At 44.5% G+C, this 71,214-nt stretch overlaps 5 protein-coding genes across 6 annotated transcripts in view; 1 reads left to right on the plus strand and 4 right to left on the minus strand.

Moving 5' to 3' along the window:
- Positions 1-5,914: 5,914 nt before the first annotated feature.
- Positions 5,915-9,262, plus strand: LOC112902742 (omega-hydroxypalmitate O-feruloyl transferase). The gene is made up of 3 exons (XM_025971906.1): positions 5,915-6,022; positions 6,131-6,625; positions 8,145-9,262. The coding sequence occupies exons 1-3, from the start codon at positions 6,020-6,022 to the stop codon at positions 9,009-9,011; spliced, it is 1,365 nt and encodes a 454-aa protein (XP_025827691.1). The 5' UTR covers positions 5,915-6,019; the 3' UTR covers positions 9,012-9,262.
- Positions 9,263-15,198: 5,936 nt separating this feature from the next.
- LOC112903264 (DELLA protein RGL1-like) lies at positions 15,199-18,617 on the minus strand. The gene is made up of 3 exons (XM_025972499.1): positions 17,457-18,617; positions 16,003-16,799; positions 15,199-15,834 (listed from the first exon to the last, which is right to left on the minus strand). Exons 1-3 carry the CDS (start codon positions 18,558-18,560, stop codon positions 15,471-15,473), a joined length of 2,265 nt encoding a protein of 754 aa, XP_025828284.1. The 5' UTR covers positions 18,561-18,617; the 3' UTR covers positions 15,199-15,470.
- Positions 18,618-30,649: 12,032 nt separating this feature from the next.
- Positions 30,650-36,669, minus strand: LOC112903148 (rhamnogalacturonate lyase B-like). The gene is made up of 11 exons (XM_025972361.1): positions 36,414-36,669; positions 36,111-36,295; positions 34,550-34,666; positions 34,328-34,447; positions 33,176-33,317; positions 32,844-33,020; positions 32,254-32,752; positions 32,018-32,171; positions 31,798-31,914; positions 31,573-31,696; positions 30,650-31,468 (listed from the first exon to the last, which is right to left on the minus strand). The coding sequence occupies exons 1-11, from the start codon at positions 36,558-36,560 to the stop codon at positions 31,136-31,138; spliced, it is 2,115 nt and encodes a 704-aa protein (XP_025828146.1). The 5' UTR covers positions 36,561-36,669; the 3' UTR covers positions 30,650-31,135.
- Positions 36,670-36,870: 201 nt separating this feature from the next.
- Positions 36,871-42,375, minus strand: LOC112903149. Of its 2 annotated transcripts, none has more exons than XM_025972363.1 (8): positions 41,902-42,375; positions 40,767-40,923; positions 40,286-40,486; positions 39,683-39,925; positions 39,008-39,155; positions 38,810-38,875; positions 37,607-37,775; positions 36,871-37,502 (listed from the first exon to the last, which is right to left on the minus strand). In XM_025972363.1, the coding sequence occupies exons 1-8, from the start codon at positions 42,260-42,262 to the stop codon at positions 37,147-37,149; spliced, it is 1,701 nt and encodes a 566-aa protein (XP_025828148.1). In that variant the 5' UTR covers positions 42,263-42,375; the 3' UTR covers positions 36,871-37,146. The 2 variants fall into 2 exon arrangements, with proteins under 2 accessions (XP_025828148.1, XP_025828147.1); XM_025972362.1 differs by having other exon boundaries at positions 40,767-40,929.
- A 28,483-nt stretch (positions 42,376-70,858) lies between these two features.
- LOC112902971 (bidirectional sugar transporter SWEET14-like) overlaps positions 70,859-71,214 on the minus strand; it is a 2,086-nt gene continuing 1,730 nt past the window's right edge. Inside the window, exon 6 of the mRNA XM_025972172.1 lies at positions 70,859-71,214. This exon is cut by the window's right edge and continues 281 nt beyond it. Within this exon, the coding sequence (XP_025827957.1) occupies positions 71,175-71,214 (40 nt within the window). The 3' untranslated portion in view covers positions 70,859-71,174.

The following is a 71,214-nucleotide window of genomic DNA, read 5'->3' on the forward strand; positions in this document are numbered from 1 at the left end:
TTTGATAAACATCGAAGCTGCTGCGGGGGATGAAGATGTTGATGAAGAAGTTGAGGAGCCAAACATTGAGGCAGGTGGCACCGCAGCACCTCAATGCGTGGCTGATGAGGAGGAGAACATACCCCGTATTGTTGAACAGCTGCGAGACGAAGATCGTGAGTTGGATGAAGCAATGAATGCCGATTCATCTGATGATGACGAGGATGTGCCTGAAGAATAGGTGAGCAGCGACTTCAGTCATCTTGTCATAGATGAGGGACCCAGCGTGCCTTGGGATTGCAGGGAGAACGAAGTTGTCCAGGATGCGAGATACCAGTCAATTGATGGGGTGAAGGAAGCTGTTAAGTGTTGGTGTCTCTCTTATGCGAGAGTTCAAAATAGTCGAGTGCAAGTCTCGTGAGTATGATGTGGTATGTGTGAAGGAGGGCTGTCTATGGCAGGTGCATGCCTATAAGGTCAAATGGAAAGATTATTGGGAATGCTCAATTATCACTCAGCACACTTGTCATTTGCCGGGCGTGCAGAAGTCCCATCACAACCTTACATCATAATACATTGCAAACGAGATGTACGGGATGATAGTAGCCAACCTGTCATTTGAACCAAAGTCTATTATCAGGCATATTCAGAAGAAGTATAGGTATACCATCTCGTACATATTCAGAAGAAGTATAGGTATACCATCTCGTACAGGAACGCGTGGAGTGCAAAATAGAAGGTGTTAGAGATGAGATTTGGCACGTTCGAGGCTGCATATGATAATATTTCTCGATTGTTGGCCGTCATTTGTCAGAGAAATCCTTGAAGCTATTATGACATGAAAAGCCTAGATAGAGGACAAGGTCCGCCCTTCATATTGCAGCGGGCCTTTTTCAGTTTGGGTCCATGCATTAACACATTCCAACACTGTCGGCCTATCCTGTGCATCGATGGGACCTTTCTCACAGGAAAGTATAGAGGGCAAATGCTGACAGCCATTGCAGTGGATGGAAACAATCAATTGCTTCCGGTTGCTTTTGCTTTTATTGAGAGCGAGAACACAAACAGTTGGTACTGGTTCGTGGAATGGGTTAAGCTTGTAGTCGTTCGGGATAGGGAAGATGTGTCTGCTATATGATCGTCACGCCGGCATACTAAGGGCAATACTAGATTTGCAGGAGGGGTGTCTGGAGACCGGAGAGCCGGCCAAGTAGCGTGATGTTCGCAGTAGGTGGTGCATAAGACACATCGGTGCAAACTTTTTCAGGCAGTTCAAGAACAAGCACCTTATGGATATGTTCAAGAGGCTATGCAAGGAAACAAATCAACGAAAATTTAACAAGCAGTGGTAGAAACTTGATGAACTGACCAGGAAGAAAAGAAGCGAGGACGCAGCAAAAACCAGAACTGCACAGGACGAAGCAGAGGCTTTGTGTCCTTTGCCAATAGATACTGCACGTACTCGGAGGAGGTCTGGATCAGCGGTGAAAACTTTTTCTGAATGGATTAAGAATGAACCGAAGGAGAAGTGGGCGTTGCTTTACGATACAGATGGTTGCGGCCACAGGATGTCATCTGGGCCCCGTACACCGCTGTGGCTATCCAGACACGTGCGCCGTACGGGTTGTCCTCCCTGTGCACGCGTGACGAGACGTACTGGCTCACAAAGGCGAACCTAGTGTTCGATATTGTCGTGGAGCCGTACTGCGTCGAGCGAGTGATGAGGCAGTTCGTGTGACGACAACACTTCCCTCTCCTACCCCAAGCGTTCCAGGCCGTGCCGCGCAGCGTACACGAGTAAGTTTGTGATAACTCGTTTTCTATTAATTATATAACCGTTATCATGAAATAATATTGTCTTCCAAATATTTGCAACAGATATTCGCGTAGGGGATATCATGGCAACAAAGTGAACTGGGTTGTCAAGCTGCAGGAGTACGTAGGAGGGTGGCTAGACGCACCTGACGATGTGTGGGACGAGCCGCAGCCACACACAGAGGCGTCTTACGGTGCATACCTCCGCTGGTACCTTACTCGCACGCGTCCGTACGTCACTCTTTCACGTATTGATGACGCGGAGCATCAGCACCCGCCGACCATCTTGGTCACGTATCCCTTGTACCGTGATCAGGCGCAGCGTGGCGCGATACGTCTTTCGCAACTTCAATTATTAAATCTTTTTGAAAAAAATCGATAACAATATTACTCTACTTCCCATTACTCATGCAGATCGATCTGATCCACTGCGTGGAGGTCGAAGCTGCATCTCAGATCATGTTGTTTGACCGTGGAGTACGTATACCGGAGGCACGGTACAAAAAGAGCTTTCGTCAGATTCATGACAACTTGACGCGAGCGTTACGTGCACTGACGTGTTGCAGCAGAGACGACGTGGGGGCCTCCAGTTCAACTCATGCGTCCGCCCACGTGTACACAGCTGACCCATCGACCTCTGCAGCACCGCACGCAGCATCCAGCGGTACTGTTGCTAGTTCGAGCTGCAAGTCCTTTATAATTACCATTTCGATCAACTTTGATTTACACGACTAATTTCATTTGTTTTTATAGTCATGCACTCGACGGCAGTGGGGACTCCTCCTGCAAGAATGGAGCCTCAGACGTTTGGCGCTTATGCTCCAGGAACGTCTCTTCCGTCGGGTTCGACGCCAGCTGCAACGTATTCTCAGGGCTTTACTCAGCATGCGTGGTCGATAGGAGCTCCTGCACATGGTGGTATGTTCGGTGTGCCGGACTGGGACGGCGGCTCCGTCAGTTTGTCGGAGTTGGAGGGCGGCGGTGCCGGGCCAGCCATCATTGGCCCCTCCCAGACGTATGATGCTCCACCTCTACAGTCCCAGGATGACCCGTTCACGCCGGCGCCTCCTCCGCCTCGTCCTCACCGTGCTCCAGATGCACTCACGTGCTCGGAGGGGCACATACGCCGACGGCCTAGGACTAGGGGGAGGAACAAGACAGCGCGAGGATCGGGACAGGCGGAATAGATACTCCTGATTCGGTGGACTCTATATATTTAAACTGTTTTTTGTATCATACTATTTTATTTTTAATAGCTTGATGTATCGTACTATCGTAATATTTGGATTCTACGTTGCAAAACGTTATCGCTTAACCATCTTCATACGAGTTTTAGATACCGTAATCTTTTTCGTAAAATTGAACTAAAATTTTATATGCATACAAAAGAGTATGGCGAATAAATCTTGTATTTGAAAAAAGTATAAATTTTAAATAGTTTGTAAAATATAAATTCAAAAAAAAAAGAAAGAGGGCACCTCCCGCCCGTTGAGCGGGCAGGATGCCTTTGCCGCCACGGGAGGGGCCTCTTCGTGAATAAGAAAAAAATTTTATTCGGGAGAGAGACTTGGAAAAAGATTTGGCACCTCCCGCCCGTTGGATGGGCGGGAGGTGTCCGGCCCCACGCCTCCCGCCCGTTGATCGGGCAGGCCATTTTTTAAAAATTTTCAAATCGGCACCTTTTTTTAAATTTAATTTTTTAACCTCTTTTTTAAAAGAATTAAAAAATCTGCTATGTGCATCACTCGATTTCCTTCTGTTGGATGTCTTTTTTATAGCCCGCTCAATCCTTCCTCTTTGCGGCCCAGCTTTTGCCACTCCATGTTCAGACCCAGTTGTTTTCAGCCTACCACTCGCCCTTTTCTTTAACAATCCCCCCTCCCCTAAACCGTTTTTTAATTTGATTTATTGATTTATTGTTAAATACTTGTCTCTCATGAGGTGTAATATCTTTTTTACTTTGTTACATTTTTATGTACAGTGTAATTTCTTTGTCTCATCAGATCAATTTAGTGAAAAAAACTGTATTATTTCGTATGTCCAAAGAATGGGTGAGGTGAAATGAGTTATTGTTCATTAATGTATGAATTACCTGCATTGTTAAGATCAAATTAAGGGGTCTAATTTATTTGCTTCAAATCAAATTAATCTTGTGTTCTTTTAGTATTATTTTTCGTGCAATACATTTTTTTTTGCAAGATTAGATTTTTTTTCGAATCACACGATACAGAGTACACGCTCACACGTAGGTACACTTATCCTTATAAATATATGCACGCAATTCTACCCAATAACGATCTTTGAAAGACTGAACTGACATCTCGATTGACGAAGTTACCACAGATGTCTCGCTAACGATGAACACGTCGTCTGCCACTGAAAAAATAACACTGGTTAAATCCTGAAATACTTCAATAAAAATATGAGCACCTGTGACGAGTCGAGAACTCGAACCCAAATAAACAGATTCCACTACAGAAATCTTACCAGCTGACCAACTCTCATTTCACTTTTGAAAGACCAATTCTGCTCTAGCGAACAAAAAGAAAAAAAGACACCAATCAAACAAACGTCCTAAGGAATTTTGTTTTACAAAGGACAAACGAATGTGGAACTTGATACTCCTTTTCAGCCCATTAGTGATGCACCATCTGTGCTTGGCGCACGTGTTCTTGCCGAGTTCAGCTGTTGCTTATTAAACAGTCACTACACCACCCTGACAATGACATGGTAGTACTAGGATCCACGAAAGAATCAGGCAATCAGCGCTCGTCTCAGCATCGTCCACAGTCAGCCTTTGCATGTCTTGCACGCCAGACCAGCTCACTTAAATTCCGGTCAGCTGGGTTTGGCCAACGCTCCCAACAAACTGGACGCCGGCGGCGCGGGGCGGCGGTGGCCAACCCCAACGGAAGCCCCGCGACCTCCCAACCGACATCGTCGCGGCGGATGGTCGGATCGGACGGGCCAGTTTTTCGCCGGCCGCGGAGACGCAAGCACGCGTGACGCACGACCGGGGCGCGCACGCTCGCTCGCTGGCTGGTGGGCCCACCGGCCACGCGCTGTCGTGGCACTGCTAGTGCTAGCTACGTGGACTGTTCTGAATAGCAGTCTCAGGATGAGGACTGTACAGGGTTGACTTGGGCGCCGCGGGGTGCAGTATAAGAAGATGTTGGGTAAACTATGGTTTAATATCTCCTTTTACATGGGAGGATCTTGTGTCATTGGGAAAAAAATCAGACCGTAATTATAATGGATAAACTATGATTTACTTTTACAAAGGAAGTTGATTGAGTATAAGAGGTTGCTGTGTTCTTCGTCCAGAACTAACACAGTTTGTACGCGCCTTGGTGTCAGCGCAAACTTTCTACTTGTTGTACACATGATCAGTCTTGTTTTTTTTCCTTTTACCAAAGGAAAGGACCATACTCCACACATGATAAAATTAAGGGCATGTTTGGTTGCATGCCCAAAGTGCCAAAAAGCCTCCCCATTTTTCATCCCCAACATTTTGTGGTTATTAATTCTCAGCCTGTATTTTCTCGACGCGATCTCTTCAATTTTGTTATGTTCACAATTGTACCGACCTAAATATTACTTCAGTTCGTAAGTGTCACTGCATTTTACGACCAAGCTACAGCAAATTTTTTTCCTGTTGGGCGAACTAGTTTCTTCTATACAACTAGGACGCTTCATGAACTGTATCGAACGCAAAAGAATTTACGAAAGTCAACACAACTCCCAGTTAAACCCTGTCAGAGTTTGCCTATCTCATGTTAAAAGGATTTTACAGCGAGCCAGTACAGTTTCCATGTAATTCCTGCATTCCTGCCTGTTTGTAAAAAAAAGAGTTCCTTTTTTTTACGTGGAGTCGGTACTATAGTACAAATAAATTAGCAACAATGGCTTTTTGTCATGGATTATCCGGTCTAAAATACTGCTAGTCTCTCTTTCATCAGATTGTTTTTTACAATAAACTCCCAGACAAAGCAACATTGGTTGTTATGCAACCCCTCCAACCCCAACTGTTTTGCATCAGCCCCTCCTACCTTGACTCCTTCAAGCAAGCTATCCTTGCTATATAAACACTGCCCCCACAAACCCTATGCTCAAATCACAAACCCCATCCTCTCCTGTCCTCTATCTCTCTGACACCCTTCCTCTCTCTCTCTAAAACCATCACCAGCAGTCCTCTCTCGCCGGCCGAAGCACATCATCGTCGACCATGGTGAATGACATGCTACTACAAGATCAGCTTAGTTGTTCAAGATCGATGATGCTGCGGTTCAAATGCAGTTGCTGATCAGGCATCATCATCTGTGGCGTGTCGATGCAGGTTGTCGAGATGAAGGAGAACGGCGTGGCGGCGGCGGCGGGCGCGGGCGAGAAGGCGGCGCCGCAGCTGAGCGTGAAGCGCGGGGAGCCGACGCTGGTGCCGCCCGCGGAGCCGACGCCGACGGGGGAGCAGTACTACCTCTCGAACCTGGACCAGAACATCGCCGTGATCGTGCAGACGGTGTACTGCTACAAGCCCTCCGGCGGCGCTGCCGGCGACGGCGGCAAGGACGACGTGGCGGCGGCGCTCCGGGACGCGCTGGCGCGGGTGCTGGTGCACTACCACCCGCTGGCGGGGCGGCTGGGCATCAGCCCGGAGATGAAGCTGACGGTGGAGCTGACCGGCGAGGGCGCGGTGTTCGTGGAGGCCGACGCCTGCTGCGATCTCGCCGACGTCGGGGACCTCACCAAGCCCGACCCCGCCGCGCTCGGCCAGCTCGTCTACTCCGTCCCCGGCGCCAAGCACATCCTCGAGATGCCCCCCATGACCGCGCAGGTGCGCCCTCCATTAACTGCCTTCTCCTTCCTTGCACGCTTCCGGTTGGGCGCCCGGCGGCCGAGGCGCCCTGCCACCTTTGACGAACCCGTCGCGTTAATGGTGGGGGTGCGGTTGGGAGGGATGGAATGGAAAGGTGACCCCGTGCACGTATCGACGCGTGTTACCTTTTTTACTGGGGCTGCGTGAGAGTTCAGGAACGGGGTGGGAGGTTGAGGAGATGAATTCAATGACATGGCTAGCATAGGAAGTAGTAGAAGAGCGGGAAGGGGAAGTTTACTGGTCCAGCGTTGGGACTTGGCCTCGTCTGCACCACGGGCAAGTTTCTCGATTTGTCTCGGTGAATTTACTGCGTTCCAAACCGGCGATACATGGGCATCGTACTGTGGTCTTGCGAGAAATTGGAAGGGCTAGAAGCAATGTTTTGATTCTTTCACGAAAATAAGCATGTTCCATTGACGGATTACGAAAAAAACCAACTTCTCGTTAGTTTGAGGAGGTCGTCATGGCAATCCTTCTCGAACTTTTGTAAACTCTTTTAATGAAAAACATGCTTAGATACGGTCGCTAAAAAATCTGAAAAAAACTAACCGGTGGGTAACTGTTTTTTTCCTCTGTATTGATTTGTTTGTTTGAACAAACAGTTTTAGAAAAAGATTGGGGTTTGAATAGAAAATACCTCTGACAAAGATAAAAGTTTGTGCCATGTTTAGGTTCAGCTAGATAATTTTGTAAGTATTTCAGTCAATCAACGGGTACTCGTAGCAACTCATCACCTGGTCAACTTACATATTATTAGTGTTTGTTCAAAGATTTGGTTGATTTTATTTTCCAAGATTCGGGGTGTTTGGTCTCTGTTTGGTTTCTCCCTGTTGGAATGGGACAACTCAAGCACTTTGATGGGCACTATTTGTTCTCCTTGCTGGGAATGTCTCCCCTTGATAACAGTACTCCGTACTGTACTTGTTTAGATGTATCATTAGTGTTTGTTCAAAGGTTTTGTCCATCATCTCTTTCAAAAAAAATATTTTGTCCATAGTTTGGTGATTTGTAGGTGGGGTGGTTACAGCAGAGTACCAGCCAAACGCAGTTGGAGAGGATTACAGAATCTAGCATCTGTTTGGTTTCCCCTGTTGGAGTGAGAGAGCTCAAGCAATGAATGTTTTATTGGTGAAATGTTAGATCACCAACCTGTACCTACAAATCAACCAATCCACATCGCCTTCAACTTTTGTTTCCTATACGTACCCATGTCACCCATGACACACCATGGCACGACCAATGTTGACCTCCGACATGTGGGGCCAGGGTGACATGGAAAATTAATCCACACATGACTACTTTCATCAACAACTCATGTGTCAGACTCAGAGACTCAGACCACACAAATAGCTTGCTTCCAATCATAGCACGTCTGCTCCAAATTTCACTCAAATTTGTCAGTAACAACTAAGTTTGATGTCAATTTACTCAATTACTCCAAGGTTTTCACCATGGGCTGACAACTGATCTCCCGCAGGTGACGAGGTTCAAGTGCGGCGGCTTCGCGCTGGGCCTGGCCATGAACCACTGCATGTTCGACGGCATCGGCGCCATGGAGTTCGTCAACTCGTGGGCCGAGACGGCGCGCGGCACCGCCGAGCTCACCGTGCCGCCGTTCCTCGACCGCACCGTGCTCCGGGCGCGCGACCCGCCCGTGCACACCTTCCCGCACCACGAGTTCGCCGAGATCCCCGACGTCTCCGACACGGCGGCGCTCTACGGCTCCCAGGAGCTCCTCTACCGCTCCTTCTGCTTCGACCCGGACCGCCTGGAGCGCGTCCGGGCGCTGGCGCTTGCCGGCGGCGACCTGGGCCGCTGCACCACCTTCGAGGCGCTCTCGGGCCTCGTGTGGCGCGCGCGCACCAAGGCCCTGGGGCTCGCGCCCGAGCAGCGCACCAAGCTGCTCTTCGCCGTCGACGGGCGGCGCCGGTTCGTGCCGCCGCTGCCCCGGGGCTACTTCGGGAATGGCATCGTGCTGACCAACGCGATCGCCACCGCCGGCGAGCTGCTGTCGGCGCCCGTGTCGCGCGCGGCGGGGCTGGTGCAGGACGCCGTGCGGATGGTCACCGACGAGTACATGCGGTCGGCGGTGGACTACTTCGAGGCGACGCGGGCGCGGCCGTCGCTGGCGTCCACGCTGCTCATCACCACGTGGTCCAGGCTCGAGTTCCACGGCGCCGACTTCGGGTGGGGCGAGCCCGTCATGTCGGGGCCCGTCACGCTGCCGGAGAAGGAGGTCATCCTCTTCCTCGCGCACGGAAAGGAGAGGAAGAGCATCAACGTGCTGCTCGGCCTGCCGGCCACCGCCATGGACGCCTTCCAAGAGCTCATGGACGAGATATGATGGAGCGGCGGCCGGTGCCCGCGGCGGCTGGGACAGACATGGGTGCTACACATACATATATATATAAATGCAGGGTGCTTTTATGCTTAAATTGCACGGGGTTTACAGTGCGGTTGTGTTAATTGTGGTGCGTTTGTGTTAATATTCACTATATGTTGGTGTTTAATGGATACTTATATGAGAATTCGTTATCAGCTGTAATGGTTTTTGTTTAATGAAAAATAGCATCTGTCGTTGCTTTAATTTACTAATACTTTTGTCAAATGAAAAGCAGCAGCTTAGTTTCTTAAACTTCTATAGAATATCAATATCTATAAACTCTCAATGTTTATAATACCCACGTCTCTAAAACAGACACCATTGCTAATCAGTAACATATTAGAGATGCGTCTCAACGAGAACCGTCCCTGATCACATACCACCTATATATAATCAGTGACGTGTTATATAAAACAAGACCCAATATGAATATATTTTGTTTTTCCGATTGCTTTTTAAAAGATCAACATTTACAACAAACGATTTTCAACATTTTCATCACTCTATTTCAACAATTTATAAAAATATGTTGAAATAGTTTTTCTTAAATGTTAAGCTAGGTTTCGAAGAATGTTGGATCTAGCATTTTCAATTGTTGACTATATCTATTCAATGTTCTAACTATACTATTTTAACAATTTGAATGTTGAATTAGTTAAAATGATTGATCTAGTTTCCCCAACATTTTGATTAAGCATTTTAAAATGTTGAATATATATGCCAGATGTGAAATTATCAAAGTAACTTTTTTCCAGAAAGGTTATAATCCTAAGATTTAGGATACAATGGAAAAAAAGAGGAACAAATGAAATCAAACCTGCATCTTCGGCCGAAGTCCTTCGCACGCTAGACCATTGTTGGACCGTTCCTGTTTCTGGCTGCTATTGGATTGGAAGATTAAGAAGCTATCTATCTTATTGCGGCTTCTGGCTTATCAACCTAGCAATCAAAGAAAATCCAATTTCAGTAATCTTACCAAACAAGCAACGGATTGAGCAACTAGCGCAAAAGCTGTTGCGCGTTTAGACGCCACCAAGAACAAGAAAGGGGCGCTCCGCTCCTAATCACTAAGCAGTGCTATTCAGTCCGACGGCGGACTCCATCAATCTGAGAAGTCCCGCTCAACGGAGTCTCGGAATGTTGATCTTTCCCGTCAATGCCATCTGCCCTCATATTTGAATTAAGCTCATCTCTACGAGGATCTAAATGTAGGCTTTACCTATTTTACGCAAATCGAGATACTGTAGTGTGAAGTCGTTTTGTAAACCCGGACTAAAATGAAGTGACCTAAAAGTAGGCTTCACCTATTTGCTCAAATCGAGATACTGTAGTGTGAAGCAAAATGCTTGGACTAAAATGAACTAGAAGCCGGGTGAAGCCAATATTCTTTTAGAAAAAATAAAATAAACTAGAAACCGTGTGAAGTTAGTATTTTTTAGAAAAAAATAGGGACCAGTATTTTTAACTTCACCGGCTTTGGCTTCGCCAGTAGAACCGAGCCCTCCCAAACGGCCCCTTATTGAAGATAGATAAGAGCCCCCGTGCATCCTCCTTCCCCCTTCCGGCTGGTGGCAATGTGGCATTGCTCGTGCACCGATCCTTTCACATGCGATGGAAGTTCCAACCTACGATCTTATTATACTATCATCATATATTTTTAAACTTATATAATCATATTTCATAAAAAAACTATAGCATGACCGATCTTACAAGGTATTTCAAAACACCTCTAAATGTCTAAGATGGTGTTATAGAATAAAGCATGGCTATACTTGCGGCGTTTCAAAACCATAGTCCCCTAGAGCCGCCAAATCATTACCAGAAAGTTTCGGTACGGTGAACCTTCTCAACTAATCTTGCGGTCACAAGGTATGTAGCAATATGACATGTTTTATACTACATTGGCAATTTTTCGTTGAATCTTAAGCTCGCGGGAACTAAACTGTTTCCTACAACATACAAACAGTTTTTCATCCTTACATGTGTGAAGAACTAGTTTTGGTTTGTTCAAAATTTAACGTTGGTTAGATGGAAATTACCTGCCCGGCCTCATAACTAAACAAAATTTTGAGCACACGAGCTAAACTGCCAGCAGCTGATGAGGCATCATATATAATCCAAAGTGATTTCGTATGTATCTATATAACCAAGTCCAAATGTAACCCAATTCATCTTCCATGTGTGCCACTGCCACGACATACGACACGGGAAGAAAGACTACGAAGCGATGAAGCAAAGCGAGGTGCGTCAGGAGCCGCCGTCGCAGGTTGCGGCGAGCAGGGTCATGTCGTATCTGACGTAGTTGGTGTAGTTGAAGGAGACGGTGCCCCCGGGCGCGACGGAGCCGCCGCCGACGAGGAGGCAGTCGCCGTGGCCGACCTCGACGATGACGCCGGGGTCGACGGGCCAGACGGTGCGGAAGCTGTACCCGCACATGAGGTGGATCCCGGACACGGCGTCGCCGCCGCGGTTCGCCACCTCCACGGCGAACTTCTTGGCGCCGTTGGACTGGCGGTGGCCCACGCTCTGGGTGACCACCACGTCCCGCATCGCGTCGCACTGGTGGAGGGGGTCGGCGGCGGAGGCCGGCGGCGGCGGCGCGAGCAGCATCAGGGCCGCCACCAGGACCGCGGTGGCCATGGTTGCTGTCACTGGAGCCATGTCAAGCTGATTGCTTACGATGATCGCCGTCACGCGCGCGGCGGGCGAGGGTCGGAGGAGAAAGACCACGACGACGATGCCAGCTGGACCTGCGGTGGGTTGGTGTCCTCGTATATATGAGCGCAGGTGGTCGAGGAAGGCGGCGGAGATGATTTGGAAGGTGTGGTTGGCGGTATGGAATCCGTGCTCCGGCATGCAGCCCGGCGTACGCGACCTGCTCGCGGCCTCGCGCCATACCATAGCAAGGAGAAGACGACGTCGCTGGTTTCCCATGTCCTACCGAGACGCGTGCTCTGCTTTTTCTTCCCCTTTTTCGAGATGTGCGTGCTCTGTTCCCATCCAGTGGATGCAAAATGTTAAGGAACTTCAATTCCCATCCATGTGATTTCTCAGTTTTCTCATGCATGATAAATTCGAAAATTTAGTTAGTACCTGAACGATGGTCCTAACTGTTATCGTCATAATTTAGCGGAATTAGAAGGTGGGCCGCGAGCGAGATAGGCTCAAAGGATAATTGTAATGGGCTTACGAATCGGCCTCTGCGCGGGCGTTTTAAGGCCAGGATTGGCTATGTATCTGTATAGGTGTGTGCGTTTAAATTACTTTAGATAGAGATAACTAATATTCATGTTGTAGTCAGTTAGAATTGATTGGAGGAGGCAAGTTTCCGGACTATAAATATGTATCTTGGATTACGAATAACAAGAATAATCATTCGCAAACAACTCTCGGCACATCGCCATCCCCCTGTTCCAGGGTTTCTTTCGGGTAAGTGCCGTGCAGCCCCGATCACGCTTCGTGTGATCGGGGCGGCATCGTTCCTGCCTGTTTACCTTTATGTTTCTCGTACTGAATTCTTGATAGCGAGTAACACTAGTTATCTTAACGTTTATAAGGATGCATCGGCTTTCCATACTGTATTCATGCGTCGCCTGTCACTTATAAATGTTTAGCTGTCCTCGTGCCCGATTTCGGGTATGAGGTCAGCACCTTGCTCCGTTTTTTATTAGTAGATCCAATCTGTTATGGTTAGTCTTTGTTCATCAAAGATTTAGTTTAGTATCCGCATGATTAAGCCCTTCAAATGAGTTAAATGATCCGGCAGTACGTTTGATGCTTTGTATTAACCTGAAGAGGGATTGTTCCGGGAATCGGCTCTCTGTTGGTTTTTAGGCTTCTGTTTAGCTTGCTATTTCGTTGTCTTTGCTAGGCTTAACTACGCGTAGGATGTTCCGGTTATGCAGTGAAAACTTAACCGTCGTAGATTGAATTAGCTTATTGATTATAGAACAATTTTATATTACCATCGGATATATGTGCTTTGTTTAAATATTTAGATCCGATTTGATACTGGAAAACGATTGGCTTTTTACAGCCGATATCGAAGATCACCCGATGAGCTGATCACGGCTCGGACTAATGTTTGAACGTGTCTGTGCATGCAGGTAACTAATTGAAATCACTTCTACACCTTCCTGATCGGGTACAAGATCAGGTGGCACGCCTAGCAACCCAGACGCCAGGTCGTGTGCTGGATCCTGTACCGTTGACCGAGGGACCGGGCCCACCAGCAGTCCCGGGAGCCTCCCGCTTCTCATGTTGCTTATCGCTACTCGCCGGTGGGTTTTGACTGACAATACTAACGTATTCACATCTGCAACCCTGTAGATGCTACGGAAACAAAAACAAACTTTGTTTCCATCATGGGTATTGGCAACTCTGACGAACAAGGTAGTTGGCTTGGTGCAGAATGGACAAGTGCCGACATGCTGTGACCAGCAGAGCAGGGGCAGAACTTGGAGCAAACAAACGGCACTGGAACTGAAGAAATTGGCAAACTGTCAAAGAAGGATCACTTGTTAGATACAGGGGTGGACAAGAATTCGATTTTCTTTCTTAATAATCATATTGTGGCATATGATAATGAAGGTAAATTTCACACTGTGGATACACTTCCAAAATCATGTTTAAATAAAGGATACAAAAGTTGCCACATGATACCGAATTTGTGATTTCACAAGGATCTTTCATAACTAGTGGAGACGCATGTGCCACAGATATATATTTTCATAAATATAATTAATTTTGCAATCAATAAAAAGTTGAGCACCATTGGTCGTTGTAAATGCACGAACAAAAAAGATCATGTAACTGAAAGAACATTGTAGAGCAAATCAGTTAATTAGTCGATAGACCAGCTGATTGCATGATCAATTTTTCATTAGTATGTTCTTGAGGCTAGCATCAACTTTGTTTAGCAAATAAACCTGGATAAATTAATTTAGCATAATTGATCACTAAAAACACATATAAAGCTATTGAACTGAAAGATTTTATAGATGCATGCATACACAACATGTACCTGTGTCGGGGTTGGATTCAGAGTTGGATTCAGAGGCATGCTTTGCTAACACCTATGGATGCGAGTCGCTGGGATGGAGATGCCGGAGCAAATATAATAAAGAAGAAGATATGTTATGTGTGTGTATTTGAGGTAGAGCTACAACCTCACTTATATAGGTACGGGGAGAGAGAAGAAGTCAATAATACTAAAGGCAACTAATCATAAAAGGAAAGTAATCCGGGAAAATATCAATCTTTGATTGTATAAATCACTAATCCACTCCTTGATTACATCCCATTCATTTTGAAAATTACTGGTGCATATGGCATACATATATAAAAAAGGAAAATAATTTGGGTATGTATCAATCCTTGATCACACAAATCACTAATCCAATCCTTGATTTCAGCCCACTAATTTTAGAAATCTTTGGTGCATATGGCATATATCTATAAAATAAAGAAAGTAATCCCGGCAGGTATCAATCAATGCCAATTGGTAAATGTGATTGCAATTAGCAAGGGAAAGTGTACCATTGTAAACGGAATATGTACCATAATTGGTACATGAATAAAAAAAAGTAAAAGGATTGTAGGCGTGGTTGGAGCCACTGCAGGGAAAAAAAATAGAAGGATTGACCAAGATGATCACAGATTGTCATTATTTCCCTTGTTGCCGCGATGTACATAATTGATATCCTCAGAAAACAAGCCATGGCGTAGATGAAAATATATCAACACATGATTAATGTTCTCAAGAAATAAAATTGATGATTGATTGACATCTGCAAAAGAAAAGTGGAAGATTAATTGGCGTCCGAGGATGCTTGATTGGTAATCGAGGATATTTGATTGACGTCAACACAAGGCGAGTGGAAATTTGATTGGCGGTACACTGGGCGGGTTAGGTGAAAACAGTTTTGAGTGGAAATGTTGTCTTTTATCAACAAATATTAGTGTACATATACACGCTTTTCGTCAAACCTCGAGGACTGGCAATACGGTCTAACTAATTTAGAATGCTACCTAAGCTAAAGGGCAAAATATCACTCACTCACGTGAAATCAAAGGAAATATTATTATCCTTTCCAACGCACTACAGTACAAGTATCCAACCTCTTCCTCTTTCTTGCCAATTGGGTTTTGTTTCAGGCTTTCAGCCATACATATATGTCAAACAAATAAATCAAAAACTTAATTTCATCAGTACCTCAACATACATCCCAGATATGTTGCTCCTCCTCTTAATTAGAGTATTTTTCTCCTGGTAATACTTCACTTGGCAAATTAATTGCACAATCATACAAGAAACTAAACAACCAAGTACAACCACACATGCATCCTGTGCAAGAGAGAAATAAACCTAACAGAATGCAGAGCAGGCTGGCCAGCCGATCGTCGAGGGAGCACTGCTGGTCAGCACCGCCACGCCGAGGCGGCGATGATGGCGCGGTCCTGCCACCCAAGCAGGAGGCATCCCTTGTCCTCGGTGAGCCTGTACCCGTCGCCGGCGCCGTAGAGCCCCAGCAGGACCTGGCTCTGGCCGACGGCGGCCGGGCTGAGCGGCACGGGCTCGAAGCCGCGGCCCTCCATGAGGCGGCGCCACCGGTCCAGCCGCTCGTGCCGCGCGACGCGCTCGGCGCCCTCGCACGCCACTACGTTCCGGATCTCCGGCGCCAGCAGGCACTGCTCCACCTTCATCCGCGGCGCTGAGTCCGCCGGGAACGTCGCGTCCAGCGAGTCGAAGATCGCCGAGTAGTAGTGCAGCGCCTCCAAGAACCTTCATCATTTAAACATTTAATTTTGACATCATTTTTAATTTATTTGTTACAAAATAAAATCTTTAGCGATTAATTATTGATAAAAAATTCATTGTAAACTACATCATGTACAATTGTTTAATAGGAGTAAATCATTTGAAAGAAGATTCGAGGTTTCTCTCAGTTACCTGCCCAGGAAGTAGGGACCGTTGTGGCCGGCCTCCTGCTCGACGAGCGTCATGATCTTGGGCGCCTGGTCGCGGATCATGGAGAGCAGCGGGCCGAGGTGCACGCCGGGGACGCGGTGCAGCCTGTTCACGGCGTTCACGGCGAGCGCCTCGCCCACGCGGCGCTGCAGAGCGGCGGGGCGGAGCCGCTCGAGCCGGTCGGCGACGGCGGCGTGGAACTCGAACGGCACGCGCAGCGACGCGGCGAGGGACGCGAGGTGGCGCCCGGTCTCCCTGACGGCGGCCGCGGGGTGCCCGACACCCGTGAGGCGCAGCGTCGGCGGGCCCCCGGGGCGCGCCGCGAGCGCCTGGAGGAAGGCCGGCCACTGGTAGCCCTGGAGGATGTCGAGGTCGACGACGTGGACGCGGTCCTCGCCGTGGAAGGCCTCGAAGATGGCCTGGTTGGCGGTGAAGTGCGCGAACTTGATGTAGGGGCAGGCCTGGTAGAGGATCTGGTAGATCTTTAGCGTGTCCGGCGAGGGAGGGAACGTGTAGGGGGCGACGCCGGCGCCGGCGCCGCCGCGCGGCGTGGCGGCGCCGGAGGAGGAGGACGACGACGAGGGGTTGGAGGAGAGGGAGAGGCGGGCGGCCAGGGCGTCGGCGAAGTAGGAGGCGACGCGCTGCATGGAGTCGCCTAGCGGGGAGGCGACGCGGCGGAGGAGGTGGAGGTGGCGCAGCGCCGACGGCTGGTCGCCCTTGGAGACGAAGTCGGCGCAGGCCAGCAGGAGGTGCACCAGCTGAAGACCGCTATCTTGTTCCTGCATGCATCATCAATCACCATGGGAGTTAGCATTACAATTTTCATAATTTTCTACAAAAAATCGTACGTAATACTTAGAACTTCCTAAAAAAAGTATGACACGTGAATGAATATTACAAAAGAACTTGAAAATTGATAATGATTATTCAAGCAAGTACTTCTACCAAATAAAAGGTCCCCAAAAAGTTCTTTGAAACCATAATCCGCTGGTTATCCATCGGCTGAACGACACATGTCCATGAGAAACTGACGCGCTAACTTTGGATTTGACTATTGTCACGCACGCAGGTTCCGATCATGACCCAAAAATATCTATCTTAAGCATCTAGATCGTTGTGGCTCCAATCAGTATCCTCACCGAGGTCTCTGCGCAGATGCCAATCAGAAAGCATCAAGAACAGTTTACTTCAGCATGTTTGGTTAACACCTACGACAAAACAGCAATCGTGTATGGAGATGGATCTAGCTGCACGCATTTATCAGACACGTACGGTCGTCTTCTTCCTCTAGCTGCAGAGAGGACATTTGCATGCATGGGACTGCGACCATTTGGCCAATCCAGGAAGCTTTTACCCGATCTAGAAACTTTACATGTGTGGATGAAAGAACTAGTCTTAATTTGTTGAAAGTTTAACTGTGGTTAGATGACAATTACCTGCTCGGCCTCCGTCTGGATCACTGAGCCCAGCATGCTGTGCAGTGACGAGTCTGCCGCCCACTGGTCAGACTTGGACATCTGGTGCTGCAGCGTCAAGCCGTCGCCTCCAAACTGTCCTCCGTAGTACAACTCCGCCGGCAAGCCACCGCCCATCTGCAGCCCTCCGGCGGCCGCCGCCGCGACAGCTTCCTCCCCGCCTCCGTACACGGGCTCCGGCATGGCCAGGCACTCCGACAGCGTCGGCAGCTGCGACAACGACGAGGGAGCCACCGTGGTGACCGTGGCCGAGGCGGCGCCGCTCTCCATGCCGGGCTTCCCCGGCAGCTGGTACCCGGCTAGGTACCCGCCGTCGTTGAGGAAGGGGTCCATGGATGGCAAGGGCAAGTTCTCGCCGTGGACGTAGGAGGAGGAGCACGAGAGGGAGGACGGGCCGTTGCTCTTGCCGCTGTTGCTGTGGGCGTTGTTGATGTACACCTTGTGCAGCGGGCTCTGCGACTTGCCCTTGCCATGGTTGGCAAGGCCGCCGTACAGCGGCTGGCTTGCGCCGCTGCCTCCCTCCGCTCCGTGCACGCCATGGACATAAGCCTGCTGGTGGCTGCTGCCGGCGCTGTAGAGGTTGGAGAAGGTTGATCTCCTTGGGGAAGAGTCTCTCCGAGGTGATGTCACCATGTACTCCCTCTTGGGGGAGGACATCATGTAGTCCCTCTTTGGTGAAGACATCATGTAATCTCTCTTGGGGGAGGACACCATGTAGTCTCTCTTGGGAGAGGAGACCATGAAGTCTCTCCTAGGGCTTCCGGTGGCCATGAAGTCTCTCTTAGGAGAGAACATCAAGAAGTCGGCACCTGAGGCACCCATTTGCTCGGCGAAGAGCGACTCCCACATGGCAATGTCAGGTGACTGGATCTCGACGTCGATGTCCCCATCGAACTTGAGAGCTTGTAGGCCGGCTAGGGCATCGTTGGCATCAGGATCCGTCGATGACACAACGATGTTAGACTCCGAGACCGAGGCGGTGGGCGATGTCGATGCTTGTTGCTGCTGTAGTTTTGCGCCAGAGCTTGTGTCTGCGCAGTTGAGCATGCCCATGCTTGAACACATGAGAGATCAGCCAATGGTCACCTCTCCCTACCACAGGAGAATAAGGATGCGTATAACAAGAACACCTCTGAAGGATGAGCACAGCACTACTCAGGCTGCCAATGGCAAAACTACAGATTTCTATGGATTTAACCCAAGTTTATGAGAGAAGAGAAAGTGAGAAGAAAGCTCGCAGTGTGTCTGGCTTCTCTTTGGCCAGCTTGATTGCAGGTGTAGAGGGAGGGATAAAGAGGGGAGGAGGAGCGTGCCATGAATGGACATTCTTGGAGCCATTGCCTTGGCCTCTGCACAACGTCAAAATAGCGTTTTGGTCGGTTGCTGAGGTAAATGTTCTTTGCCAATTCCCTTTTGTAACCTCTGGTTCTGGCTATTGTCTATTGGTCGAGGGCACCTTCCAACAAAACGATAAAGCAGGTTTCACAAGAAACCCAGGTATTCCAAGGTACAAGGGACAACGGGCACACTTGGGAGGAAACCCTAGGGCACCATGGATGAAGAAATGTGAGGAGAGACAGTACTTCCTATATATCCACCGCATGAGAAGAGTTCTAAAGGAATCAAGTACTCCCTTCTTTCTAAATTATAGGTCGTTCTAGCAAATCTAGATACATAGTTTGTGCTATGTATCTAGACATATTGTATATCTAGTGATATAGCAAAATCTACGTACCTAGATTTGCCAAAATAACATACAATTTGGAACGGAGGGAGTAGTATGCGTTCCACATATATATATCCAAGTTACAGTTAACTGAAAACACATGAAGACCTTGTACGTTCTCCTTATGATATGATGAGTACTTGCTATATCCTTTTCTTTTCGATACTGTTCTCTCCTTTAATTTCTTCGAGCTAGTGTTGTTAGAAACTAGGTGAGTGCTAGTAGTTTAGTTTGTTTAATATGTTCCCCTGCAAAACTGCCCTAATACGCAGGACGACATAGTACAAGATACAGAGAAAACAAACTCTTTAATTATATATATCACAAGTTGTACAAAGTACATATGTTTTTCTCTATAACAAAAAATTAGACAAAAAGTGCATTGGTATATACACGTAACAAACTAAGAATCCTTCTAACAAAACATTTAATACTCTGATGTTACTCTTTTGAGATTAATATACACAGTATATATTTCGTTGCTTGTGGACGAGAAGCTTTTGCTAGGGCTCGTCCGTATGCGTATGGGCATTGACAATGTCGTCCGCCTAGGCCTTGGATTTCCCAAAGGCCCAGAGTGGTTGGAGCTGTCCCCCTAGGTGGGTTCTCCTGGGAAGCATCCTAACCAGCTCAAACTCCCTTGTGTTCTTCTACCATGTCCCCTTTCTATAACCTATTGCGACATGGAATATTACTTATACCTCCTTTGGACTTTTGTATAAATTGTATCCCATGCAAACGACAAAGAAAAATTTGCATGGCGTACGTATCTCTCTACTACCTCTACAAAGGGTGACCTGCATTATTCTGTACAAAATACACCAATGCATGGGGAGGTCTTTTCCATTTTTTATGGGCGGTGGTAGAGGACACATGAGAGTCCCTTTCAGGTGGGGCCCACCGGGGAGGCCAAATTGCTGAATTGCATGCTACAAGGTGGACACACGTGAGCCAGGACAGCTTCATATCTAGGGTTTGGATGCTTCTCACTTGGCTTATTAGGCTGCCATTCGGGTGGCATCATTTGTTTGCTTTTGGGACGGTAATTTGTGGTAGTAGTGGTAGTAACAACTTTGATGATAACCTCTTTAAACTAATGTACCGTCCAAGAAAGATAGCTCCAGTTTCTGTTAGAATACGGTTCGATTAAGAAAAAATAACAAGTTACAAAGAAGGCGGCGTGCTTTATATTAAGATGGTAATAGATGGACAGCTATGAGGCTAGCAAGCAGAAATTATCTCCTACAACAGAGACAAGGGAAACAAATGCTCAAAGCTGTGGTGGTACTTATTGTGTTCATTATCGATCTATATATTTGTGTGTTAGTAATGTGTGATTCCATATATATGCTTGTATAACTATGTGCTTCATTCCATGGAGTTGTAGTCTTGCATATAGCATTATAGCCCTAAACATAGCTTTTCAGTTTTTATCAAGGAGCAAGCATCATCATGAAGAATTTCTTTCTTCACCAATGTTTTTGAATGTTTGGCGTTTCCTTTCAATAGGAGGTTCTTGAGAAGGTTATGGTGTTCTAAGCCTACGTTAGTACGTATCTTCTTACTTCAAGGCTCCACAATTTACTCTAAGGGTCAGCTATATTACGAACTCGAACTAGGAAGTAAGTGTTGGAGGCACCACCATGGTCTAAGAAACATACCACAAGCTTAAGTGTGAAAGTGCAAAGTAGCAGTTGCTTAAATCCTTCAAAGCACATGGAGTTTCTAAGCAGTGCTATTGATGAGCAAGAGTATGAGTCAATGAACACTCAGTTACAACACCCATAAAACAACAGGTCAGGGGAATTGACGTGAACCGTAGAAATACTGGGAGATGGAGTAGCATTTGTGTTTGTGATCATAATCAGATCGACTCTCTTGGTGCAGCATTATTGAGTTTTGGATTGCATGATTGTTGGGTGCATGGATGATTGCCCCATACTTTACTGAAAAATGTTTGACTTACTGGTAGTCCCAGCCGACGGGTTTATCTACTGCTCAAAATTTACCCAGATGCATTATGCCAAGTGCCAACGCAGATATTTCTTCACTAGTGTCTCGTGCATGCGGTTAACACTTCCGACAAATGCAGCAAGGCTTATCCGGTAGAAGGCTTTTAGCTCTATTTGTATGTGCACCGACGTTCGTGCCGTTCACAATCACAAGTCTACTGTCTGCTTGCATGATGCGTCCAGTGACAGTTTGGCTAATGAGATGGCGACACGCGTGCAGAAGCCGGATCTCTGAATGATTTAGTTTCAGAAGCAGCAACCTTGATGTTCCTCTCTGAATGATTTAGTTTCAAAAGCAGCAACTTTGTTCAATGGTAAGGCACGAGTAAGAGCCATCAAGCTAAGGTTGATGAAGAGAGGAACATCAAGGTACTAACGGTCTCGATCGATGGCTAGTTATCTAGTAGTGTTTTGTAACAACCAAATACTTGAAAGAGAGGTAACGAACTGATAGAGAACCTACTGGCTGTGAGTTTGTCTGGGTGATGATGCAACCACCCTCAACGCAACGTATCTCATGACCTGTAGCCATTTATAAGACCTAAACTTGAGCCTAAAACGACAGAGCCAGCGTCAAAAGTCAACACATACTCTTGTTTCCAAACCCAGCCAAAAGCCCAGAACTCGAGCGACTATGCGCCATCACGTGAGACGAACAAGCAACGCTTTTTTTCATGCCTGCACGGACCTACAGACGTCCAACTCCAACAGCTAGATGAGAAGCACCACCCGTGGATCTGTTTGGACATCTGTGCAATCACGCGTCCCGCCGTGAGATTCCGCGTTGCTGCAGCTCATGCCGGAAGCCGCGTGAAGGGTTGATTTGCGATCAACACATTCCACTTTTCAATTTGCAACAGCTTGTTAACAGTAGCAGACTAGCAGTTGGGATTGGAATCTGTCACTCTGCTCTCCAGGTTGAGCAACATTCATAAAAATACTAAGCCAGCCACTTGCTGCTCATGGGGCCAATGTATGGGCTCTGCAAATGCTACGAGCAAACGGAGCAACTGTGGCACAACCGGACATCCCCTGTTTCATGTAAACTGTAAAATGTTGCTGACACCGTACAGGTAACGCTAGACCAAGTGCAGGAACAAACGGAATGGGGAAAGATAGTCTGGGCAGTTCCGCTCAGTCGGGGCAGTTGTTCTCTTTAGTTTCAGTATGAGATGTGTTTGTACAATCGCCATCGCACCTTCGCCTTCAGTATGTTTCGGTGGAGCAATGCGAATCTGAAAATTAAGCATGGGTCTATGGCCACAATGCATGTGCTTATTGAGAGTTTAGAATCATCCGAGACAAAAAGGAGTTACTTCGAAATACCTGCATCAAAACTTCAGATTTAGCAGCAGCATTAACACCTGATTAACATTTTACTAGAGACAAGCTCGGCAAAATATTTGACACTCGGCAAAGATCTTTTTTCCGGTAGTGCTTGCTGGTAAACGTCTACTACAAAACTAAGCTCCCACAACCATAACATGGCTGCTACAGAACTAAACCATTCAGCCATGCTATGTTGAATTGTATCACGGTGTATGGAAAAAAGCACACTTTGTTTGGTATTTGTGCACTGTATTTATATGGTTAAACTTGGCATGTGGACTACCTCTCTTGCTTGTATATATGTGCAGTTGTAAATCATCTCCCTCTCATAAGCTCACAGATTGCACATGATCTTTCCTTAACCTACAGTGTGACACAAGGCGCCTCTCATCCACCTGCTGACCTCCCCTGTTTCTGATAGTAGTTTATACAATACAATACAATATCCATGTTATTGATAAAAAAAAGAAACATGCACAGTTTTTTATTTAGAATGAACCAAAGTTTTTCTTACGTGAGTCAACAGTGCAAGTTTATGATCTAGACATTTCATTTAATTTTTCATACTAGTGGTGAACCAGATGGCCGCAGCAGGAGTCTGACAGAGGACTCAGCAAGACAGCAATATTTCCAATGATCTGACAAAGGTGAAGGGCCCCTACTGTCCGGGGCTGAACATTGAACTCATTCAGGCATCCTTTGACAGGTTAGAGTGCACAAAAGCTCGAACTGCCTTTGCTTATGGTTACTGCAAAAACAAGGGGGATTGATCGTTTATGCAAAACTCCATCTTAAACTTTACCATACACTATTTAGTTCCTCCAAGGATGTCAAGTCCTTTTTTAGTCTCTGGTCACTCAACATAGCGCGTTGACTTCACTTATTATGCCTCTATGTATATGATAGTAGTTCTTAGCTACCTTGTTGCAAGGGTTGCATATAACATATAGGTTGTCTTAATGCCACGGGTTCATGTACGGATTCCATAAACAGGATTAGCTAGCAAATCAGTGCAGAATAAAAATGCACACAAGGAATACAAGCATTTCAATTTGCCTAGCTTCAGATTAAGCAAATTAATGTTCGTAGAACTGATCTAGTAAGTTCAGGAACTGAGCTATAGTAAGTTCAAGTTTGTGCAAAGACTCTGGTGCTCGGGTCTTGTGACCTGGGAACTGTCCGGCAACAAGGGGTGAACCATCCGCAGCGCGGCCTATCACCAGCGAGTTGGCCGGCAGTGACTCCGGTATTGGTATATGATGTGATTTGTTTCTATGGGTTCCTAGGAACGTGGGGAATTTATTTTCATAGCTAGCTAGAATCGATATGCATCAAGACTACAAAGTTCTAAGCCATCAATGATGATTCTGATCTAGGGAGGTTCATGGGTTCCAATCCTAGGGTAATGGGGAGTGGAACACCGGAAAAGGAGCCACAAGTTGATGTAGGGATGCATTGGTTAAGCTTAAGCTCATCCTTGCTTGAAGCTTGCATTGAGGAGGATGAAGAGGGAGGAAAAAGCTTGGGCAAGCTCATATCCAAATTCAAGGAAGAAGACGAAAGTGGAAGCAGTACAGTTTACCAGCGTAGATCTCCGGCGAGGTGGAGGGGGCTTCAATGGTGTGGGAGATGGTCAAGCTCCTGCATAGCTTGGGGGTGGAGATAGAGTGAGTTTGGATAGACGGAGAAGGGTAGAGAGAGAATGAGATGCTCCGGTGAATGTGGAGTTCGAGCTGATGAGTGGGACCGGAGGACACCGCGTGGTGTAAAAGTTCTGCGCGCACAACTTGTGCCGTGACAATGCTAGCGAACCATCCGCCTGTGGGGCGCAGACAGTCGGCGATTGCTAATGTGGCAAATGCTTGATTCTGTCGTTGATCGAAGCCAGCCATGCTGATACGTAATGAGGATGTTCGCAAGTATAAATTAAATAGGGCTTAACTCTACAGTTTTATAGTTTCAAGTGCAATATAAATATGATTAATGATGGAATAAATAAGAGTTTCCATTTTAAATTAATCCGAAGATAAATCATGACCATGACGAAAATTGCGTACGGAAAACGAACATATGTAAATATACTGATCAAGTGATTTAAGATAAAATATTGCAGCAGCAAGATCAACCCTAATCAGATCATACTAGGTATGAAAGATATAGTTAGGGACAGAAAACCGTACGTCTTTAGGCTGATTGGAATAACCGGGTAAAGAAGACGACGGCGATGATCAGCACCTCCGCGCGCTTAACGACGCCGAGTCGCGCCCCACCGACGAGGAGGAAGATGAGCCGTGGCGACGAGGACGGCGATGTGGAAGTGTTCGAGCAGTCGCGCAGAGCGCTTCCCAAAAACCTTACTCGCCCACTTCCGGTACAGAATCGCTGAGGATGAGGTTCCGGAGACCTGCTCTCCCAACTGCCGGTGCACGCTGATGAACAGGATGAAATAGCGTACGCGGCGGCGCAGCAGGCAGGTCGAGGCGTGTTGTGCGTCGTATGTTGTGTTCTGTTTCTAGCCGGCACCCGTGCGTATTTATAGGAAGGAACCACTAGGGTTTTTGGCGTCCCAAAAACCAAGTCGGTTACGAGTTCTAAAATTCTGCGCGTGATATCCGTAACAGATTCGAAGTGACAAAACAAATCTGCAAAAGGAAACCGCGTTCCCGCAAGAATTGGACCGGATTTTGGCGAACCATTCACTTCGCCCTTCGCGCGCCCGAGCCCTTCGCCCAAGCCCGGCGAGGCGAGGCGAGGCGAGCGAGCGCGCGTGTTCTTTCTTCTTCCTCTCACCCACACTTACAAGAGCATGGAGAGCATCCAACTATTTAAGTTCGATTTTGTCCACCTCTACTAGTAAGGTGGGACTAACTTGTTGCCATGCACCTTTGCACTAATGGGCTTTCGAGATTTTATTGGAATTATTTAGATTTACATGGTGGACCTTTGCACTATTGGATCCAAATATTCCAACAATCCCCACCAGATCTCAAAATCTCATTATAATTTTGCCTCAACCCACTATTGTTTGATATACCAGTATTTCAATAGAGACTGTTAAGTTGAACTTCCATCTAGAACAGCAAGTTACACTCATTCACAACTTGAACAATGGACTAAGCCTTGAATTGCAAGTTTTATGCAAATAAGTTTCACTTACAGTCAAACTGATACTTGACCTCCAGTAGACTACTTCGCGGTTGGAGCATATAGGTCGTACTCCCTGGACTCTTCATGAGCTTAGTAGAGATCATCCGAATCTCACAGACTGCGACCGTCCAACAGTTGGGCTCACATAGGTGTATTCTTTCAAGAATATTTTGCAGGATAACGTCTTTGCTAATTAAAGCCAACAGAATACATTAAGGCCAATGCCGTTTGATATGTCTTGAAGACTTCGTATTGTACTTTGAACTGTCTACCTTGGCAATCACCGTTTGATTGTCACAGTTCATCATTATTGCCGCAATGGTTTCTCGACAATAGGCAAGTCCATCAAGAGCTCACGAAGTCAATCGGCTTCCACTGTAGACCTCGTCAGGATCGTCTGTTTGTATGATCTCCATGAAACAGCAGCACCACCAAGAGTGAAAACGTATCCACTAGTGGCATACAACTCATCTAGATCCGATATCCAATTAGCATCACCGTATCCTTCCAGTATTGCAGAAAAACTGGAATAGTGAATCCCGTATTCCATATTACCCAACAAGTAGTGCATTACGCGCTCAAGCGCACGCCAATGATCATCTCCCGGATTACTAGTAAACTGGCTCAACTTGCTAACAGCAAAAGAGATGTCAGGCCTCGTTGCACTCGCAAGATACATGAGTGAGCCAATCATCTGTGAATATCTTAATTGGTCTCTGCCAATTCTTCCGTTCTTTCGAAAGATCAAGCTCGGATCATAGGGAGTTGGACTAGATTTGCTATCCTTATAGCCAAACCGATTCAACATTTTCTCCATATAATGGGATTGCGAAAGAGTAATCCCATTCTCTCCCTTGATCAGCTTGATGTTGAGAATAACATCAGCCTCACCAAGATCTTTCATATCAAAGTTTTGATATAAGAATATCTTGATCTCGTTGATTATATCAAGACTAGTCCCAAAGATCAGTATGTCATCGACATACAAACACAATATAACTCCTTCACCCCCACCATAGCGGTAATACACACATCCATCAACCTCATTGACACTAAAGCCTGCTGATATGAGTGTAAAGTTGAATTTCTCATGCCATTGCTTAGGTGCTTGTTTCAGGCCATACAAAGATTTATACAACTTGCACACCTTATCCTTATGACTCTCTACTACAAACCCATCAGGCTGTGTCATGTAGATTTTCTCTTCCAGCTCTCCGTTGAGGAAAGCTGTCTTAACATCCATCTGATGAATAAGAAGACCATGCGAGGTAGCCAGGGAGAGTAGAACATGAATAATGGTCAATCTTGCAACATGTGAGTAAGTATCAAAGAAATCTTCGCCTTCTTTCTGGGGTAACCCTTAGCCACAAGATGAGCCTTGTACTTGTTAATAGTACCATCAGTCTTAAGCTTCTTCTTGAACACCCACTTGCAACCCACAGGTTTGCAACCATACGGTCTTTCGACCAGCTCCCAAATTCCATTGAAGAGAATGGAGTCCATCTCGCTACGGACAGCTTCTTTCCAATCATCCGTATCAGGAGATGAGAATGCCTCAGTGATTGTTTTGGGAAAATCATCTATGAGATAAACAGTGAAATCATCACCAAAAGACTTTATTTTGCCTCTTGCTCCTCCTAGGAGCATCACTGTGAATCTTCTCATGATTTGATTCAAGTGTGTGTTCATCATGCTCAGAAAATTCAACAGATTCAGAAGTTGTGTTCACTGTTTCATTTAGAGGTAATGAAGATATAACATGCGAGTCTTTTATAGGAAAAATATTATCAAAGAAAGTAGCATCACGAGACTCGAACAGTGAATTTACATGCATATCAGGCACCTCAGATTTAACTACTAGAAATCTATAAGCAATGCTATGATGTGCATAATCCAAAAAGATACAATCCACAGTTTTAGGTCCCAACGTGCGCTTCTTGTTGATTGGCACATTCACCTTAGCCAAACAACCCCATGTGCGCAAATAAGAGAGCGAAGGTCTTCTCCCAATCCACTCCTTGTAAGGAGTCTTTTCCTTATTCTTCATGGGAATTCTATTCAGGACATGATATGCAGTCAATACTACCTCCCCCCACCATGCCTTAGATAATCAAACGGTGTCTAACATGGCGTTAACCAAGTCAGACAACGTGCGATTCTTCCTTTAGGCAACCCCGTTTGATTGAGGTGAATAGGGAGGCGTCCTCTCATGAATAATGCCGTGTTCCTCATAGAATAAGTCAAAATCGTTAGAGAAATATTCACCTCCTCGATCGGACCTAAGTCGTTTGATCTTTTTCTCAAGTTGGGTTTCTACTTCAGCTTTATAGATTTTAAGTCAGTTAAGAGCCTCATCTTTCATTTTCAACAAGTACACATAGCAAAATCTAGTTGCATCATCAATCAAGGTCATGAAATATCTTTTTCCACCTTCTGTTAACACGCCATTCATCTTACAGATATCTGAATGGACGAGTTCTAGAGGTGCCAAATATCTCTCTTCTACCACCTTGTGAGGTTTTCGAGGTTGCTTAGATTGCACACAACTATGGTACTTAGAACCTTTGACTATGAAAAAATTCAGAATTAAACTCATGGTGGAAAGTCGAAATATAGAGCCAAAATTCAAATAACATAAACGCAAGTGCCAAACAGATGCATCACTCTCATTTATTCCATCAGAAATTAAGTTCATGGACTTATTACAATAATCTAAAACTGAAAAAGGAACAAGCCTCCGCACTCATAGCCTTTACCGATAAATTGTCCACACTTAGACACGACAAATTTATTGGACTCAATCACTACTTTAAAACCATTCCTACACAAAAGGAAGCCACTAACTAGTAGGGACATGCTGCACGTTCTTCAGCTGCACGATATTTCCCGAAGTAAGTTTCAGATCGACCGTGCCAACACCACGAACAGTAGCATGCGACCCATTGCCCATCATCACGGTAGAATCCCGAGCGGTCTGGTAAGAAGAAAACAAGGTAGTAACAGAACACATATGAATATTTGCACCAGTATCAAGCCACCAACTAGTAGATTGAAATACTGAAAAAACCAAAGGTAAAGAATTATACCCACTGGTTTCCACTCCAGCCATGGTGACCGTGTTCGCAGTCTTCTGCTCAGGTGAAGGCTTCCTTCCTTTACGTTGTGGGCACTTCTTTGCCCAATGATCAGTAGATCCACACACAAAACAGTCTTGACCTTCCTTGAATTTCTTCTTCTTGAAAGTAGTGGTAGGCTGCGGCTTGGTCTTCTTTCCCTTGCCGTTACCTTTGCCGTGAGACTTTTGCACCATGTTGGCACTAGTCTGGCCCTTAGCAGCCTTAGATCGCCCATTCTTGGCCCGAGCTTTTTCCTCAACATCAAGGAATGCTATCAGATCAGACACTGATATCTCCATCCTCTTATGTTTGAGAGTAGTGGCAAAATCTCTCCATGAAGGAGGCAATTTGGCAATGATGCAGCCACAAACTTGTCGGGTAGGTTGATCTTGAGGTGCTCAAGCTCCTTGGCCATGCACTGTATCTCATGAGCCTGCTCGACTACAGATTTCCCATCGATCATCTTGTAGTCATGTTACTGCTCCATGATGTACAACTCAGCGCCAGCAACTGTGCCGCCATAGTCAGCCTCCAGGGCGTCCCATAACTTTTTAGCATCTGTGTGATGGAGGTACACATCCTGTAGACGATCTACAAGTGTACCGATCACAGCGCCCACAAAAAGTGTGTTGGCCTCGGTAAAGGCCTTCTCCTGCTCAGGGGTAAGAGGCCCCTCAGGTTTGCCCTTGGACACCCACAGCACATTCATGGCAGAGAGGCACAGAATCACTCTCATTTGCCATCTCTTAAAGTGCTCGCCAGAGAACTTCTCGGGCCTCAGAGCATCAATAAATCCAGCCATGAAACTGAAATTCCTATTATAAGATTTTTGAATTGATGGAATAAATAAGAGTTTCAGTTTTAAATTAATTCGAAGATAAATCATGACCATAACGAAAATTGCGTACAGAAAATGAACATATGTAAACATACTGATCAAGTGATTTAAGATAAAATATTGCAGCAGTAAGATCAACCCTAATCAGATCATACTAGGTATGAAAGACATAGTTAGGGATAAAAAACCGTACATCTCTAGGTTGACCGGAATAACCGGGTAAAGAAGACGACGTCGAGTCGCGCCCCACTGACGAGGAGGAGGACGAGCCGTGGCGACGAGGACGTAGAGGATGGCAATGTGGAAGCGTTCGAGCAGTAGTGCAGAGTCCTTCCCAAAAACCTTATTTGCCCTCTCCCGGTGCAGGATCGCTGAGGACGAGGTTCCAGAGACCTGCTCTCCCGATCGCCGGTGCACGCCGACGAACAGGATGATGAAGTAGCGCGGCAGGTTGAGGCGTGTTGTGCGTCTTCTGTATATGTCTTTCTAGCCGGCACCCGTGCGTATTTATAGGAAGGAACCGCTAGGATTTTTGGCGTTCCAAAAACCAAGTCGGTTACGAGTCCCAAAATTCCACGCGTGATATTCGTAACAGATTCGAAGTGGCAAAACAAATCTGCAAAAGGAAGCCGCGTTCCCGCAAGGATTGGACTGGATTTTGGCGGACCATTCACGCGCACGTCGTGCGCCCAAGCCCGGCGCGCGCTTTTTTTTCTTTCTTACTCTCACCCACACTTGCAAGAGCATGGAAAGCATCCAACTATTTAAGTTGGATTTCCTCCACCTCCACTAGTAAGGTGGGACTAACTTGTTGACATGCACCTTTGCACTAATGGGTCTTTAAGATTTTATTGGAATTATTTGGATTTACATGGTGGGCCTTTGCACTATTGGACCCAAATATTCCAACAATTAAACAATTAATACTTGATGATGCATACGATTATATTATTAACATCTTAATTAGCCTAGGGCTGTTACGGAACATTCAAAGGCAGAACAGTCGCTGCACATTTGTGTTCACACCACTGCACTTCCCAGATCGTTGGATCCAATAGTACGTCAACTATCCAAATTCGGGTGCTGGGCTGAGCTGAAATGCACGAATGCCCAATAGACAGCCCCAACGCTATGTTGGGTCCACTGCATGTCATTGCCAGGTCACGCTGCTATGTCCCAAGGGAACCAAGTGAGCAGAAGTGGCTGATTCTTATTGTTGGCCGAGTTCGGTTGAGTTGCAAGTCCACGGGCGGACTGAAGGATGTTGAGCCTGATGCCATGTAAGAGGATGAACTATAAATCCCATTTCGATAAGCCGGTACGCAATAACAGAACCCTGAACTCATTCCCTGAGTTTTTCCCCTCCTCTACCCTGTTCTTCCCCTACTGCTCTGTTCCTCCTCGATTCCCTCTCTGATTTACCTCTCTGCTCTCTGGTGAATCCTACCCGGAAGGAACGTAACACACGCACTCTACTGGGACATGACGAGGAAGGCCACCGAGCATAGAAACAAAATCTCCATCCAAACCCGGCCAATGGGCGCCAACTTTAGAGCGCCTCCGGAGGAAGGCCCTTCCAGGCGGATGTAGTCGTACATGACCCCGGAGATCCTGGCCGCCGCCGGACCTCCCGCTCCGGCCTGCGCGACTTTGATGTCGATGGCGTTGTCGCCTTGGACCAGCAGGTGCCCTCCAATCGCGAACTCGAGGCTCCACTGCAGGCCGTGGATCCCGTGGCGCGCGATCGCGTTGTCGTCCCCCATCACCGGCGTCGTGAACACCCCGCCACCCCCGTTCACTTGCACCTTGAAACGAACAGTTGCGCAGAAAGTTCAGGTAAAGGTAACCACAGAACATGAACTACTGCTCTTAGAATAGATTATTTGCGTAAGTTCTTCAGAGTTCACACCTGCAATCTGCACGTTTCAGAAGCTGCAAGGGCGATCCGCAGCGTGTAGGTGCCGTCTGCCACGACGCGATCCAGGTTGAACCGTATCCGCCATGTCGTCGGCACCATGTCCTGGTCTACCTTCCTGCAGTCCAAAGATTTTTCGGTACCCATGAAGATAGTCGTCGATCCAGCGTCGGAAGCGTGAAAAAGAAAAAGAAGAACAAAGCGATGCCGCAGTATCACCTTGTGACTTGCGCAAAGAACCAGTCCTTGGATTCGTTGCTTCTACTAACCGTGAAGACGAGGTCCTTCTCCGGGTACAAGGCGGCGTATCGCTCCCACAAGCCGTACTGCCTGTACCTGCTAGCATCAAAGCCAAGCATGTAGAGTCAGTAAGAAGAACACCCAGAAGCCATTGCCACGCATATTCTCATTTTGTAAGCGACATAGTCACATAGGCTACCTGTCCTTGTTGACGAAGAGCCTGTTGATGTACTTGGGGTCAGGGTCAGGGACGTAGAACTCCGCTGCCGTCCGGTCCGGGACACCAATCTCCCACAGCGTCGGGCCTGTCCTCGGGGGCTCGAACACAAGGTCACCGACGCTCATGACACGACCTGCTCCAACAACCGATCTAACACAGGTCAAGCACAGCATATGGTTCAATGCCAGTTCTGAGAGGGACGAAGTGGCACAAACCTGAAGCTACGGTTAGACGTGAACTGTAGCAGTAGTCTCCAAGAATCCCGGGAACAAATGCGTAAAGATTGTACACTCCTTCCCGGACATTGTCGATGCTGAAAGCGCCGTCCGATGCGGCCCTTGTCCAGAACTGGTACCCCTTGCTCTCTGTGGCCCAGGAGCCAGGCTGCCCGGGCGCGGCGAGCCCAATGTAGGCCATCGCAGCAGGCATGTCTTTCTTGCTCATGTACCTGTCTCTGACAAGGAGCCTCCCTGCAATGGATCCCCTCTCGGCTGCCTTGGGGAAGTCCGGCGATGCAAGGAAGCTGTAGGGCCAGTTCCTCGCCTCAGCTTGTGCCTGCGCTTTGGCGTCCTGCCAGAGAGCCTGGAGGTTGTTACCGCTCTTGGGGCTTGAGTTAAGGTAGATGAACACCGGGCCTAAGACTTTCTTCCAGCTCTCGCCATCGTCGATCTTGGCCACCATGTACTTACCAACGTAATGTGTCCCAAAAAACATCTGATGGAAACATTAAGATCATACAAGCTTTTCAGTTTAACCAGCTGATAAATCCATTTGATTCGGATGGTGTGCATGGAGCCAGGCTTACAGTGAGGGATGTGGGGCCGACATGGGAGGTGAGCTCCCGCTTGAAAGGCCCGCCGCTCTTGAACTCGTTGCTGGGTGTGATGACCCAGAAACCCATGGGGTTCGGATCACTGTCGCTGATCCATCCATGAACAACGTTGTCCTTGTTATCCAGCGAGTACTGGTATTTGTCATCCACCTGCAGCCATGTTCATGCGTGGTTCTCAAGCCGTCGCTTCAGACAAAGTTTGATTTTGAAGTTTGTTTCTACTTCAGTTCTTTGATTTATCGTTGCAAAAATTAAATATAATTCTTCAAGCATGTTTGTCGATTCTTTAGCTAAAGCTAATATACCTCTCCTCGGAACTGGGGTTCCTTGGGGTCAACCAGGAGAACAGCCTCCTTGTAAGCCAGTGGGACAGCACGAGGTTCATCTCTGTCGATTGCACTTGGCATGTACCTCTGTATGTCGTCTGTAATTGCCATGTAATTGAACCTAGCAAATTTGAGGTAGGCAAAAACACGCCTTTAATTGACAGGTCATGAAAAACTGGAGAAAGCAACAGAGAGATGTCATCAATTTGTTTAGGAAAAAGTTCTTTTATCTTCTGAACTTTGGAACGAATCCGCGTTTCCTCCCTAGACAATAAAACCGTCCGTCTGGACTCCTTAGACTTGCGATACCGGATATATGACCTCCCTCGATGGTTTTTCTCAGTGGTTTTTCTCTTTTCCATTTATGTTTATTTTGGCTGAATCTTAGTAAATCACAAAATGAAAAATTCAATTTTGTTGGACTCCACATGAGTAGATCTATGCAGTGAACATATGATATGATATAATATAATAAAAGATTTTGTTGTACTTTTAGATATATACTTTTCTATGATTAATTCATAGCTACAGTTTCCGTGGTCCAATTATGGTGAAATTTTTATAGTGAGCTAATCATTATATTCTTGAGCTGCAGTAAAAAAATCATACTCATTGGATCATGTATGCTTGAACAACTAAATTCCAAACTATATCAGAGACTCTTCGGTTGCTCTAGCATATATGATCCAATGAGCATTAATATTTTACTACAGCTCAAGCATATAATAATTAGCCCACCATAAAAATTTCACCATAATTGGACCACGGGAACTGTAGCTATGAATTAATCATAGAAAAATATATATCTAAAAGTATAATATTTTTTTACTAAATTATATCATATAATATGTTCTACTCACGTGGAGTCCAATAAAATTGGATTTTCTATTTTCTATTTTTTATTTAATATGAGTTCTTAGAGATTCAGTCAAAATAAATATAAAAGAAAAAGAGAAAAACCACTAAGAGAAACCAGCTAGGGAGGTCAGGTATCCGGTATCGCGAGTCCGAGAAATCCAGACGGACGGTTTTATAATTTAGGGAGGAAATACAGATTCGTACCGAAGTTTAAGAAGGTAAAAAGGACTTTTTCCATTTATTTAAAGTTCAAGCTGAAAATGGGTTGCTCACTTTCCCGTGTTGAGCTTCAAGACGAGCCGAGCCTCGGTGATGTTCAGAGCAGGGTAGTCCCTGGCATGCTCAAAGATGGCATAGCAGTAGAACCCAGAGCTACCTCTGAGCATCACAAGCCTGAACCAGCGGTCTTAGCAGGGAGTTGGTACTAATTCAGACGAGGAAATAGTAACTAAAACAAGTGATTGCACAATCTGAATAACATGAAAAATATGGAACCTCTTATCGATGTTTAACCGGAAGCTGTTTTGAAGCGATGGGTTATATGTACTCCTGAAAGAAAGCTCCGCTTGATCTTCACTTGAGGATACTACGTTGAACTCTGTACTATCCAACCTGTACAAATGTAATCAGTATATCGAAACGAGCAAACTTAGCTTACTCTACTACACTGGGGGACTTACGTAGATTCGATTGTCGATCCATAAGCATTTAAACATTTCTTGGGCTAGTTGACACATTTCCATCCTAAATACCACAAATCCATTTTGAAATGGTTCAGTTTGTTGACTTAACTAGTAAGCTCATAACGGTGTATGGTAGAGTGCACATGCAGCCCCCGTTTTGCACGTTCAATCCTTCCTAGTTGCACCCTTCAACCCATCTTTGTTATCTCGATTGCTAATCAATACAACTGCACTTTCCTATTTGATGACAATCTCTATTCATTCGAGGACATGGGTCTGGGAGGAAGGTTGGAAATGGATATAAGAGGAGCTCGAAGGATGTTTATGCATCTTCTTTGAGAATCTGAGTAAAGTGTGTCCACAGTTAGTAAATAAAGTAGCTAGCTAGAAATATATAATCAAGTTGTGAGTAATGCTAATGTGTTTGGAAAGAATACACATCTATCAACTTTGGATGTTTGGGGGGTTCATGCTCAGTTATTTTTCTGAGTGGTTTTCAATGGTTGTCATTTTCATTGACTGTTGTACTAGTGTGAGTTGGACCCAATCTACTTCATTGTCGGTTTATGTTTTCTGACTTGGTCAACAATTGCAAGGCAGTTAGTATGTACTACCTCCGTCCCAAAAAGATTGCAACTCTCGCTTCCCGAGGAGTTAAATAATTTTAAATTTGATCAAAAATTATAAAAAAATTACTAACATTTATATTTCCAAATAGATTTAGTATAAAAATATATTACATAATTAATCTATTGATGTTTATTTTGTAATATAAATCTTAATACTATTATGTACAAATTTGGTTAAACTTGAAATTGTTTGACTCCTCGGGAAGCAAGAGTTGTATTCTTTTTGGGATGGAGGGAGTACGCACCAACGAGGATATTTGTAATAATCTCTATCACTATCTCTATCTCTACTATTTCTAAAGCAAGTAATGATTCCTTGTCCGTCAATCGGAATCCTAATCGAAACCTGGACAAATCAATCGGAATCTGGAAAATCAATGCCTTGCACGATCACGGCACGGTCTGTACACGGAGTGAACGAGCACACAATTGATGGTATTATGTACGTCTATCTGTAGCAATGCACGAGCATATTTGCCTAGTAAATATTTCTAAAGCAAGCAATGATCCCTTAGTCCATCAATCGGAATCCTAATCAGAACCTGGACAAATCAAGTGGAATCCCAATCGGAACCGGGACAATCGGTACGTCGCGCGGTCACGGCACGATATGTACATGAAGTGAATTAAAAGAGCATAAAGTTGATGGTCTCATATAGATCCGGATAAAAATTATATTATAATTAGCAACGTACGGACACAGTGCTAGCGTAATAAGTAAAAGTAAGAGAGCAATCTACTTACTTATTGTATTGTCCCGGAAGATCAGAGCCGGGATAGTTCCAAACCGAATCCCAGTACCCTCCGTAGTCTCCCTGGCCGGCGTCGTTCTCCAGCAGGTTGTTGGGGTCGCCGATGTAGCGGACGCCAGTGATCCGGCCCTCTGGCGCCGACAGCGCCACCTGCACCACGCCGTTGTCCACGACCACCTGCGTGCGATCGAATCGACCGGCAAACCAAATTGAACGTCTATCTCAACAATATGATACCACGCCGCCAGCACGCAGCCTCCCAGCGCGTGCATAGGCAAGCTCGTCGTCGGAGTACCTGGCGCGGGCCGACGCGTAACGTGACACCACGGTCGCCGGCAGCCGCTTCCCGCGAGGCAGGCCGCCGTGGCAGGGACCCTGTGGCTGTGGCGACGAGCAGGGTGACGACGAACGACAAGACTATAGCGGCAGCGGCAGCTGCCATGTTGTGCTACCTTGTCCGGCCGGAGCAGAACGACGATGAGCCTCGATCGTCCATGTCATGTGACCATCGTTCAGCAGATAGCTGCTGAGCTAAATTAAATAAAATAGGAGGGAGGATCAGATCGTAGCGAGCCTTTGGTAGGCTAGGGGCAACGGGGATGGTTGCCGCGGTCCGTTGCCAAGGAATCTCTCCTGCGGGAAGCCGAGGAAACGCATCGGATCGGCGGCGGAGTGCAGTGGAGGACCACCTACTCGGTGGTCGTCCATCAGGCAGCCATCCAGTGGTCAACCTCAAAATACAAATGTGAGGGTATCTCCTGCTTTGTGCACGCACGCTTTTTTCAAATGCTCCAGTTTGCCCAATTCCAAGCTGAAAGAAACAGCTGGTGAACTACATACAAATCTGCGATGCATGATGCTACCAGCAAAACCCCTGCGCTACAGCCTCACCAAAACCGGCACCATCAGTGACGCCGCCACAGAGATTAGCAACATGGCCAGTTTAAAATGCCTGACCGCTCTATCCTACACTCATCTAAGCGGTTAATGCAAAACTGGTGAGCTCCTCTCCAAGACCTCCCTTACGATCATGCCGGGTTCTTGTACGGTGGGAGGACATGGTACCTCTTCACGTGATCTTTCCTCGACCGGCAGTGCGCTGCAAGGCGCCTCTCGTCCACCTCCCCAGTGTTTGACAGCCGAACGCCATACTCCACCAGCCTCCTGACGTCCCTGGAAATGGGGCTCTGCCACTGGCCATCCCACCAGGCGGGCGGGAGGAGCGGGGTCAGGGCGCATTGGTGCGGCTGGCGCCGGCAGCTGAGAGGACCGGCGTATCTGTTCCAGACATGGCCCCAGCCGACCTGCGTCGAGAGCCCGTCGACCAGCAGGTTGCTGTGGACACTGCTTAAGAACGTGAAGTTGGTGCCTGAAGGCTCTTGGCCTGATCATACAAGAAAAGGGTAGGCTGATTCAGGTTGGGGTTTGAAGACTAGAAACTGAACAGAGTGCAGAAAATCAGGGCAGGTTTTAACAAGGGATATGTACCATGTCTGTTTGCTGCAGCCAATGCTGCAATGAGTTGAGCGTAGGTTGTCCCCACACGACGATGTGCTCCAGTGACTACTGCGTTTCTGGCCTGTGCAGCTAGAAAGAAATCAACAAATGCCACCCACCTTGGAGCTGATCCCCAGTCTCTTGATCGAAAATCCAAAGGCTGGCACAGAAAAGGTCTTTAGTTCAGGGAACAAGATGTGCAACCACATAGATGCAAGAGTATACACACAACATTCCTAAAATGCCATAAAGCTACCTATTGTTGATCAAAACAAAAGCAGTGACAATTTTTTTTCCAAGACCAAATCAGAATTTTTCTTACAAGAATCAATAGTGCTACGTTTATGGCTAGAATATTTTTGAACGGTAAGTGGATCACTTTACAGAGACATTCACATTTCAAGGTCGCCTCATGCATTTCTTGCAGCTAATGCAACTATGCCAATCCTATCATGAGCAAAGGAATACTCCATTATATTCTTTCTATAAAAGCAGGTGAATCTTTCTCTTAAAAAGGGAATACAGCAGTGTGTTGCGGCTCTATGCGCACACTACATGTACAATTATTTTGATGCAGGAACTGTATATACACACATGATTTGTCTTAATTTAACATGAATGGAAGAATGCCACAAACCAGAAACACAGCATATAGATATGATTTGTCGAAAGCAGTGCAGGATAAAATATGCACAAGATGATAAGAAATAGGGTTAATTGCGTCCATGGCATTACAATTGTCCGAGTTCACTGATCTGCCATTACAATTCGTCATAAAATATGCAGAAGATGAGGGCATTTTGGTCCAAAATTTTTCAGAAACACATTGAAGGGTTAAGTAGTGGTGTGTTTCGAAGAGCTGTAGAATTGTAGTGGCACGGTTCCAATATGACAAATTGTAATGGCAGATCAGTGAACTTGGACAATTGTAATGGTATGGATCCAATTACCCTAAGAAATAAGCATCATTTTGATTGTAAACATTGCGAAATTTGGGTGGCCAGATTCAGACTAAGCAAAATAGAGGTGTGTATTACTAACCTAGCAAATTTAGTAAAGATGTATTTTTTTTATTTTCAATATAAACTGTAGCATTCATGCAAAATCTAGCATAGAAAAGTTGCTCCTGAAAATTCCAGTAAGGTTCAGAAGCTGTAGAGGAAACAGTATCAATATGTAGCTGAGTGAATATACCTTATCATTTCCAACTATCTCTAGACCAGAAGTCTTTGTAAACAACTTGTAATCAAAATAAAGTACCTGCAAACAATCGCGGAATAAACATCCAACTTTTCAATATTACTAGAAAGTAGAAATACAAAATCAATTAATTTAGACTAGAAATCTAACCAAACTTCATGGGTGCGTAAAAAATTTAACGAAGCAGCTAACCTCTGCAAACTCACTGATTTCTGACTTTATCTCCTTCACAAATGCTGGTGTGTCTGAGACCAATGCCACTCGAGGTGTACCCGTCATACAGCAAATCTGTAGGGCTCTCTTAATACAAAGAACTGCAGCTTTTCTTGCTCGGACTGGCCTAAAATAACGATAGGAGTTAGTCTTCAAATGTTCAAACATATGGATGTGGGAAGAGTCATTGTTCTAAAACATAGCCAACTAATGCCTTATTAGCCCTTAACCGACCTATCACCTAATATGCTGTTATACACCAGGTGCGACCCAACTGCAAATACAGTGCCTTGCTAACTGCCATGTGCTTTGTACAACACTAACAAGAGTTGGTAACAGATTATTTACATGATATAGATGGTGGACATTCTCAACCTTAAAGATGAGTAAATGATACAAATTGGCCATTACAAACTATTCCAAAGTCCTAACATACTCAATTAGAGAGGATCAAACATAAGATCAAAGAATTATAAATCAGAAAAGAAAAATACAAACCTATCCTAGGCCCCGCTTACAATTCTGGTACAAAGAAGCATTTTCGGTGCCTTTAACAGGTGAAATTGCAAGATGTCATTATTCTTTCCTAAGCGAGTGAACAGTTTATAATAGTTTCATTCAATTTACGCAAGCATACACAAAAGTGCGCCATACCTATTTGCCATCATGCGCATGTGCAAAACAACATCTGGATTCACACCCTTCAAAGCCCAGTTAACTGCTGCTTTGACTGTACCGGATGGAGATATGATAGCTCGCATAAGTTCACCAAATGTATTAGGCCTGGCATCCAATGAATCTGGCAATCCAAAAAGGGCCGATGCAGCAGCCTTCATTCTAGGATGAACATTCTTCAGAAAAAACTGAATCCCAACTGCATCTGTTGTGCCATCAAACCTAGAATTGTGAATAAAAGTACCATTCAGCATGCTTTTTATATTTAGTTTTTGTATGAAAAAAAAACTAGATGAAAGAAAGCAAAGGAACGCCACATAGAGTAACAGAAACTGAACAAATGAAACAGAAACACAGAAAAAGAAATGACTGATTACCTGAGACCTAAGAAATAAAAAATGAGCATTAAAAAACTGGTTATCTAAACCTAATTCATCTGCATATGCGAGATATAGTATAAATGTCCATCATCCAGTGTACCTCCATAGTAAATTGAAGCCCTAGAAAAATTATCTCCATTACAACAAAAACATGTCCAGGTCATGCCAAGAACTTATTCTAGGAAGTAACTGTAGTACTAACCAGATAATAGGATCCTTCCAGCTATTCCAGTCACTACACAGAACATTGGTCTCAAGTGGGTTTTCAAAAATGTCCACTCTTATATTCAGATCTCGACCATATGTTCTAGCACAGTGATGTTTCCTCCACAAATGTTTGATTTCATGAATAGTGAACGAGTGGTTGGTATAAGAAATGTACTCCCCGAAAGGATACAATCCCCTGTGAGAGCGAAAGGAACAGAAAAAAATGGTAAGTGGATAATTAATATCAATCACCACTACTTCTAAACTACATATTTCATTAATCACAGCCATGAAAATATGCAACAATTCACAATTAAACGTCATATAAACATTAACACTCTATAAGAAAGGAATAAACAAGCAGAGGATAGTCAACCAAATTTCTGAAGTTTCAAAGAGCTCGATGCTTTAAACATATCCCATAATAATCATATCAAAGGTAAAGATGAAATGGAGCTGAGTGTAAAGGCATATGCCTGGTTTGCCCGATGATTAAAGATCGATTTAACATGACACTCAAGGCTCCTGCTGTTAAGATCTTGTACATTTCATTGCCAAATCCAGCTTCAGATGCTTTCCCCAACACAAAGCCTTGTTTGCAGAATTCATGGGCAGGAAGCGTTCTCACTCTTTCTGCTCCTGGCAAGTTAATTGAATATATAAACGTTGGGCTCCTGAATGTAACTAGAAACTGAGTTCTCCATGCAAAACTAGAGACTCTGGCTGCACCAGTTGATTTATGACTGAACTATATGATGCGCATATTAGTTGTACATTTCCATGCATGTGAATATGCATGTGAATGGATGTTCTGTTGAATCAAGTAAACCAATGTCTCAAACCATTCACATAAACAGTAGGAGATAGTTATTCAATTTTCAATTTTATATCTAAAAGACCATACATAAATAGTTTTGTGATATTATAGTTTTACCTGGTTATGTAAATATACACAGCAGACTTAATGGTCCATGCTGTAAGTTTGGATACAGTGCTTTTGTGGATATACCTGTGCACTATTATTGGATATATACCAAAACTCAGTTTGCTTAAACGTTCTATAACGCCTCTGTAAAATTGGTTGCAATCCTAATCCAAAATTGCTAGCAACCACGAAATGTTATCTATAAAGGGGTAAAATATGACGCCAAATGTTTATGCAAACATGATTTCGAGCACTCCCCATTTCTGGCACTCTGAACAACATAAACACTTCAGCAAACACTACAGACAACTAGTCCATACATTAGTCATAGTGAATCTCAGTGCACCGAAGTCAGTTCTTTTATTAAGTAACTAGACCAAACACTAGTATACGACAGCCTGGACATGTCAGCAGCTTCCTCACTTCCTAGGCTACTCCCCCATGTCAATTCCTTAATTAAGCACAGAAGTAACTACTGTCTTCGACAGAGCATGATCACAGATCTCTACAAGGCTATATGCTATCAAATGACTTAACAATCAAAATCTAATTCACCTACACGACGCGTGATTAACAAACCATCTCTCGCAGATTGAACGCAGTGGGTTGATGAACACGCAACATTTCCAGGGGGAAAAAAGAAGGGATCAAATCAAGGGGTGATCCGCTTCGTTATCGGAACGCACCGTGGAGCTCGAAGTGGCGCCGGATCAACGCGCGGACCCGCAGGCTGGCCTGCTCCGGCGAGCCCCGCCCCGCGCCCGCGGCCTTCTCCCCCATCCTCTCAACCGTCGCGCACGTGGCCCCGTCCCCGACCCCCGGATCCTGCTCCGCGGAGGGAGAGTCCTCCGGGAGCTCGTCGGAGAAGACCCGAGAGCGGGATGCGGTCGACGTGTTTGGGGCTTTAGGGCCGTGGTGGTGCTGGAGTAGTATGAGTAGGATGAGGGCCGCCGCGGAGAAGGCAGCCACGAGGAGGGCTCGATGGAGGAGACGCGGGGGCACGGGCGAGCGGGCCCCGCGCCGCCACCGCGCCGGCGCCGGCGGCATGGGGAACGGGCGTCGCCGTCGCCGCGGACGAAGCGGAACTGGACTGGACTGGACTGGACTGGAGCACACGGATGGCACGATGCCCGGTCCGATAAGGCTTTTGTTATGGAAAAAGTTGTTTACCGCCTGAACGTATGAATCCGCGTTTCGTTGGTGGATAATGAAACCGTCTATATAAGCTCCTCGGATTCACCGCACCGGACATATAAGTTTCCTGGTTGATTTCTCTTAGTATTAGTAGTTTCTTTTTTTGTTTTATATTTATTTTAGCTGAGTCTTTAAAAAATTATAGTAAATTAAAAAATTATAAAATAGAAAATTTAATTTTGTTGGACTCCACATTAGTAGATATATATAAGTAAATATATGATATTAATATAATTTAGTAAAAAAATCTGTTGTACTTTTAGATATATACTTTTATATAATTAATTCAAAGCTACAGTTTTCGTAGTTCAATTATGATAAAAATTTTATGGTGGGCTAATAATTATATGTTTGAGCTATAGCAAAAATTTTATACTCATTGGATCATGTATGCTTGAACAACTGAAGATTCTCTTATATAGCTTGGAATTTAGTTGTTTAGGCATACATGATCCAATAACTATAAAAAATTTTCTATAGCTCAAAAATATAAAAATTATCACACCATAAAAATTTTACTATAATTGGATCATGCAACTGTAGCTATGAATTAATTAAAAATATATATACATCTAAAAGTACAATAAAATTTTTTATACATTTACTGCATAGATCTACTCATGTGGAGTCTAATAAAATTAAATTTTTTAATTTATGATTTTTTAATTTACTATAATTTTTCAAAGATTAAACCAAAATAAAAATAAAAGAAAACGAGAGATCCTTTAAGAGAAACTAGAAAGATTATGTGTCCGATATTATAAATTTAAAAATTTAAATGATGATTTTATTATCAAGGAAGAAAGGCGGATTGTTCCAAATTCAGGAACCTAAAAGGAAATCGATAAGAGTGCGATAACGTTTTGGGTCGGGCCTCAACAGCTGAAAGAGCATGCTGGAAACAATTAGGCCCAGCAGAAATTGCAACGCCAACCGCCGATTAAATATATTTTGTGTTCCTCGCAAAGTAAAAAAAAAACGAAATCTCTAAACATCACTCGGTTGTTGCTTAATTTTTCACCTGTATTTGGATTTAGACGGCTGTGGTCACTTCAAAATTCGGGCGTTGATCGGAGCAGCGCGCGCGACAAGGATTCTTTCGGAGACACAAGAACACGCATGCTGCATGCAATCTATAATAAGCTTAGATTGTACCACTGTATTCTGTACAACTCTATCTTTCAAATAAAATTAAAATTGAAAATATTTTGATGCTATAGTGGAACAATGTTATGGTTTGGAACAATTTCATTGCAAAACTTGAGCAATTGTTCCAACTTTAAAAGTAATAATTTGTTCTAGAAAAATTTTCCATGAAAATTTGACCCAAATAAGAAATACAAATATTCCATTAGAAAATATATATTATTCTCATAATAAAATAAAAATATTTTAAAAATTTGTTCCTGAACAAAATAAAATTTTTCTAAAAGAAAATTTATAGAAATATAGTTAAGTATGTTCTAGTTTCGAAGACCTTGTTGTAAAAAATACAATAATAGAAACGCAATTTAATTTAAATAATTAATTTGTAAACTATAGCTTTTTATCTGAAATTGTTGTTTGCACGAAGTTCTAGGCGTGTCAGGTTGTTGGCCTCCTACCTGCGACGCAGACCTCTAGATGCACCCGTTCAGGCACTGGGCCTCTAGATGTTGTTCTATAATGGGCTATGGGCCTTCCGTGATGAATTGGCACCTAGTCGCGCGACTGTTAATATTTCCGAAAATTCGTGCTTCAACTTTTTGGTTTATTTTCCTTAGTGGGCTTTGTGGGCCATCATTTTCATTTGCTGCTGTTTGTTTGATCCTCACCTATTCTTCCCTCACTGCGGCCAGGGAACAAAACCTTGTCGATACTTCTTTCTTTTTCTCGAAATCTTTCTTTTTCACTTATATTTGTATCTTTCATACACTGTGTGATTTTTTTTATGTTTTTTAATTTGTCACAGAAAACTAGGTAATTTTATAAGTAGCCTTGTATATGACCTAGGCACTCCTGATCCAGGCTGATACAAGTAGCCTTGTATATGATTAAAATGCATAATCCAGGCTGATAATAGTGACAAAGAATTCTGGTCCGGTAAGCATCACACGCCATAAATGCCAGGATCAAGTTCAAATCGTGAAAACTGAGAAAGGTGTTTTTATGGAACCTGCTGGCATTCGACGTTGTTAACATCGTACAGATACATGTTGTCCTTGAGGGAAGATAATTTTGCGTCCGCTTCGTCTAATGAATTAGTCCGGCATGTGTTGTCTCACAATATTAACCACCGAATGTCCACTCTCAAAAGTAACTTTAGAGATACTATATGAACAAATTAAATGCTGCATGCTACCTTTACAAAATACACCCCCACAAAAAAAAATGTGAACCAATAGAACATCATGTAAGGCATCTCTAGCTAACGTTTGTCCTTGCACCACTCCTCACTACAAGATTCAGAACAATTTCCAAGAGTTATTTGCGGGTGGCCGTGGCCGACGGGGTTTGAGTTTTGTTTTTCCCTCGTGCTAATGGCCGAGGGTGCTTTATTATGATTGATCCATTTCCCATGAGTGAAAAGAAATTGCCGACGAAGATTTTTTTTTTGACGAGTGCAAAAGAGATGGAAGGAACCCGTCGGCATAATGTTAACTATAACTCAGCAAATTCTGCAAATCCAGTAGTGCCTTGTCTCTAGATTTGACTAGTGGTTTTCAAAAATTCAATGCTACACCGGTTAACCATGATGGGTGTTATCCTGTCCACTAAAATGTGTCTTGAGATGTCAGACTTTGTCTCTTGTGGTTCTATTCAGTTCGTACCTGTATTTTATTAGAATCGAACATTTGGGACCTAAAGTTACTGGACCATTTATGCACTGTACATGTGGATATGGGTGGGTTCTTATAAGAGAGGTACTTTCCATATGCGAGCACCATAAAGCCAGACACATCCATTTGAATATGAAACTCTAACGATGGTAGAGAGCTTTGTTTGAGCATAGGTTTGTAAAAAGAAAAAAGTAATCCACAGATACTAAAAATGTACTACAACTGGAGTAGTACCAATGATGCTATTCCTTATAGATCTCACCAAACAAGTGCAACGGTGTACTTCCATTTGACATTAAAAGCAACTCCAAAACAATATAAAATAACAAATGACATGTACAAGTCCTGTACCTTTTATGTTTTAAGTCTAAAATATAGCCAAATTAACAAAGCTAAGATAAGCAAAAGCACACCTCATATATAAGCAAAAATTGGAATTTCATACTAGAAACATAAAATCGACTTATTAAGCAAAAGTATAGGTACTAGATTCAATTGGATAAAAAACATATATCAACACTACAAAGAAAAGGTTTTGGGATAAAAGGTGCTCTCATTTCCCTCTTCATTTCAGCCCATATTGCCACTAAAAAATTTATGATTCTCCTCTCTTTGATTCTGAATTTGTTCCCACCAAATGAGAGAATATCCATCAAAGTCAAGTGTAGCCATATGCACCTTCGTTTCCTCCGAATAATTATGGACATGAAATATCTTCTCAACCTTCAACTCCCATATGAGATATGCATCGCGGTCAGATGTGCCTTCAAATTTGGGCATGCTGAATTTCAGCTTTCTGAACTTCTCTTTATTGGGCTAATTGTTGTTGACATTGTGATGGCGTTGAAAATTGTCATTGCCATGTAGCCTGAAAGTATCTTAGATCTATCGTTTCATCTGCAGCACCATCTCCACGCCCATAGCCTCTTCCTCGACCAAAGGCATGACCACCTCTTCGTCCTCCATGCCCTCACCCATGGGTATTCTTTCTCCCTTGCTCTTCCTAGTGCAACCAAGCTGCATGCTCCTCATCGGTCTCATCTAGCTCTTCTTCATGAGAACCCGCAGCACCTTGTGCTTGCAATGCCTTCACAACTTCAGCAACCATATTCGTCTTGCTTGCGCCCAGGTTCTCATTGAGTTGGGCATTGAAGGCTTGCACTAGCTTCTGTAGTTGCCCTTGTGTGACATAGCTTGGTGGTTGTGCTCTATCTTCACCTAGCATGGTTAGCATAAGAAAAGAGAACAATTCAAGTTATGTAGCTTTGTGGAAACACTCAATCTCACCTTCTCTTACCACTGAAGTTTTTATGTATCCTTGTTGAATTGAGAGCTGCACTCACCTTGGTGGTAGTAGACACGATAAAAGTGATAGAGCAAGCTAAATCAAAGTTATAGTGCATCCTAAACATAGGCTTATTTGTAGAGCTTGGAAGGTTATGTATGTGGTGATACTATCTAAAATTTCTAGCTATTGTAAAGTTAAGTGAGAATCCAACCAAAAGAACAATGTCTAGTTGTTGAACTAAAAATAAATAAATATGAGGAAAGTGTTTAACAACTCACACACAAAGACAGGAAAACTTGTTGCAGCCAAGGAAATAAGCTAAACTGAAGTCTCCATTGAAGACAAAGCTCAGTGCTGCACAAGTTACAGAGAGACGCTAGCTGATTGCTCATATAAACAAAAGGCTACAAGATATTGCACAAATGATGACTATATGTCAAATTGAACAGCATCAAGCAAAGCCAATCAATGTGGTGATCTCAGCACTTAATCCCTTTATTTTATTATTTTTCTTTCTTCTCTTTTTTCTTGCCTTCTTTTGCTAGTGAGATCAGCATACCAGATTGTATACAACTTAATGTTTGCCATTTCGATAATTTTTAGATTGAGCAGAGTGTCATGGCCAAATTAGAATATAACTTCAAGATTAACAACTTTAGCATAGATTATTCTGATAGTTCTTCAAGTAAGCTTTCAAACGAGCATAAGAATAACCCAAACAGAGTTCGAATATAAGAGTTATGCTTATTTTAGTGCGTTGTGCTCAAACTACAAATCTGTGTGGAAGATGATTTCAGGATGAAAGATGACTTGCCCAACAACACAAGAACGAATGGGAAAATACAGATTTTGATGGGGGACAAAGGGGAAAAGTATATCATAAGTGGATGGATCTTGGAAGGGGACGGTAGTTGGTAGGGTTTTGTTGAGAGGCGGCGGCGTGCGTGGTGCCAGGTGCGGCGGCGTGCGGCTTCGATCCGTGTATGTAGCATGTGAGCAGCTGAGCATCATTAAGGGTCCCGATCGAAGACCAGGCCATCGTCTGTTGCAGAGCAAGATTCAGTGACTTTCCTCTGTAAAGTCACAACGTAACTTGCGTACCAATATCCAAAGTTCAATTCTGATCCAACATCTCCTAGTGTTTTGAGAGAAGTGCGCCTAGGACTTGGTAACTTCTTTCAGCAGCAACGCAGGCCGGAGCACTCTATTCACGCGTGGATGGTGGACACGATCTCTCCTGCCGTCTGCACCGCGCCACGCCGGATGAGCTTTGGGGAGATGGAGGTCCTCATCACCTTGGAGGAGATGGAGGCGCGTGGCGGGACACGGCGTTGACTAGAGGGAGGCCAGCGCAGCTAGGATGTTGTGGAGAGGCGAGCATCAAAGTACATGTGTTAAGGCAGCCATTGATAGCCTTGGCGAGCACTAGCGCGGCCAGGTAACTGACCGCAAAGCCAAGGAGGGTGGCGCTTACGTCCCCGACGCCGAGCGGCACGCCGACAGAACCGTCAATCGTTGCCTACGATTGATTCATGGCACAAGCAGTGAAGCAGAAGCAAGTTCCAACTCGTCAGAACGGTGTTCTTGCTGCAAGAATCTAAATCCCCAGCCTGTGAGAACCGTCCAATTTAACACCATTTTAAGCGAAACCGTCGGTCCTTATCATAAAGACAAGAGCTAACACGCGCTCGCACAAATGGCGCGCCACGGGTTAACCCACATCTAAACTACCAAGGACCAACCTATTTTTCACCGAAAATGATATTAAACCCGGTAGTCCCGGTATGTGCTCCAACATATGCCCAAGATCACGCACATGCACATACCGTCACAAGCTCATACATCGCCAATGATCCACAAAGAGCAAGTTTTAATATAAAGTTAAGCAACTAAACATTACAACATTAATATAAGGGAAGGTTCCAAATCTGAAATTTAAAGGTTCAAATAAGGGATACAAGCCTCGGGCTCACAAATAACATTGGAAAGAGATAAAAACCATAGAGTTTAATATTTATCATGATAATCCCAAGTACGATACGCAGCGGAAAATATAACGATAAAGAATAATGGCGTCTTGCTCAAGGACACCATTAACCGCGTTGGCCTACTCCTCGCCTGCGCCGGATTCGGTGGGGTAGAAATGGCCAAACACCACTTCCGGCTTACCTGCAACTTAGTATAATATAGCAACATGAGTACAAAGGTACTCGCAAGTCTTACGCGAATAATAATAATCAAGGAGTATGCATACGAAGGCTTACAAAGAGGCTTTAGGGTTAAGAAATATTAGATAAGCATGAGCTCCCTAACTCCACACCTAGCTTCCTAGCATTTTAATTTATCTTGCCCAACCCACCTTAAGTTTTAGTTAATTAAATTGACCAATCCCTAAACATCAACAAGAGGTAACATGTAACCAACCACATGACCAAAACTTCTACGAAGATTTCGTAGGATAAAGAGCTTGCTCATAACCGAGAGCGCGGCAATTCGAATTGATTCAAAAACCTTGCAAGGGTGTACATCTTTACCCACACGACACAAGGACCATGCGACTCACCCAACCGATCACATCGGGCAAGGGGGTACTCGCATCAACCTTTTCCGATAAGTTGTAACCGTTGAACATCACGCCTAACTTGCGCGGAGAGTTACCTAGGTCCACCGGGGACACCCCTAAGCCTCTCTACAAAGCCCTATGGCCACGCATATAGGACCGTGCATCAACAATTAGAACTAGAGGGTAATCGGTTTATCCACCCCACGAATGGATATGTGGTAGTACGGTAAGTGCTCAATTTCCAAGGTCATCCACGGACGGTCCTTAACCAATTCGAGCGGACTATGCCTCAGAGACTCCTTTCCCTAGGCCCTACCTTCCGCTCAAATTATGACACAACCACCTCGCTAACCTCCTTTTTCCAAACTTCCGACAATCAACGAATAAGCATGAATATACTAGGAGTAGTGTAGTGAACAAGGTAACCCTATTCCAGTGTGTCTTGCAAGTTTAAAAGCCAACTCTGAGCATGACTAAGCCTTTGCTAGATCATTTAGTTGCTACTACACGTGACAAGGACATGAGAGCGAAAACAAGGAAGGTCATGACAAGTAAATAGGATCGACGATGCAATAATTAAACATATAGAATATACATATATACCCATTGAGATAACTAAGTCTAATCCAGTTAAAAAGGGTCAAGGGATCATGCTTAGCTGCTTGCCTTGGTTTTCTTCTTGTTCCACAACAAATTCGGCTCCTGGCTCGGTCTCAACGGTCTCGGTGGGCTCAACGGGTGCGTCCTCCGGCGTCTCGGTCACTATAATGCATGAATGAGATGTATGCATTAGGATGATGCCAATGATATAAAAATGGGATGATATGCAATGACATGGCGATAGAATAAAAAATGTCACTCCAACGCGAAAGCAATACGACCATGGCACAACAAGCTCGATTACTAATTTTAATTCTAGGACCGAGGCGAACTTTGCTTAGCAAGACATCTAACAAGCATAAATCATGATTTAAATTGGGCACACAGGAGATCTCAAAATAAACTTATGAGAGTTGAAATTACCTCAAAAACATCTTTGTGGATTTACTTATGTTATTTATAATTTTCAGCTGCTAGACTCAAGTTAAATCTTAAAAGGTACTCAAAACATCTCTATAAATTCTTAAAGAATTACTGGAGACAGAGGACATGATAACAAAAGTAACAGAAGTGGTTTTACCATTTTATCCATTTTTAATCAAAAGTTACACAATAAACAATTTTGCAGGCAGAATTTAAGTAAACACATTAAAACTCTAGCAAACAGCATGAAAATACTTGCACCATCTGCATCATCATCTAGTACTTTCAGCAAGGATCCTAACAAAGCTTGGTTTAGCATTTTTGGATCATCACAAAATAAGTTAAGCATTTAACTAGGTTTAGAAAGAATAAAATTTAACTAAGTGTACAGAGCTTTAACATGTCCAAACTTAATTTCTCTAAGTAGATATATCACAGAGGAGACAAACAAAACAAGTTTCATGTTTTTTGGAGATCTACAAACATTTCTACGCATTTTAAAAGCAACAGCATGAAATAACAAAAAGAAAAAGGCGGCAACCGCTAGATCCACCCGGATCTAGCGCCCCTGGGCGCCGACGGGCGGGCCCAGGTGGCCAGCGCGCGACCCAGACGAAGTCAAGGCCAGCCGTGGCCTTGACTCGCCATGGGCATAGCCAGCGCACGCCCGTGGCGCGCCCCGCGCGCGCGGCGCGACGCCGCTGCGGCCAACCGGCGGAGAAGTGGTAGGAGGGCGCGAACGGGCGGGGGCGGCGCGCGCGCAAGCAGCACGGCGCAACGGCGGTGCTCGCCCGTGGCACGGGCGAGCGGGGTGAGGCGGGGAGTGGCGGCGTGACAGAGCACGGCGGCGGCGGAGGAAGGAGCGCGTCGGGAAGGGGGCTGCGGGTTTAGGAAGGGGCGGCGGTCGGTCGGAACCGAACGAGGAGGAGGAAGGGGTGGTGTAGACGCGGCCAATCGGGCGGGGGCTTACCGGCGGCGGCGGAATGCGGCGGCGGGCGGAAGGGGAAGCGGCGGCGGGAGGAAGAGGAAGAGGTGGGTTAGGGTTTGGGAGGAGGCGACGGTGGCGTTTCAAACGGGGAGGGGAAGAGAGAGCGGCGGTGCGCGTGGGGTAAATCCCGCCCCGGGCCGCGTTGGCCAACCGGCGGGCACGAAACGACGCTCGCCGCGCGGCCGGCCAATGGGCGGCCGCGGAGGCGCGGGGAAGACGGAGGGGGCGACTGATGCGCGGGCCCGGGCGCGTGGGTAGAGAGAGGAGAGGCTGACGGGTAGGGCCGGGAGGAAAGAAAATATCCAAAAACGAAAGGCCCAATTTCAAAAATCTAAAAATGTTACTTCCCGGGCTCCAAAATTCACCAAAAGTTTCTTGAAGCAAGATCACACTACCAAGAACATAATGCAACCACAAACACACAAAAATTCATCCAAAACTACAGTTTTCTAGAGTTCCAAGAATTTTATGGCTCGGAAGAGACATCCTTTGAAATCTAATATTTGAATAAAATCTTTGGGGGCGCAGTTACATAGCAAAATTTGAACTTGCTTCACAACTTACACTTAAATCACACAAGAAAATGGATGATCACTAGGTAATTAAATGCATATGATGCTCCTTGATGCTTGGATGATGCTCATGATGATGTTTTTAAATTTTTATCCATGTGGTTTTAAACTTTGGGTCGTGACAATTCTCCCCCCTTAGGAAAATCTCATCCCAAGATTTGGTAGATAGAAAACGGTAAGGCTTCGGGTGTAGTAAGGCCATATTCACCTAGACAAGATAAACATCGAAGAAAGAATGTACAAGGCATGGGTGGTGTGGTGTGGTAGGACATCCCTAATTTTCTTTGATGGTGATTGTGTACACATATATGATATCTAGAAGGATGAACTTCATAAAGAAAGTTGGGTGCGGCGGGGGAAGGGCTTGAGGACTCACTCATGGAAGAAGAAATCGGGGTAGTCTTGACGCAAACGATCCTCACGTTCCCATGTGGCTTTGTCTTCGAAGTGGTTGCTCCATTGAACTTTCACAAACTTCACCATACTTCGTTTCACCTTCCTTTCAACATGATCAAGGATGGCAATAGGATGTTCTTCGTAGGTAAGACCCGCTTGAAGATTGAGTGTTTCAAGGTCGATGGCGTCGGTAGTAACACGAAGGCATTTCTTCAATTGAGAGATATGGAACACATTGTGAACGGTGGAAAGTGATTGGGGAAGATCCAATTGATAAGCCAACATTCCAATCCTTTTAGTGACTTGGAAAGGTCCGACGAAATGAGGTGCCAATTTACCCTTAACCCGGAAGCGACGAGTGCCCTTATAAGGAGAGACCTTAAGATAAACATAATCACCGACCTTGAAATGGAGTTCACGGCGGCGACGATCGGCATATAACTTTTGACGGGATTGAGCAATGCGAAGATTCTCGCGAATGATCTTGACTTGGTCCTCGGCATCTTTCACCAAATCCGGGCCAAAGAAAGGCCTTTCCCCAGATTCAGACCAATTGATAGGTGTTCTACAACGCCGTCCATAAAGAGCTTCAAAAGGAGACATCTTGATACTTGCTTGATAGCTATTGTTATAAGAAAATTCCGCGAATGGCAAACAAGTGGCCCACTTTTTCTCATACACTAGAACACAAGCCCGTAGCATATCTTCAAGGATTTGATTCACTCTCTCAGTTTGGCCATCGATTTGAGGGTGGTAAGCAGTACTATAGGTTAGGTCGGCTCCCATGGCTTCATGAAGACTTTTCCAAAAGTGGGCAACAAATTGAGGACCACGATTGGAGAGAATTGTTTTTGGAACACCATGGAGACATACAATACGAGTAAGATATAACTCCGCATATTGCTTCACTCGGTAGGTAGTCTTGACCGGTAGAAAGTGAGCCGACTTGATTAAACGGTCAACGATCACCCAAATAGAATCATACCCTTGAGTAGTCTTCGGTAACCCGGTGATAAAGTCCATCCCAATATTTTCCCACTTCCATGATGGAATAGGCAAAGGTTGAAGAGTACCGGCCGGTTTGAGATGCACGGATTTAACCCTTTGGCAAACATCGCACTCGGTGACATATCGAGCGATTTCCCGCTTCATGCGAGTCCACCAAAACCTTTTCTTGAGATCTTGAAACATTTTAGTGCTACCCGGATGAATAGAGAATTGAGAGTTATGAGCTTCATCAAGAATTAAACACCTCAAGTTGTGATCCTTAGGCACGACAATACGCTTCCCAAAGAATAGGACTCCTTGATCATCACAAGAAAAACATTGAGCTTTACCCTCCTTCATTAAGGTACGAATTCGGGCCATACCTTTGTTATTCTTTTGAGCTTCCTTGATTTGATCGTAGATGTCGGACTTGATTATAAGAGCACCAAGATGAGATCAGATTGGGTCAAGATATACTTAAGGCTCTTATGATCGGTGTAGATATTGCAATGATTACCATGAAGATAGTGATGCCATATCTTTAGAGCATGGACAACGGCCGCAAGCTCCAAATCATGGGTTGGATAATTTTCTTCATGTCGCTTGAGTTGATGAGAGGCATAAGCCACCACTTGGCCTTCTTGCATAAGAACACAACCAAGATCGACGCGAGAGGCATCACAATAGACATCAAAGTTCTTGTGAATATTTGGCTGAGCTAGAATGGGAGTGGTAGTAAGACGATCTTTGAGAGTTTGAAAAGGCTTCTTCGCAAGCTTGGGACCATTCGAACTTGACCCCATTTTTCAATAATTCGGTCATAGGCTTGGCAATTTTTGAGAAATTTTCTATGAACCGGCGATAGTATCCCGCAATTCCAAGAAAACTCCGGATATCAGTGATATTTCGAGGTTGTTTCCATTCAAGAACATCTTGCACCTTGCTAGGATTGATGGCGACGCCATCCTTGGAGAGAATGTGACCAAGAAAAGATACTTTCTCAAGCCAAAACTCGCACTTGCTAAACTTGGCATATAGACGATGCTTCCAAAGTTTTTGCAATACAATATGGATGTGGCGAGCATGATCATCTCGAGTCTTCGAATAGATAAGAATGTCATCAATAAAGCTAACCACAAAGATATCAAGTTCCTCCATGAAGATACTATTCATCAAGTACATGAAATACGCCGGTGCATTGGTGAGGCCAAAGGACATGACGGTGTACTCATAGAGACCATATCTAGTAGAGAAAGCCATTTTTGGAATATCTTCTTGGCGGATCTTAATTTGATGATAACCCAACCTTAGATCAATCTTGGAGAAATAGCAAGCTCCCGAAAGTTGGTCAAATAAGATATCAATTCGAGGGAGGGGGTACTTATTTTTGATGGTGACCTCATTCAACAGACGGTAGTCAATGCACATCCGTAAACTATCATCCTTCTTCTTCACAAAGAGAGCCGGGCATCCCCAAGGAGAGGAGCTCGGATGAATGAAACCCTTATCCAAAAGGACCTTGAGTTTCTCTTTCAATTCTTTTAACTCATTAGGAGGCATACGGTAGGGACGCTTGGAAATGGGAGCCGTCCCGGGCATTAATTCAATAACGAACTCCACCTCACGATCGGGAGGCATGCCCGGTAATTCTTCCGGAAAGACATCCGGATACTCGCAAATCACGGGAATATCTTCCAATGCCGTGGTTTCGGTACCCGTCAAGGCATAGAGACAAGCTTTCTTTGTGGCGAGAGAGAGAAGAACCCTATTCCTAGAGGGGTGCCAGAGATCGATGGTGCGTGGCCCACATTTGATAACCCCATCATGTTTTCCCAACCAATTCATCCCAAGGATCACATCTAAGCCTAGCTTATCTAGGATGAGGAGATTTGCTCGAAAGGTGGCTCCCTCAATAAGAATTGGAACTTTATCTACAAAATGTTTACAGATGATTTCCCCACCCGGTGATTCTATGTGGTATGGTTGTGGTAGGGTTTGCATTTAAAGTTTGCTATGCATCATGAACTTCTTGTTAATGAAAGAAAGGGTTGCTCCGAAATCGAAAAGGACAAGGGCGGGATGAGAGTTTATGAGACGCGTACCCATGAGCACTTCGGCATCATCCGGAACCTCTTCCGCGGTGGTGTAGTTGAGACGGCCATGCTTAGGAGCTTGCGATGGCTTGGCTCCTTGGCGTGGGGCTTGCGGTGGAGGGTTGTTGGGCCTTGGTGCATTGGAGGTGCCGCCTTGCCTTGAAGACGGACAATACTTGGAGATGTGGCCCGTGCCACCACAATTATAGCATGGACCCCTTGTGGCGCCGCTTGGGTTGTTCCAAAAGGCATTGGCCGACCTTGGAGGTTGACCTTGGGGCGGTTGAGGATGATGTACGACCCACATAGGGCGCGGTGGTTGCGCACCCGGCGCACGGGGTGGGGGAGGTTGAGGCCCCACATGTGGGCGGGAGGAGCTACTACCCGCCGAGTTGGGAGCAGGACGCTTGTGCTTGGCCTCAAGTCTTTTCATCTTGTGCTCGGCACGGATAGCAATGTTCACCAAGTCATTGAAGTCATCAAACTTGGTGGTAGAGAGCTTGTCTTGTAGTTCTTCCGAGAGGCCATCATAAAATCTCTCCCGCTTCTTAGCATCGGAGGACACTTCGTTGGGTGCATATTGAGAGAGAGCATTGAAAGCGTTAACATAAGCCATTACATCCCGGTGGCCTTGAATGAGATTGAGGAATTCCTTCTTCTTGATGTCCATGATACCCTTGGGAATATGGAAAGAGCGAAAAGCCATCCGGAATTCCTCCCATGTGAAACGGTGATTGTTGGGTTGAGAGGCCTTCCAATTCCGCCACCAAGCCCCCGGGGCATCTTGAAGTTGGTGAGCGGAGAATAAGACCTTCTCATGTTCTTCATATTGGATGAGATTGAGCTTCTCCTCAATGACATGAAGCCAAAAATCCGCATCGAGTGGATCCTTGGAGCCACGGAAGATAGGTGGGTTGGTGCGGAAGAAATCCTCAAATTTGTTCACTTGCGGTTCCTCCCTAGGAGCTTGATTGCCAATGTTGCCCAAGTTGCCGATATGATTGACCAATTGCCCAAGGAGTTGAGTTTGTTGGGCAAGCACATCCACAAGAGTGGGGTGGACGGGAGGGTCGGGAAGATTGTTGTTGTTGTTGTTGTTGTTGTTGTTGTTGTTGTTGTTGTTGTTGTTATTGTTCCCACCGGAACCGTTCCCGCGGTTCGTGCCGGTTCCCAAACGCAAATTCATCCTAGCAAGAATTTAAGATAAGTTAGCGACCAAGGAAGAAAAGTAATAATCTTAAGGAGAAACGATGGAATGATAAAGCGTAGATAATGATTTGACTCAAGATCGAGACTCGAACAATAACTTATCAAAGAAAATATATGAATGTGACGGGCGCAAAAGATTTGAACATCACCATTCGAGATTACTATGGCAGATTTAGAGAGCAAGAAAGACGGAAAACGGTCACCCACATGCTTTATAATTATTATATGCGTATGCGTGCATGCATGCAACATATGAGTGCAATATGTCGTTGCCTCGCATCGTTACTACGCAATAATATAGGGCTCATAATTAACTCTTTGGGAAGCACGCATGGATAGTACACAATTAACTTGCATAAATAAACTACTAATAACACATCGAGGCATAACCATAACCATGAGACCAACTTAACTTTAGTTCACAAGCATTCAATAAAGTTCAACCAACACAAAATGAGCGTGTCTTAACGTCCTAGCGCTTAATTCAACCTTATAACCGCATTACCCCAAGTGCCACGTCCCTCCTACTAGCACTTGGACTAATGGGCGACTTTCCCTCTAACTATACGATAAACAAGTCATGGGTCAAATGGCTCCGGGAACCCCAAAAGATTCTCGCGGGTGGCAGGCACCATATGGAACCGAGCCACGGGCAACCCCATCGAAATGGGATTGTACGATCCCCACATCTCGGCCCAAGTACCCACCACATGCGGAAAGCGGTGCGACGGAGGCGCCTCCTCATGCGGCGTGTTCCGCGTCCAGTCGTCCATGATCCTCCTAGGCAGCTTCTTCGACTGAAGGTAAGGCTCCACTTGGTATTGGAGGTGGACGAGACGACTCCTTGTCTCCTCCAACTCCCATACCAAACTCCGGTGCGCCATCTCATAGGCGGAAACGGTGTCCGCCATGCACTTGTCCAAGGTGTACGGCCCATCCGGAGGCGAGACAACATGAGCAATGGGAGCCTCGGCTCCCCGCATCGGAAGGTAGGTGAACGGAGCCTCCCAAAGCTCGCGGTGCTCGTGGCGAAGATGGGCGATGGCTTCACGTGCCACCTCTTGAATGACCATCTGCACTGAGGTACCACAGGCGCGGAAGTTGTACTTCACAGCTCCCACCACCAACCTTGCCTCAAGGTGGAGGCTCGCCATATAGTCCACCAAACCAACACCATAGCCGCGAGCATAGACCTCGTACTCGGGCTGAAAGAAGTAGTGCGACCTCCTCAACATTTCATTGAGGATCGCCGGGAACCCAATCGTCTCCGGAGCGCGAGTCGCCATGATCAACGTGGCCATCTATCCAATAAGACATGAGAGATTAAGCATATTTAATTAACAGGTGAAGCATTAGAGAGAATAATAGCTCTAGGACAAAGGGAGAAAGTTAGCAATCAATCCTTAGGTTCAATATTTTACAAGAAATAAATATTAATGCAACTACTCAGTTTTATTTCGCTCTCAACCCCTCTAAGCAAAATTTTAAGTTCACTTCATGGAACCTCGGCTCTGATACCCGCTATGAGAACCGCCCAATTTAACACCATTTTAAGCGAAACCGTCGGTCCTTATCATGAAGATGAGAGCTAACACACGCTCGCACAAATGGCACGCCACGGGTTAACCCACATCTAAACTACCAAGGACCAATCTATTTTTCGCCGAAAATGATATTAAACCCGGTACTCCTGGTACGTGCTCCAACATATGCCCAAGATCACGCACATGCAATACAGTCACAAGCTCATACGCCGCCAATGATCCACAAAGAGCAAGTTTTAATATAAAGTTAAGCAACTAAACATTACAACATTAATATAAGGGAAGGTTCCAAATCTGAAATTTAAAGGTTCAAATAAGGGATACAAGCCTCGGGCTCACAAATAACATTAGAAAGAGATAAAAATCATAGAGTTTAACGTTTATCATGATAATCCCAAGTACGATACGTAGCGGAAAATATAACGATAAAGAATAATGGCATCTTGCTCAAGGACACCATTAACCGCGTTGGCCTACTCCTCGCCCGCGCCGGATTCGGCGGGGTAGAAATGGCCAAACACCACTTCCGGCTTACCTGCAACTTAGTATAATATAGCAACATGAGTACAAAGGTACTCGCAAGTCTTACGCGAATAATAATAATCAAGGAGTATGCATATGAAGGCTCACAAAGAGGCTTTAGGGTTAAGTAATATTAGGTAAGCATGAGCTCCCTAACTCCACACCTAGCTTCCTAGCATTTTAATTTATCTTGCCCAACCCACCTCAAGTTTTAGTTAATTAAATTGACCAATCCCTAAACATCAACAAGAGGTAACATGTAACCAACCACATGACCAAAACTTCTACGAATATTTCGTAGGATAAAGAGCTTGCTCATAACCGAGAGCGCGGCAATTCAAATTGATTCAAAAACCTTGCAAGGGTGTACATCTTTATCCACACGACACAAGGACCATGCGACTCACCCAACCGATCACATGGGGCAAGGGGGTACTCGCATCAACCTTTCCCGATAAGTTGTAACCGTTGAACATCACGCCTAACTTGCGCGGAGAGTTACCTAGTTCCACCGGGGATACCCCTAAGCCTCTCTACAAAGCCCTATGGCCACGCATCTAGAACCGTGCATCAACGATTAGAACTAGAGGGTAATCGGTTTATCCACCCCATGAATGGATATGTGGTAGTACGGTAAGTGGTCAATTTCCAAGGTCATCCACGGACGGTCCTTAACCAATTCGAGCGGACTATGCCTCAGAGACTCCTTTCCCTAGGCCCTACCTTCCGCTCAAATTATGACACAACCACCTCGCTAACCCCCTTTTTCCAAACTTCCGACAATCAACGAATAAGCATGAATATACTAGGAGTAGTGTAGTGAACAAGGTAACCCTATTCCAGTGTGTCTTGCAAGTTTAAAAGCCAACTCTGAGCATGACTAAGCCTTTGCTAGATCATTTAGTTGCTACTACACGTGACAAGGACATGAGAGCGAAAACAAGGAAGGTCATGACAAGTAAATAGGATCGACGATGCAATAATTAAACATATAGAATATACATATATACCCATTGAGATAACTAAGTCGAATCCAGTTAAAAAGGGTCAAGGGATCATGCTTAGCTGCTTGCCTTGGTTTTTTTCTTGTTCCACAACAAATTTGGCTCCCGGCTTAGTCTCAACGGTCTCGGTGGGCTCAACGGGTGCGTCCTTCGGCGTCTCGGTCACTATAATGCATGAATGAGATGTATGCTTTAGGATGATGCCAATGATATAAAAATAAGATGATATGCAATGACATGGCAATAGAAGAAAAAATGTCACTCCAACGCGATAGCAATACGACCATGGCACAACAGGCTCGATTACTAATTTTAGTTCTAGGACCGAGGCGAACTTTGCTTAGCAAGACATCTAACGAGCATAAATCATGATTTAAATTGGGCACACAGGAGATCTCAAAATAAACTTATGAGAGTTGAAATTACCTCAAAAACATCTTTGTGGATTTACTTATGTTATTTATAATTTTCAGCTGCTAGACTCAAGTTAAATCTTAAAAGGTACTCAAAACATCTCTATAAATTCTTAAAGAATTACTGGAGATAGAGGACATGATAAAAAAAGTAACAGAAGTGGTTTTATCATTTTATCCATTTTCAATCAAAATTTACACAATAAACAATTTTGCAGGCAGAATTTAAGTAAACACATTAAAACTCTAGCAAACAGCATGAAAATACTTGCACCATCTGCATCATCATCTAGTACTTTCAGCAAGGATCCTAACAAAGCTTGGTTTAGCATTTTTGGATCATCACAAAATAAGTTAAGCATTTAACTAGGTTTAGAAAGAATAAAATTTAACTAAGTGTACAGAGCTTTAACATGTCCAAACTTAATTTCTGTAAGTAGATATATCATAGTGGAGACAAACAAAACAAGTTTCATCTTTTTTGGAGATCTACAAACATTTCTACGCATTTTACAAGCAACAGCATGAAATAACAAAAAGAAAAAGGGCGGCAAGCGCTAGATCCACCCGGATCTAGCGCCCTTGGGCGCCGACAGTCGGGCCCAGGCGGCCAGCGCGCGACCCAGGCGAAGTCAAGGCCAGCCGTGGCCTTGACTCACCACGGGCGCAGCCAGCGCACGCCCGCGCGCGGACGCGCGAGCGCGGTGCGACGCTGCGGCGGCCAACCGGCGGAGAAGCGGCAGGGGGGCGCGAACGGGCAGGGGCAGCGCGCGTGCAAGCGGGGAGCGGTGGCGCGATGGAGCACGGCAGCGGCGGAAGAAGGAGCGCGTCAGGAAGGGGGCTGCGGGCGGAGGAAGCGGCGTCGGTCGATTGGAACCGAACGAGGAGGAGGGGGTGGTGTAGGCGCGGCCAATCGGGCGGGGGCTTACCGGCGGCGGCGGGCAGAAGGGGAAGCGGCGGAAGGAGGAAGAGGAGGAGGCGGGCTAGGGTTTGGGAGGAGACGACGGCGGCGTTTGAGATGGGGAGGGGAAGAGAGAGCGGCGGTGCGCGCGGGGGAAATCCCGGCCCGGGCCGCGTTGGCCAACCGGCGGGCGCGCAGCGTCGCCCGCCGCGCGGCTGGCCAATGGGCGAGCGTGGAGGCGCGGGGAAGACGGAGGGGGCGGCTGACGCGCGGGCCCGGGCGCGCGGGGAGAGAGAGGAGAGGCTGACGGGTGGGGCCGGGAGGAAAGAAAATATCCAAAAACGAATGGCCCAACTTCAAAAATCTAAAAATGGTACTTCCTGGGCTCCAAAATTAACAAAACTTTTACTGAAGCAAGATCACACTACCAAGAACATAATGCAATGACAAACACTCAAAAATGCATTAAATATTGCCCACAAAAATTCATCCAAAACTGCAGTTTTCTAGATTTCCAAGAATTTTATGGCTCGGAAAAGACATCCAAAAATTGTGGAAAAATATCTAAAAATCACCATTTGAAATCTAGTAGTTGAATAAAATCTTTGGGGACACAGTTACATAGCAAAATTTGAATTTTCTTCACAACGTACACTTAAATCACACAAGAAAATGGATGATCACTAGGTAACTAAATGCATATGATGCTCCTTGATGCTTGGATGATGCACATGATGATGTTTTTAAATTTTTTATCCACGTGGTTTTAAACTTTGGGTCGTGACACAGCCCAATTCATATGTTACCACCGTGAATCGATTAATCTAGGAGGCCATTCGACTAGTGGTGCCGCGAATCGTCAAAATTAAGCTGCTGTTGTCAGGATTGAGCTTTGCAGCCATGAATCGAGCTCCTCAACACCGGTCTCGTGTTGCTGCTGCAGAGACCGAGCTCCTCCACGGCGTCAGGGAAGCGGCTCTCTCCCTCCCCACCACGGCGTCGCGGCCGCGTCCATGGCAACGGGCAACCTCCCTCTAGAGCTCCCATCCATGGCTGCTCGTGGTCCCCCCTTCCCTTCCATGCCCTAAGCCCCATTGACAACTCCGAAAACGGATTTACCGCCGTCTCCTCTCTCTCCTAGTGTTCTCCCCATTTCGATTGGTGTTCAGAACCCTCCCGCCGACGAAGCACCGGCGAGTGCTGCCGTGGGAGACGCGTGCGCGCGCGCCGCTTTGCCCAGAGTGCCGGACTCGTCCCAGTTGAAAAAGCAAACTCAGATGATGCAGCCGTTTGATCGGTTTAGGACGGTGGAAATAGAGAGAAAGTTAAGACGTGACTTGATGAAGGAAAGTCACTGAATCCCGGAAAGTTTGTAAAGATGAGGCATGCACGAGCAATGCTGGACTCGAGTTAAGTAGTCAACACCTACACGCCTTTGCCGGTTGCCGTTGCTTGGAGCCATCAACAAGTCGTGGAAGTAAAAGTTTGAGCTGAGGTGGTCAGCACTTTGCACGGCACGACTCCATTTGATCTGGCCTACTGGATGGTCTAGGCTAGAAGTATATTAATTTTAACCATTTTGAAACTGTTTTAAAATAGCTTGCATTGGAATCTAATAGTTTTTACATTCAAAGTTGTTGCTACGACTAATGACTAATAATGATAATATTTCAATAATACTTGTGACATATAAATGTTTTAATATGACTAATTATATTAATTTAGTATGACCAAATATATTAATGTTAATTAATATAATCAGTAACAACATAATTTAGATTTCAAGTGCACCTATTGAATTCTTCAAAATTTGAAATCTCTACTACTAAAAAGTTACCAAAGCGAATCGCATTGCTACCCCATTTGCTCCGCTCCTAATGCCACCTTCACGATCCAACTCGGCCCTTTAGAATTCAACTTGGCTCTTATATATTCTTAGCTGAAAATTATATAAAATATAAATCGGATCCTTAAGTTATCTAGGTAAAATTTTAAAGCTCTTTACCGCCTCTAGTGGCAGTACGCGGTCAATAGTAATCCTTATTGTCATTGCCTCGAAAGAGCAATTAATTTAGGTGAATGGTATTAAGTAGAAGTTAGATTTAAGTCCTTGTACACATGATGTGATGCTCTGCAACTTCGGGAGACCATGAAAAAATTAGACCAGATGATGAAAATGAGTATATATGATAAATTGGACTGGTTTGCCTACTAAAGAGTTAGAATGAGTAAATATTTTTGGAGCCACGAATAGGGGATTTAACTTTCATAATCTATGGTCAAGCCATTTGAGACATCTCCAGTATGCACAGAATCTATGGAACACACCATGCACACATTTCTTAAGTGTAATAGTATTTAGATATTTTTAAAACATAGAAAAGTTGAAATATTATTTTGCGCACATGTCTACGTAAACAAAATAATCACTCTATGTATCATTATTTTTTGCTCAAATTTTAGTTTTTTCTTCTCATTCTATGTTGTTTAAAACATAATGGTGTTTTGGCCATTTGATTTGCATTACTGATTGTGGTCATCCTACACCATATTTTTTCATGAATATGTTGTTGCGTTGAATTTTTTTTCTTCCATTGCAATGCGCCGGCATAAATGTAGTAATTTAAGAGTTGTGTAATTAGACTAACTATTTTGGAAGTGTCCTAAAGTTATTTATGTGAGTAAAGTTATATTTTATTTCTATTTGTAAGTAACTAACCTATCAACCCGTGCTTCAGCACGGGCTAATTAGAATTAATATAAAAATAAGACTTATAGGTAATAATTATAATTATCTATTTTATGCTCTTTTTCATCTATTAAATATTCTAACACATACTCTAAAATATATGTTTATCATTATCTAGTTGCAATAGATTTTATTGCGCATCACATTTCCATATGTATTTGATATATATTTAATTGAACTATTTATTTGTGAATCGGTATTCTTATCTTTTTCATCATACAAGAATACATGGTGACACATATCGTGGGTATTATATAAACAATAACATAAATATTATATTAATAATGATAGAAATAATATTTTAGAATTTTATATTGGTGCACTTTAATATTTTGCTATAATTATATAGTTTAGATTCAAATTTAGGGGTTACTTTAACTTTTAATTTTTGACATAATTGGATAATTTATATGTAAATTTAGGGTGTTATTTGCATTATTTTATAATGACATAGGTGGGTAATTTACACGAAGATTAGGGTTACTTTATATTTTTTATAATGGCCGAGGTGGGTAATTTAGATACATGTTTAGTGAGTTAATTTAGTCTATTTTTATAATGACAGAGGTGGATAATTTATTAGAAAATATAATAGATCTAATGACTATTATGATTAGAGTTGTCGGATTGATGGCCGGATATTTCTAATTTTTACGAGAATTTCTAGGATTTCTCTATTTTTTTCAGTGTCCACTTAGGATTCTAGGTGGCTTCACGTGGAGACTTCAATAGGAGCCTCCAATTAGTAATAGTAAGATATGACTATTTGTTTGTAATTTATAATCATGTATATTCTTATTACTAGTGGAAGTAATATCTATCAATGGATTTAGGTCTCTACCAATATATTTTTTGTTTTTTCCCAAAATCGTAGGTCATATGAATGGGTGCTTCAACACAAGCATATATCAACCTAGATACCTGAACGTGTATTCAATTCTGAAATTTTCTTTTCTATCCATATTCCACGATATCCGGATCTGTATCTGTATTCACATTAAAATGCGGCAAATAGAGCTATTCGAATTCGTATTCAATTGAACCCCTTTCAATTCAATCCCCAACCTTACCCATGATCAATCAAGAAGGAAACAAGGAAAAAGGTCGAAGATGAATTATGACCTTTCGGTCCTTCGGATATGAATAATGTGCTGTCGTCTTCGCAAGAGTCTGCCTGCTCCTGCTTGCATCTTCATATTTTTCCGTCCCGCAACGCCATCCACAGCGCAAGACGAAGCAGCAGGCGCAGCTCGTTGGTGCGGAATCCTCGGTAGGGGTGAGGGAACGAATGGCGCCGCTTCCTCCGGCATCGTCCGATTCAGCACTTGCTTGTCGTAGTCGGCGATTCCGGCCGTCTTTCTTCTTCCCCGCTGGTGACGCGCTCCAGTACTGGGCGTCCACAGGCTGCTCGCCGTCTAGAAGCTTCAACTGGTTCCTGCCGCCCGCTGCTCGCCGATGGTTGAGGTAATTGTTTTTTGCCTCAGGCGGATGTAGCACGACTTGGTATAAATTGCAAATTTGCGCAATTGCGCTGTGAGCTGTGTATGGCGTCGCGCTCGAATCAGCAAGAACACAGACACATATCGTCAAAGAGGAAATAAATACAGAAAAACTCAGACACATATCGACAAATTGCAAATAAATCTACTCGGTACCAATTTTTTATAGTATGTAAGTCTGCACTAATGCCGTTTCGTCTTTTGTTCGTCTGGATATTTCTCGGCTGGCTCGAGTTTTCGCGAAACGCGAGTCTAGCGCACGCACGATGGCAAGTCTCGATATTTGTAATACATGATAGAACTTTGTGCTGACGTTCACGTCGTCCATTCCTAATCAAACGACCAAAGATTTATTTGCTGACATGGTCAAAGATATAAAATGCAAAGAGTTTACATATACAGTTAGATGCTGACAAACGAAAGAACAAAGCTAGCTAGCTGCTGCTGCTCACCGAGAAGCACAAGGGACCAGGACAGATGCTAATTATTCAGTTGAATAAACAATTAACAACCACAAGCAAGCAGTGATAGGTTTACTGTTGCATGAAAGGGACTTCTAATATCAAAGCTTCTGCTACTCGAACGAACAGATCAAGAGCAAGGAAATGAACAGGAAGTGGAAGCAATACCTGAGCTTACCTCCGATTCAAAAGCTTGCAGTAGTGCTTAGAGCTGGGATGCTCCTGATGGAATTGACACTCAGAACAAAAAACCAACAGTACCTGGCCTTCTACCTTGCGCAGAACCAGCCATACGAAGGCTTGCCGGTGATGGCGGCGCTACCCCACGCACGAGCGGAGCCTTTCCCCACCCCCCGCGGGCGGTGCTCCCTGCCTCCTTCCATCAATGGCGGGTGGGAAGGGGAGGAGGCTAGATCTAGATGGGGACGGTGAAGAAAAGGCTTAGACCTGCGCGTGGTGGTGTCAGCAGGGCGCTGGGAGCTCCTCGCCGCGGCGCCCTCGGCCTTCTTCTCCTCCCCACCACCTCGGCCATCGCAAAAACGGCTCGGGAGAGAAGTGGTGGCAGCGGCGGCAGTGGTGGTGGTGGGAGGCGGAGGCCACGCCACGGAGCAGCGGGAGGCGCGGCACGTGCGTCGTGAGAAAGAAGCGACGGCGGCAGCGGTAGGAGGCGGAGGGCATGAGCGAGCAGGCTGGCAGGGGTGGGAGGACTGGAGGAGGCACGCAGCGTCAGAGGTAGGAAGGGAGGGCTAGGGTTTTGGCCGGTCTTTTATACATCTAGGGATCGGATGGAACCGTTGGATCAAAAATCTACAGACATGAGAAGTCGGCATTTAACAAAAAAAAACGGCCAGACTTGGTTTCTCGGCCCTTGTAGCATTATTTTTCTTTTTCATTTTAAGGCACCACTATAAAGTAAAACACAAAAATAATTATGTTATATACACCACTATATTTTTTATATGTAATAGACGATATATAAGGTGTGTTTTAGAAGTTTCAAGATTTTTTCAACTGATTTACTATTTCTATATGTTAAATGAATTTCTACACAGTTATCCAAATTAATTCAAAATTGAACAATGTCTACCTCCAATTAAATTCAAAAAATTGCACAAAAATTATATTTAGGACCCTATGTTTCATTGTAGACCATGTCCAGGAGATAGGTGAAATATTCTATTAACCTCTAGGGACAATTCAAATGTTTTTGTCCAAAGTACCACATAATAATCACCATAATATCCAAATGTGCTCAAAAGATGCTACAAATTGATGTGGCAACATATTTTTGGTTCATAAGCTTGCCAAACAAATTAAATGATTTGAATAAAGTGGGTGTATATATTGTTCACAAAATGATACATACCTCACATAGTTTCCTATAACTAAAGTTAATCTTTAAGATTTGAATACCTCATAACAATTTTGAACTCGTATGAACCTTAAATTTGGACATAACCTTATGTTGACCATAATATTAGAAAATATTAAGTTACATTAGCAATTTCTATATGCAAAAATATGTTTTCTATTCTCTATTTAGGTGGAAGAAAACAAGTGGAAAACAAAAACCAAAAATATAAATTGATATTAGAAAGTACATTTATTGAAAGTGCATGATTTTAGAAAAAGTTAGAAAGAAAAACCATCAAATTTGGAGTCTTTATGATGGAGAAATACCAGCTACAAGTTTTAAGTCCGGATCAAAAAGAGAAAGCTAACTCTTTATGCGTTCTTCATTTAGATCTGCGACGTGGCACAATTTGATTGGCTGATTCGGGCGTACCATATTATTAAATTCAAACGATCTGAGTTACCCAACGAAATCACAACCAAACCAATGGTGTTGTGGTAAGCCATGACCACTTCTAGCAGGAGGCTCGAACAAAACTTTTTTTTATAGATATACGACCAGTTATGCGCGCGCTAGAACTTGTGATCCAGGTTCGAACCCCCACGAGCACCTCTATTTCTTTTTTTTTCGCTCGGCCACGTGGCGCCGCGGGATAGGTGGAAGCAATTGCACAGCCCGCCGGGCAGGCACACGCAGCTGCGGACAGAAGCGTGGCGGTCAACTGCGGGCCACCGGCAGCTGTCGAGCAGGCCGCAGGCTGTGCGCCTCCAGAGGGCCGGCCAGCAGGCAACGGTCTCACTCAGGACCACCGCGCCAGCAGCAACAATCAGCCCAGGAGCGGTTCCGCATGGGCCAGTCTTCCATGTGCGCCACCAACAAGCAAGCAGCAGAAGGCAGGCGATGTTGTGTTTGGACGCCGCAGCTGGACTGCTGGAAGGCCAGTCCAACGTGAAGCTGAGACAATGACCCCCCCTTTTAAGCTTCATAATAATGTGGTACGATCTTACTTAACAAAAAAACACATGACACGTAGCACATATTATTTGCCTGTTTAATTATTTTACTTGGTTGTTTGCACGTTCATCTAAATTGTAGAAATACCTTTTAAATAATCTATAAAGTAATTATTTCCTACATAAATAAGTATGCAAGCACAACTGAATCAAATTTAGATTGTTGCAAAAAAAAGGACTCTATATGAATTTCTTGAGAAAAAAACATTCGGATGAAACAAACTTAGGACCACCTAACGAGCATTGATGGTGTAAGTACTTAAAAAAGAACAAAAATGATGTTATGACGGAACCATATTGTCATGAACTTTGTGACGTTTGTTGGTTTGCCTCGTATGACAAAAGAAGGTTTGTCATAATATGACATTGAACTAGTTTACGACGATTTCGAGTTACTCTTAGTGACAAACATCATATTTTCATCACTAAATCGTACTGGCTCCAACAAAACATCATAAAGTGAAATGACCTTACGACATTTTCGTCTGGCGTCACGAGAAATTTGTCACAGAAGGTCATATTTCTTGTAGTGTTGGTACCCGATATAACTAATAAGAACAGTAGTATTGTAGCCGGTGTAATGGTGGTTACCTGCTATGAAAGTTTTAGAATATGCCTACATGATTTCAGATCTGTACAATAAATATTAAAGGATGAAGGTACACATGTTTGATCCAGTAATAACTCATAATATCTCGCTTTTTAAATGAAAATAAACATGGATAATAAATTGACTCTGAACAGTAATACTGTTTCTTTAATAATAAAGCTATGAGATCAATGCACCAATGTAACACTTGTGTGCTTGAAACATGAACAAAGTTGGCTACAACTCTACTCGTTAAAATTCTAATGCACAATGCCATGCACGCTTATGAATTCCAAGAGTTCGCAAGTGCGTGGTGGCTGTCATATAAAAAAGACAGTGTGAACATTGAATTACATATTACAAATTCATATAAACATATTGGCGAAACTAGCTCATATATTTACACTATATATTTTTGCAAGACTAAATTTATTTGTTCATATGTCATGAAGATGGGTGATCATAGAGATAAAATAAAATTACTTAGGTAACGAAAGACAAACTTCATATGAGCCTGTAATCTTGTGTCTTCACTTAGGTAACGAATGACAAACTTATTTAGTCAGGAAGGCAGGATCTATTTATACATCAGTACATCTCTCAAAGGTGAGTCTCTTGTCTTGTAATTGATCTCTAATCCACTACCCGTGGAAGACATGAACTAATAAGGTTCGCCTAACTACTATAAGAACTGGAGCTCTATATGGAAGAAAATGCAAATGGAAACATCAGAGAAAACAATAAGTTGCTATCCTACAAATCCGTTGTGTCTTGTTTCTTCTGCCCATCAGAGACACTTCTTGCTAAAATCAGTATCAACAGGACCAAAAGCACATAGATCCAGTCCAAGAACTCTCAACACTAATTGATTCTATTAACTTGCTAGCACACCTTGATTCAGTGAAGGTAAAGGGAGGAGAGGAGAAGGACACCTTGTAATCGTGTTTATCGGTGGTGACCGGTTTGTCGAAAATTTTCGGTAATTTTGAATTTGTACCCACCCCATTCCTCCTAGTACATATGGTTTCTCATTTCTATACATTCTGATGTCTTATTTTCATGTTAGATTGTTTGTAGATAATCTAGATTGTTTTATGTACAGTTTGAGAGATTTTTTCTCTAAATTTTGTACAAAATAAAAATGGTAAATCCGATAAATTTTGGAGAAATCCGATAAACACGTTTATCAGCAACCTCCAATTCTTTTCCCTTACCAGTAAAGTTAACCCAGCCCGCGACTACACGCCAATCACCACGGGTAGGCCACATATGGGTGCGTAGCGGAGGACCTCACGGCATCCCCAACCAGGCTCCGTGCCGCATCCCTACTAGACCTCCGTGCTTGCCGCCGCAGCCTAGCTTCGCATAGATCCACCACATTGGGAGTGGCGAGAGGATGGCGCAGCTTCAGCACACCTATAGCCGTACGAGATTCAGGGAGTGACGAAGTGGAGGGGCAGCAAGCGAGTCTCGTCTTTGCATCACTACACGCTAGCGCGGCCCAAGCCGAAGTCCCTTTGCCTTCCATTAACCCCCCATTCTTGTGCTTGCGGCCGCCGCGGCAGGGAATGGAGGAAGAGAATAGCTAGTGTTTTGGTCGGAGTTAGTCGGTCGAGTTTTTATACAAAGTGAGCACGATCCGGTCCGGATAGGAAGTGGACAGATAGGAAGATTTCGGCTATGCAGGCTATGTGTGAGCGCCAAAAAAGGCCCAGGCCCATCTTTTTAGGTCCGTTTGACAAAATTTAACAAGTGTATTACTTAAAAAGAAATATATATAGTCAAATTTTTAAAAGGGCATATTATTGCACAAAGCTTGCAATAGATAAATTAATTTCATATAAAAACATACTAAATTAAGGTTATAATAAATTTTCATGCTAAAGAAGATAAAGTTAACTATTGATCACACTAAATCTTACTATAGATAAGAGAATTTTCAGCACACATGTCCTTTGCAGTGAGCACCAGATGAAGAAAAACTTACCTTAGTTTAATTTTCTAGGTTGAACTTTACTAGACATGTTATAACGGTGTATTTTGGTCCCCCGCCAAATTTCAAAATGCATATGAGCAATGGAGTATTATGGTATCAAAATTATAAGTAAATTATTTTCGTGAATAAACAAACTAAATCAAGGTTATATTAAATTTTCATGTTAAAAGATAAAATTAGGTATTGATCACCTTCAATTTTACTAGAGAGGAGAGAATACTCAATTTCTTGGCGGCCCAGCGAAATCGGCAAGAAAATGTCCAATTCCCATGGTAGATCTCGTCACCCGTCATGGAATATATGTTTTCTTGGCGGTTAGAGCTTGCACAACCAAGAAAATGGTATTTTTCTTAGCAGTTTCATTTCAGCCGCTAAGAAAAATCTTGGCCGTCAAGGTAAATTCCAGTTTGGTTTGGTGTAATGATGGAGGGAAAAAGGGAAAAATGGATGGGTGGAAACGTACATGTGTGAAACATAGTGGAAATCCGGGTAGAAACTGGTTAACTGCTTACACAAAAATATTGAATAATAATAAAATAAAAGGCCATGCCAAGGAAGGTGCTGGACATACTAATAAGAAAAAAATAGAGCTATTTCAAGAACAGACTAAGGACTAATAATAAAATAACAAAAGCAGCGGGTCCACCCGGACTTGGTCCCCCTTCTTCCCTCTCGTCTTGCTCACTTCCACAGACATCTATGTGTGTGCATGCGTAATTCCGTAAATGGGGTTGGCCACCTGGCGTAGCCTTCAATTATGACCCAGACTACGCATGTGGCATCTACACTTGCTCGGTGTTGTTGCTTCCCTTGTTCCCCGCC

The sequence above is a fragment of the Panicum hallii genome, chromosome 8 (assembly GCF_002211085.1).
Source record: "Panicum hallii strain FIL2 chromosome 8, PHallii_v3.1, whole genome shotgun sequence".
Lineage (NCBI taxonomy): Eukaryota > Viridiplantae > Streptophyta > Magnoliopsida > Poales > Poaceae > Panicum > Panicum hallii.

Coding starts and splice junctions, on each gene's coding strand:
- LOC112902742 (XM_025971906.1), top strand. Junction 6,626..8,144: donor TGCCCCCCATGACCGCGCAG/GTGCGCCCTCCA, acceptor GATCTCCCGCAG/GTGACGAGGTTCAAGTGCGG.
- LOC112903264 (XM_025972499.1), bottom strand. CDS start 18,560: ATGTGTTCAAGCATGGGCATGCTCAACTGCGCAGACACAAGCTCTGGC. Junction 16,800..17,456: donor TCCAGACGGAGGCCGAGCAG/GTAATTGTCATC, acceptor TGATGCATGCAG/GAACAAGATAGCGGTCTTCA. Junction 15,835..16,002: donor GGTCCCTACTTCCTGGGCAG/GTAACTGAGAGA, acceptor TAAATGATGAAG/GTTCTTGGAGGCGCTGCACT.
- LOC112903148 (XM_025972361.1), bottom strand. CDS start 36,560: ATGGCAGCTGCCGCTGCCGCTATAGTCTTGTCGTTCGTCGTCACCCTG. Junction 36,296..36,413: donor TACGCGTCGGCCCGCGCCAG/GTACTCCGACGA, acceptor GATCGCACGCAG/GTGGTCGTGGACAACGGCGT. Junction 32,172..32,253: donor ACGTCTAACCGTAGCTTCAG/GTTTGTGCCACT, acceptor TTGTTGGAGCAG/GTCGTGTCATGAGCGTCGGT.
- LOC112903149 (XM_025972362.1), bottom strand. CDS start 42,262: ATGCCGCCGGCGCCGGCGCGGTGGCGGCGCGGGGCCCGCTCGCCCGTG. Junction 39,926..40,285: donor TGGAAGGATCCTATTATCTG/GTTAGTACTACA, acceptor TCACAATTCTAG/GTTTGATGGCACAACAGATG. Junction 37,503..37,606: donor GGCTGCAGCAAACAGACATG/GTACATATCCCT, acceptor TTGTATGATCAG/GCCAAGAGCCTTCAGGCACC.